Raw genomic sequence first — 72,089 nt, 5'->3', positions numbered from 1 at the left:
CTTTGAAGATAAGCTGCCCACATGTCTTACTGGGGTTAGCCAGATGGTCGTAGCGCACTCCTGCTGCACAACTGGAGTGTTAGTACAGGCTGAGTGGAACTAATGAGTGGAAGCGTGGGTGGGATGCTCAATGGCTTAAACAGTTGTTTCTTTTCTCTTCTTTAGATGATAGCGGTGGTCCATGCAGGCTAGCAACCTTTAACGTCAATTAAGGTTGTAGGTGTAGGATTCACACATGTTTTTCTTAATGCGTGGATGCTAATGAGAGCTTGCCTCATTGTACACCACCATCAGATATGCCATACTCATAACTCATAAACACATCTAAAAGTATATTTTGTACTTCACGAAAAAGTGAAGGCATGCTAAGATTTCTCATATAGTTACTATTAACACGTTTATAAAGTTACTTTAGAGGGTAGGTACTCTCCCAGACAGTATTGCAAGACATCATTTAACAAGAATATACTGAATATTGACTAAAAGTAGCCCTGTATTTAAAACTTAAAAGTTGTATCTTATTGGTTAGTTTGGCAATGCATTTAGACAAGAACGCTGCACTACTTGAAACATTACAGATTCATATCTGATTCTTGCCGCAAGTGGTACTTCATCACTATTTTTTCTGTTTTTTATTGCGCTTAATGATGCTGTCAACAGTCTGAGAGACAGCAATAGGGAAGGGAATGCAAGAACTCCCCCAGGAGGGCAAGAGCGCAGAACCCCAGCAGTGAAATAAGTGAACAAAAGCCCAAACAATCCGGTTGTTTTCCGTCGGAGGCAAGCTAAAACTGACACTTCCAAAGAAAACAAACCCAAACTTTCTGTTCCTCCAGCAATCTGCCTTGTCTATTCAAAATCTGTTCACATCACACAAAGCTTCATGAAGAGAGAGAAAGTCTTCTTTAACCCTAATAGAGGTCCATGAATTCTATGAAAAAAGCTGTCTCCTCCTGGGTGTTTTTTAGACCAATATAAATCACTATCTTAAATGCTTTACAACTTTAATCATATTTTCACCTTAGCACTTCAAACGGCGTCCCACAATCTATCAATTTAAATATAGAAATACTTACTTAGGAGATACATTGCGATCATTCATATTTCATTTATTATACTAAAAATTAAACTCTAACTAAAATCATATGCCCTTCACTTTGCTAGGTATTTTGTACTCTTCAACTGCTTCTCTTTTAAACTTTGTCAAAACTAAGAAAAAATAAGGAGAGTTAGACCGATTTCCTAGGAAAACGAACCATGTAAAGTCACAGCAGATCTACTTTGGCGTATAGCCTGAGTCACAAGGGATATTATATTCTTCATTGCCACTCATAACTTTCAGCTTATGTTTTCCAGAGTTAAATTCCTGAGTTAGACACCATAGTTCCTGCAGAAAATAATGTAACACATTGTTAAATGGAGAGTTAGGAGTACCTGAATGGGATTTGCAACCGCCAGCACACTGACTGGAGAGAAGCTGAAGACAAGACCCTGGGAACACCAGGGAGAGGAGCATGGTTGCAATTCAGCCCTCTCTGAGACATGGGCTCTTCCTTGCAGCTTGAGTTCATCTCCTCTCTCTGATGCAGAGATTCACAGCCTGGAAATCCTCCTCTAGACTCTGGCACCTGGGCAACATTTCTTATTTCAAGTTTGGCAGAAGAAAAGCAGTGGGATGCAGCTTTTCTTTCCTCCCCCAAGGACACAGATGCAGTCTTAAGGGTTAAGCTGATTTCTGAAAAGTACTTTTCCACTTCGATTCCACTCTCGCTGCATGCATGCCCACCTTCTGTGTACAAAACCTGACTTATCAGAGCTGAGACTGTCTCCTAGCACTCCCTTTCTCTTGCCACTACCCAAACACACGGAGCACAGAGTGAACTCATTTGCCTCAGTTACTTCTTATTTCCTATGGCCCCAAAAAGGAACCTCCTAAGCGTGTGTTGTCACCTTCAACTACTGTAGTAATGGCAGCATTCATTATCAGTACTGTTCATTAGTAAACTGCTAGTAATGTTAGTCTTTTGTCTGTTGCCAAACTCTTTTATTCAGCATAAAGAATATGGCAAAAGCCTGTCTTACATTTACATAAACAGCAACCCAATTTTACTGTTGTTTTTTTTTCTCTACAGCCAAAATACCTTCCAAACTGTTCCTATTGCTCACAGGAGGTAGAAAGTAACTCTTTAAACCTTCAAAAAACAATATTTTTCTAAAGTTTTCAGTCTTGAGTGAAAAGCGCTGAAATGCAATCACAAGCACAAAGACTAGCAGCTTTGAAAAAAATCAAAGCTGTCCGTATGAAATGTCTCTGTCTTAGTTTGGATAATGAAAACCAACCACAAGTCATTGCAGTGAAGCACTCATTTTTTAAAGTCACAGTAGGATGTCAATATGGGAGAGCAGAGAAATCAGGGTGTCACCATAAAGCAGGAAGCCATCTGCCTCCACCTCCTACCGGTACAAGGTTTCCTGATGACCGGGGAGGTCGGCAGGTCTGCTCATGCAGGCAATGGCCTCAGAAGATATGAACCCCGTGGTCAGTAAAGCAGCACAGCCCAAAAACCTGAGATACAGCAGTAGCTTTTTATATCATTTCTTATGATTTCTGTTGAAGTTCCCAATTCTTAGAAGAAAGCTTCAGCAAATTCATCCTTCTGGGATCATATTGATGTCAAAGGTGTTAGAGCATGAATTATGGCCATCCTGAGAAGCTACGTAGCGTTGGGCCTTAGTTATTCTAGGTACTAACAGCATCTATAAGTCCTATGACACGCAACTAGGTTAGAGTCTTACTCATAAAATATCTGTAACCAACTATCAGGCTTATCTGTAGTCTGTTAAAACAAGCAAAATTAGACGCCCATAAAAACCCTCAGACATTATATGGTGTTTCCAAGCCACATTACTTATGATAATCAGCAGCTGTGAAAGTGAAGTCCCTCCGCATAAATGCGGAAGGCATCTTTCTTGGCAATTACTCATCAGACAGGACTCTGGAGTCAGCAGAGGCTCGAATGTGAATGACGAACGGCACAGCAGCCCGCTTGTGTGCCTGAACCCTGGGGAAGGACAGGCACAGTCCCGACTTTTAAACAAGGACACATAAACAGAGCCAAGATGCTGAAAGCCATCATTATAAAGCCCGAGACAAAATGAAACAACAACAACAAACAGTCGCATAACCTTTTTGAAGTGGATGTGCTCCTCTTTCACTGTTTTCTGAATCTCCTTAAATTTTGATTGGCTTTAGATTTGAAAGCAATTGGCAGACGGTCAAAATTTAAAATTGATGAAGTACAATCGGTCTGTTCATGGGACGCTTGGAAAAGAAAATAATGATCTTTCAGACAAAAATGTTCTGAGGAAGCTAAGCCACCATGTCAACAGATAAGAAAGCAAACAGTGGTACTGAAATGGCTGGAGCAAATGGTATTTAAAAGAAGGTTTTGTCCTGGAGGAATTGTGACAAATTCAGAGGGCTCTGTGCTTGGTGATCTTTAGGATATTCTTTTATGCTTCCACGACATGCTGTCACTATAGCAAGGTCATACCTAATTTGTATTATTCACATTAGCCCAGAGGGGTGACCTGAAAAAACCTGCAGTTCATATCATAAAGGAATGACATGCCCCATATCGATCCAAGAATTAAAAAACCCACTGTTTAAAAAGATACGCTCAAACAAAAAAAAAAAGCCTGTAAAACACTGTTCAGGTATCTTTGACCTATGGAGAAATTCAAGAAGGTATACAAAACATATGCCAGCTAGCGTCTCCTTGGCAAGATGTGGGGTGGTGCTGTATCACTTTGTGTCTATCACTTTCTCTCCTCTCTGTACAAAGAGCAGTGCACATAACAGGACAGAATGCTGGGTGCTGGCTCAGCAAAGTACCTAGGCTCCTAATGTCCCCCTCGGGTCCCAAGGGCAGCCCATGAGATGTTAGGAGTCTGATGACACTCATGACACATGCAGTTCTGGGACTTGGATGTGAATATCGAGTTTGATCTACTTTTGCATCTGTATTCCCAGGTGACTTGTCATTGTTTGTTGACTCAAGATGAGAGAAAAGTGGGAAAGACAGAAAAAAATAAGGGTTTGTAACAGTGTCACTCAAACCGTGACCTACCTGAGGAATCGGAAAATTACTCCTGCCTTCAACAAAGTCAACAAGATTTGTCAATCAATGAGTGGGACCAGACTGAAAGAGGGTAGATTTAGATTGGATATAAGGAAGAAATTTTTCACCATGAGGGTGGTGAGGCACTGGGACAGGTTGCCCAGGGAAGCTGTGGCTGCCCCATCCCTGGAGGTGTTCAAGGCCAGGCTGGATGGGGCTTTGAGCAGCCTGGTCTAGTGGGAGGTGCCCCTGCCCATGGCAGGGGGGTTGAAACTAGATGATCTTTAAGGTCCCTTCCAACCCAAACCATTCAATGGTTCTGTGACTCTTTTCATAATGGAAAATTTATATTGTGATACCTTACTAAGATAGGTTTGGGACATATGATTATATCTCTTCAGCATACCTAGGCCTCTTTATTGGCATCTGTCAGATAACATACAGGTAATAGAGTAAAACCAGCTATAATAGCTTCCTTTCCCCTGCCTGCCAAGAAGTGCTGTTACAGGTAGAGAACTTACATGTGTAAGCCCATCCCAGAAGAATCAATGTTCCTTTTGGTCAGCCAAGCAACAGCTCACGGGGGCACCAGTCAGTGTGCTGAGGCAAAGATCAGCCTTTTTCTAAGCAGGGAAGTAGGAACAGGGAAGGATTAAGTAAAGGATCTATTCTTATGGGTTTACCAGTTGTCTGCCGGAGTCATTTGAACAGGTTGGGGCAGTAAAGGGAGGGCAGCAGGCAGCGAGTGGAGCTAGGGAGGTGATAGAAAATCTGTAACTAATAGGCACCTTTTCATCTTTCTCACTCTATTTTCTCTCCAATGGTGCCCAGATAGGGGACAAATCTTCCCATAAACAGTAATCCTTTAGAAAGTGCTCAAGTACAGCTATTACTTAACTTCCTGATTAGTAGCAGTCACCACCTGCTACTTCTGCACCTCATTGTCCAGCATAATGCAAGTGTTCATTTCCCTGGCTGTGAAAAGGTAATGGGAGGGGAGTCCCTCTTCTCTGCTTTGGCAAAAAGAGCAACAGTCCCTCCTTTTCTCCTGTAACTAATCCCAGACCATATTTACCCAAGAAAATAAAATTCTATTTCTGCTGACAAATAGCTGGATGAGGCAGATTATGACTACTAAAAAAAAAAAAATAATAAAAAAAACCCAACAAAACCCACAAAAGCAATCATTCCGGTCTCTTTGAACTAAATTAAGGGTTCCTGCTGCAGGGCATTTTTATTGCCTGACCATGGCTTTTAGATCCCAGAAAGCACTAAGCAAAGGCAATATATTCAATATTTTTGACACCTCAAACATGCAAAGACTTTGCAAAGACTTCTGTTTTCTTCAAAACTTACTAGCTGAAGCTGCCAAGAGAGCTGCACAAGTTGCCTTGAAAGACAGCTGTTAAAATAGTCTCCTTTGATCAAAATTCTTCCATGTTTATAGCTAGTGCAAGATAAAGTATTATAGGATTTTCTTAGCATGGACTGAAAATCATAAAGAGAATGAAACTTGCAAAACCTGAAAAGTGCATTTGTCATGAGCGGGCATAACTTTTGAAATGTCAGTTAAAAGGAGACAACCCATGAATAGACTATGAGGATTTTCAGACTTTCTATTTCCCTAAAGTCCTCTTTTGTTTTACACTGGGAGTGGTGGTGTCTCTTCCTAGGGAAGCACAGGCAGGCAGTAGATTAGTCCTTATTTAGATGGTAAGTTCCAGCCTATTTGAATTGTATTAAGCATTCTCCTTACTTCTGTGGGATTTGTCATAAATCTTGAGTAAATATACTTAGCGCAATCTCAAAGACTGAAGTTTTGATTTCTCAGAGGGCTCAAATCTTTAAGCCTTAAAACTTCTCTTGTTTAAGAGAGATAAAGCAAAAGAATCTACTTGTCAAAACAAACACGGGGGAAAAAACCCTCAGTACAACCCTAGACATTATCTCAATGGGAAGTGGCACTCATTTGGGGCTTTTCGGCAGCATTCTTTGCCCAGGAGTGAAATCTATTATAGGAATTAGTACTGCCCCTTAAAATGGTAGCATCACTAAGAAGTAAATGAATCCTACTCTCTTTCCCTCTGTTTTCCTAACCATTCTCCTTCTTCTAAACAGTATTCAAAGGTTTCTTCAAAGGTCTTCATCCTATCTTTGTTGCCATGGTCTCTCACGGAGTTGAAACAACATTTTCAAAACTAATGCCTGCTCTAAATGCATTGTTGTTGGGATGCTGAGTCAGTTCTCTGCTGGCTAGGGTGAAAGAAAAAGAATCTTTGAAAATCAGTTTTAACATTCAACTAACCTGAATGGGGAAAAGCAAGACATCTATACGCTGCTAGACAGAAGCGGAACCTTTCAGGGGCAAGATGCCTTGTATTTGGGGAAGAAAACCAAATTGTCTTGAGGTTTTTGTGTCAGCTATGCTGGTTTTACTCTTTCTTTTTATTCATACCAGACCTGAGAAAGACAATCCCTTCTCAGAAGGGGAAAAAAAAAAAAAAAACAAAAAAACACACCACAACAACAACAAAAAAAAAACAAACCCACAGAAGAATCCTGTTGATTAATACACACCTCCCCCCCCACCCCAACCAAATCCTTGCTGGGGGGGTGACAGAGGATGCTTGGTCTGCATTAGCAGTGACAGGCAGGGCTAGCTTTGGCACGGTTGAAATGAGTAGGGGGAAATGATGAAGCACCACCATTATTCCTAAGGGAACTAACAAGATATTTTGCTTGTATTTGGCTTTTCTGTTTGCCTCTTTTGTTTGACTACTTGCATGTTCTTTGAAACAAGGTCCATCTCTAACACACATATTTGTACAGTACACAGGAAAACAAGCTTACTACCCTAATTTGAACTTTTCAGTGTTACTATACAAATAAGCAGGCCTATTTGCTATGTAAATTAGAGCACCGCACACTTCATACACATATTCCAAGAAAAGACAAGATCTTTGTCACAGACGTGGTTACATCAACTTAAATTTATTTTAGCTGCCTGGCTTCAATTTTTTATAGATCCTTTGAACATCTGTCCTTAGCCCGTGGCCTGGCATGGCATGCTGAATTCTGTATATTTGTTCATTATTCCTAGGGGAGGAATTTGCATGAAAATTCTGTTGGTCTAATTATATGCCTCAGCTAGAGAAACTCTATTCATCTGTCTGCAGCAAATTTCACCTTTATGAAACAGATGATGACTTTGCCAGAGACTTTCTGGACATTGTAGCAACTGAAGGCTTTACAGCCTACATTTGTAATATGGGTCACAAGCTGAACTGAAGGGGAAAAAAACCCCTCAGATCATTACAGTGCTTTTGAAAACAACCCTTCATCTTCAGGAAAATATCCCAGTTTAATGGGGAAAATTGTTTGCAGCAGCTTATTAAGGGTAAAATGCAGCCTCCCCTGCTACTCATACCTCCCTGTGTCAGGGAATCCAGGTTGTGAATGAAGAAAAGCTCAACAAGGATCTGAAAACACAGTGAAAGAGCACGTTGTGGGTCTCCATCTCCGGGATGGATGGGGGACCGAATATTGGAAGTGTTTCGGGGTGACAGGATGCAGAAAGAATAAAATGGGGCAAGAGTTCTTCCTGTAACTTAAAAACTGCACAAGTGTGAAAGTGCATTGACTAAATGGGAACAGTAAGGAGCTTCCCAATTTTTCATCCTACAGGATAAAGATGGATACACTGAAACAGAGCTGGTGATCATGAGGTTTAGCTGTTTCCAAAGCTGTCCATATTTTAGGAGGCTTAAACCTATTCCTAAAGAGACTGTACGCAGAGTGTACATTGTGTGTATACTGCTCCTGTTCCTTTTTTTCCCCCCTCCTTTCCTCTGTGACCACTTCGCTTTTTTCCCCCCATGGTTTTAATTCACATAACTCTCGCCTTTTCACCTCTAAATCCTTTCCCTCCCGGTCTTTGGAATTTCCTCTTTTACTTTTTCTTTCTGTGCTATTTGTCTTCCCTCACTCATAACAGCCAAGAACAGACTAGAAAAGGGGAACAAGAAAGTTTTGGGAGGGTGGAATTTAGGAGAAAATGGAAAAGTAATGTTTAGTGAAAACAAGCTCCACCCTCCCAAAACTTTCTTGTTCCCCTTTTCTAGTCTGTTCTTGGCTTTACAGTCTTCTTTAACACTGTTCATACACTGCTGCTGGGGCTTCCGTAGCCTTTTTAAGGTTTCCTATACTTATCTCCATTCTCTGATCAGCTGTATCAACCCATCAATTCTATAGCCTCATCTACCACTCACCCTGCTTCCTAATCAATCTGCTTCATCATCTGAAATCCATTTCTCCAACTAGTTTCTTTTTTGGATACCAGTGCTACACATCTGCAACAATCTTTTGACTTTCTACTGCTCGGATCCTTCCAGGTTCTTTTATTTTCTGTCCAATAATCATCTCTTCTACCGAGTAAATTCTTGGAGCCCCTCACTATGCATTTCGTTATCCTCATCATCTTCCTAAATGGGTTGCCTTTCCCGCCCCCCCTGCCCCACTTGACCAAAATCTCCCTCTTTTCCATACTCATCACAGTGGCATAGGAGATCCCGATGACAAGAATGAAACAGAGAACGCTCTCCGCGCTCGCCAGCTGGGGCTTCCCCTGCCATCTTCCTTCCTTGTAGCTTATGATTTCCATAGAAAGTCTACGTTTTCCCTAAGGAGTTGTCTGTGGGATTCACACAGAGGAGACCAGCGGCTCTCATCCTGTCTGCCGGATGCATGGCAACCACGGTCTCTCAGTCCCAATGGGACGCACCAGAGATGGGAAGAGCTCTCGCCCTCATCCCTATCCGTACAACACATCTGGCTCCATCCTCTCCTCCTCCTCAGGCAGATTCACTGACTGCCGTGGCACTACTGCCGGCAGAAATCGAGGCAGGATTTGGCCCCAAATCAAAGACCTCACCCATGTGTCCTACGAGTCAGTGCCAGTGTCTGTCTGTGCTGGGGAAGGGCTAGGAGCTAGAATAGCAGGGGTATTTCAGGTCAGGCCTGAGGCGAATTAGCAGACAAGTTGTGAAGCTTACACAACATGTGGCCACATTATGTGTGGCTCCAGTCAGCGCTAATAGCCTGTCATTGAGCTCCATGTTTAAACAATTTGAGCAAACAGCAAACACAGAAGATGGGAGGAGGGAAAGAAAAAAAAAAAAAGAAAAAGCCTTCGAGGAATAAGAAAGATCAGGCTACTTAGTACACTTGGCAAGCAAATATTGGAGTGGTGAGGACAGGAAAGCACCTACTAGGAAGAGACGTGACCCAGTTCCTACCGTGCAAGAGTAACATAACACGAAATCAAAAATATATAAGCCCTATTTTAAAATTCACTCAGCCAGCAATTTTTAGACCTACAACTGATTGTTGGTTTAAGCTGTGTCTGATCATGTGAATTATCTAAGAGAAAAGAATAATGTGGTTTTGGTTTAGCAGCAAGGAAACCAAAAAAGGGGGGAAAAGGAGGAAAAAGAAAAAAGGTTTTAAGTAACAGTAAAGAGTAAAATTCAACCACATCCATATAAATAAGGCTGATACTAGTGTTGGGAATTAAATATAAAAACATTTTAAAATAGAAGAACTTAGAAACCATACTGCATTGTTTAGTATGAAAATAATAGCCTTTCGAGCCAGTACTGTTAGAGAACACATTTAATCCAGTGCAGAATTGGCTATGAAACCGTCCACTCTACCATGGGAATGCTTAGCTCAGTATCTGGTAGGTTGCCAGCCATTTAAAATGTTTTTGTGTTGGTTTAATGATTGTTCCCATGAGCACTGATGGTAAGGGTTGACATTAATTAAAATACTAAGTCATCAGAGCTTGCATTGTGGGGAGAGGGAGAATGGGCTGGATCCAATTGTCTTCAAGGTTTCTTTGGCCTTCCACATTTTTCTCTTAGATGCATCATACATGCCAAGTATCCTCTTAGCTGAGGTATAACAATGTAAACAGACTGTCTCCGCAAATATAAAGTAATCTTTTTAGGTTTTCCACACACTTTCATTTAACTGATTAGAGGACACTCATTAAAATCAGCTAATCATGTAATGTGGCTGTGTTCTGAATGCTAAACAAAATGCCTAAATGAAAGAGGATTTTAAAACACTGTCTGCCTCTCTTAATTTATTTCTACTGTATACTCAATGGCACACAATACAGTAGGAATTCTGGGCCCTATCCTCATTAACCTCAAAACTCATTATCCCATATAAAAACAGGCCCTTTCCGCAGAGTGTGTTGGAAAAGGTATGAAAAAGCATATTAAAGATAATGTGTTTGGGCACACGCTCTCGAAACACGATAAAGGATTTTACTTAGAACTGCAAAGTTAATACGGAATAGCACAAAACCCTGAGTGAGACCCGCTGCTAAAATAAGCTTTGTATAATTTGTATAGAAGAGCTACCCTTACACATTTCTCTCTCGTTCTATTAAGTAACCACTCAAGATTGAGATCTTCAAAGGCACGCAGACAGGAATAAGTCACTTAATACCTGGAGTCCTCAAAAGGTCACGCAGAGAGGGAGTAGAGAGGCTGAGCTTTCCTACTCTTCCCATCTATTGAGCCAGCCTGAGTTCCCATCCTACTGGCAGGGACTTAACACTGCAGAGAGGGAGAGCGCAGGAAGGAAAGTTCAAGCTATCTATAATGTGCTCAACAGCTTAAGAATGAAGACCTCTGGCTTAAACAACATGAAGAAGCAGGCCAAGCCTACACAAATGAGACTTTTTTTGCAGTAAGCAATATACAGCATAAAGCAGACTGCTGGTCTCCATGCAAAAGGTAGAGCAACCCTTTCTATTTTAAAACACATTCGTTCCTTTGGATCACAAGTCAGGCAATACTGCGACTTTGGGTCACCTCCCCATGCTGGAGGGGAAGCCAAAACCTCGATGAGGTGCCTGAAGCCAGTTAATGTCCCAGTTCATTCTTCACCAGCACGTGGCACGGGGCTCACACCGTTCCCCTGTGACACCAGGGGCTGTGCAACAGCAGTCCTCACCTCCGAACACCTGCAGTGCCGCCACCGAGGTGCTCCACAAGCACAGCCATCACTCGGCAAAGGCCCCCTTACCTCGCTCACAGAAGCGGACGCGGGCCTTCTCCCCACCCGCCCGCCATCAAGCAGGTGGCAGCAGTTCGGTTCACCACAGGCAGAAGATTTCTGCGACGGCAAATCCTGGAAGATGGCAATGCTCTTCGTCTTTTCTGCGTGAACTTTCTTTCAGTAATCTTTTCACATAAAAAAAACAAAAACAAACCTACAAGGTCTTCGAGTCCCTCGGGAGCTCACCCATGTAACCTGGAAGAGCGAGGGCAGCCAGGGGAGCTCCTTGCCCACGTACATGAGGGCAGGAGGCCTCATGTCCTCCTGCGGCTTCTCTATGCAGAGAAGGTTAAAAGCCTTGAGGTGTTTACTAATGATTTTTTTTTTTATTTTAAAGTGTTATTTTCTTTTTTGTTTGGTGGGGGTAAGAGGCTGGTTGTCTGCTTGATTTTTTTAGTGCAGGCAGCCTTGAGGGGAGCAGACAGCGCGCCGGCAGCCCCATCGCCCCCTCCTCAAGGGCGCCATGGAGATGGAGCAGCTGAGTGGGGGCTCTCGGCACAGCCTGGCCACGGCATGGTGGTCACACATGGCCACAGGTGGTCACCCTGGAGTGCTGCGGAAGGTGTCCCTGCCCGAAGACATGGTGATGGCCAGTGGTGGGCCCCGGAGGCGACATAGGCGCCTGGGTCACCGCCGTGGAGGCCAAGGCCACGTTTCTGCGGCTCCACGGAGCTTTCCCTCCTCGTCCCCCGGGCTGAAAGGGGTAATCCGGGGAGCCGGGGTGGGTGGTCTGGGCGGATGGAGGCGCGGGCTGTCCCCGCTGTCCCCACGCCGGCCCAGGCCCGCTCCCGCAGCTGGGCCGAAGGCGGCCCGCAGACCGCTCTCGGCACATTTCTTCATTTCTCACTTGAGTGCCCTTCTTTAGTTCCCTTTCAACTGCCCACTTTATATCGGCTTCATTACACCACCGCTCCATTTGTAATGTAAATCGGGAAACTCAGGGAAGTTTTTCTTTTGGCCTTGTCTACGGAAGAATACCGAGAGGTATTCAAAACGTATTAACACAAATCAATGGCACCAATAAAAGCAAAATCTCCTTAGCAACATAATCTTGATTGCAAAAGGAGAACTGAGAGCATTTAGCAGAACAGTGGCCCACATGGAATACGCATTTGTCTAGAAGAATGCAGCACAAAGCCTAAAAGAGAGATGCTGAAAAAATCCAAAATTAACTCACACTGAACAGTTACTCTTTTTTTCAAAAGTACACAATTGGCTACATTAAATCTATCGTGCGCTTTTCTGCTCAGCAACATTGTATCATACCGCTTTTGCAAGCCCAATACCGCTTTTGCAAGCCCAAATTGCAACACCCCCAACGCTTCACCGCCCCGACCAGCGGCACCCTCCCCTTCTCTACACGGGCACATACAAAACACACACACACTTTATATATATACACACATATATATAAGTGTGTGTATATATATATATTATACACATGCACATTATAAAGAGGCCGTTAAGATTTCCACAAAGCTGTAAGACGTTTCAGGCACAGAAAAGCAGCTGGCTGATGACAATCAAGACCGTCCTGGGAGCGCAGGATGGGTTTGTGCTCGCGAGGTTCAGGTTATCCAGCGTTTCATATCTGACTGCCTTCAAAACACATCAGTTACACAGATGGGAATGATTCCTTTCTGAATAAATGGTGTCTGCCTTAACTAGATGGAAAGTATATCTTGATTGAGAGCGCTAGTATATAAAAAAACCAACACAAACAGCTTCAACATTACTATTCAACCCTAACAGTAATAAATACAATAAATCCTCCTACCATTAGAGCTTGAAAAGCTTAAAGAACTCCAAATACGGACTTAATGAAAAGCCAGTTTGAAACACTTAAGGCAGGCAACACCTATAACTTCAGTAACTGTACTCCTAGAGTCATCTAAATTACCCAAAACCATTTTATTTTTTCCCTAATTTAGACAGAACATATCAACTGGAGATCAGAAGAGACCATTGTATCATAAAGCAGAAGTTACTGGGGTTCTTCTTTCTTTTTCTTCCTCTCCCTACTGCCACCCCCCCCCCCCCCAACATACTGGATAGATGAAAAACGGTAAGGCTGAGTAGATAGGTTAACAATTATTTTATTAGTTTATAATACATACAACTTAGGAAATGCTTTAAAAAAATTTATATTGGAGTCCATTCCAATTCTGGGTCAGGTCAGGAAAAAACAATGCTGATGTATTAAATAATATTCTATAATTCAACAATAGATTAACTTCAGTAATTTAGCAGACATGGTTAAATACTCTTAAATATGCATATATACAATTGTGCAGCCTTAAAAAAAAGTCCTTTTCTTCCTATCTTCTCCTCCCAAAGCCGTGCGCCCTGTGAACACAGTACTGGCCTCCAAGCTTTCAGTCTCTCACCCGGACTTCAAATATTTGAAGAGGAATGTTACAATAGTGGAAATCACAGCAACCCTATCTTCTAAACTCTGTATGAGAGGAGTTGCCCAATAGGCAAAATTACCATCAAGTCTCTCTATAAATAGCAGCTTCCTCAATATCCAGTTCCAGATTAAATTATTGCTTATGCATTTTCTGCCTGAAATAGATTTATAATAGTCCAAAATATTGTTTTTTAAGCTTGCCTTCTTGAAAGACAACACCTCTTCAGTGACTTATTTACCATTACTGCTTTGCATGTTTAACAGGTTTTTTTTCCTAAGCACATACAAGCCGATGCAATTCTCTGCAAATTCTCTTAAAGCAACATGAATTACACAGGGCTAATTTAGCACACAACATTTAGGCACTGTTTTGTAGTTTACTGCTCTACTTCAAATTTATGTTGGGAATTAGTTTCATACCCCGATTGCCATATTCAGTCTTCTATGGAAACAAGAAACCGAGTTACACTTTTCAGATTAGGAACTACTCTGCATTCCTCATTATCTCACTGAACCAAACCGCTCATTGACAATATTAACAAGTATGCACACTGCATATCCTCGCAAGTTGGAAAGCCTGTTGCAAGCACAGAAGGATCAGAGATAACCATTTAGAGTGGATGAGTGAGATATTTGTACCGGTACGAGGAAATCAGTTTAAGTATAGAGCCTCTAAAAATATCAGTTATATTGCATCAGGTTATCTGACTTTCTGAAAAGTTTCTAAACATGATTTAAAAAAAGAAAAACCTAAAACACTGTAACAGAAAAAAAAAAATCTTCAGCTAACTACCCAGTCTAGTTTTCAACATGAGGAAAAGTAACTTCCAATGATGAAGTTAAAACAAGCAGGGAAAAAAAGCGCGTATTTCAATAAACATTATAAAATCTACTGATCTGCCCTCCAAAAGTGAGCATTTGTCAATGGTTCCCCTTCTCCATAAAAGCTACAACTAACTACAAACGTCTATCTTACTTACCTGAACTTAAATTATCCTAACTGGATCCTACTCCTGGGCCTTAGATAAACTGTCACATGACAGGAGCTGCCGGGACAAGTCAAGACTTTTCTTTGGAAACAATCAGCCATACATTACAGGCTCCAGCTTAGGAAAAACTGTTCTGTACTCGCTGCGGAGCTCTCATCAGCAATTCCGTTTTGGTCTGGATATTTTAAACTAAGAGATGCTGAGTTTAGAAGGAAGCTTACCTCCAAACCTGCATAATAGCAGAGTTGTCTATGAATCAGGGCACAACCAAAATAAATTAACACCACACTTGTTAAAATAACAGTGTAACAGAAATTAAGACAGTCTACATAACTACTGAAACGGATTGCTAGCTTTTACTTAACTTTCATTATTCAATACCATTTCATACAGTTCAAAACTATTTTCCATCACATTTGGATAATTCCAAATCTAATCCTCAAATTCAGTCTTTGGGGTTTTGCTTCTCCTAATTCCTATGTTTCATCCTTTGCCTCACTAAATCTTTCCTAATGATCTGTTGCATTCTGAGGAGTCAAGTATTTACGAATCTTTTTTTAAGAAAATAAATTTTAATGAAATACTAATGAGTTAAAGCAGAAGAATTTTTTTAAATGCTATCTTCCATGAAAACGATAAAATTTAGTTTATAAAAGATGTATTACCCAGGTGTCATGTGGTGGAGATACACACACCAGCACAACAAGTGTCAGCATATGAAGTTTCATACAAGGACTCTTTTTTTTTAATTTTCAAAAATAGTCTCTAATTCAGCCCACGCTGACTGAAACATCAGTGTGCAAAAAAACGAAGTTCAAAAATTAATGAACTGTGAAATACCGTTACCAACAAAACAACCCAAATGGAGATCTGTAACTAACGAAGAATAAATGCATGATGTTTTCAGCAGTGAAAGTTTTTGTTTCTAGAGTACTCCCCTTGAGACTTTCCCACTCCCTTAAGAAGAATGATACGTTTCCTCATTACACCAGTATCCCCTGATTTACCCAGCCTACGGAGAGAACTTTACAAAGCATAAACACAGGAATTAAGAAGGTTAGCACCATTAGAAATAACGACTCTACCCAAATTAGCAAAAAACTTCATTTATCCTTACCGAACATACTTTGACATTCAGCAGCCTAATAATACAGGGTAAAGGGAGCTCTCATAGCTGTATATTGATAACATTCATAATGGTCATGCATATTACAATCAGAAGTTTTCTAGGGTGCCGTTTGCAAAGTAAGCCTTCATGCAGATAGGCATTCAGCTCGTTAACTCCATTTTCATATTTCCTATTAGTCCCTGAGAAGTTAATATTTCTACCTACAATATGGCTATTAAAGGCATTATAACGATCATACACTTAGCTGTTTGTGATGGAAATGCAACGTGGCTATAGGGAGAAGCAGCACAGAAATTACAGCAAATTAGCGGTGAATACAGATCTTATTTCTAAAATGCTTTCTTTTCATAAGCAAGGTTGCTGACGAGCAACATAAATGATTTTAGTCACGGACACAAAACTAGCCAGCCCCACTTACCCTTAATAAGTCACTACTATGAATCCAAGACATTTGGGGCTCCGAGACCTCTCTAATTGAGCATTTCCTTTACATAAAATCATCTGGATTTTGACCTAATGTAGGGTCATCATGATCCTTCTTTTAATTACTCAACAGCAGTGCTGGGAGAACTTAAAAGAACCAGGGATTTTCTTTGCTTAACAAGTCTTTTGCCTCTTCAATTAAAATGATCTCTTTAAATTGTTCAGAATTCAAATGGGGTTTTTTTCGGTAGACAATTTGCATTATTGCCAGCTGCTCAAAACCCATAAGCTAGGGCTCCCAAAACAAGGGGACCGATTTAAAATTAAGACTTTGGGGTGGGGGGGAGTGGAGGGAAGGGAATAAAGACAAGTTCTTTTTCTTTGCCTTCTGGCTTCTGAGCAGTTACAGATTGCATTTTAAAGCTCCTCTTCTAAAACCTTCAGGGCTAAATCATGACTTTTAGGAAAAAAAACCCTGACTTTTAAGTAAGCATATATCTCAGAGAGAATATTACATTTAAACGCCATGGTCTCAAGATTTACAAAAAAAAGTATCATTTAACAAATCGATTCAGAGATTATAATTTACATCAAAGTACTGTAAAAAGTTTTTACAATCACTCTACTTGGGAGTATCATGGGAAATTTTAGATTTGCCATGGACATTTCTGGATTTGCATGCATAGCTTATGAAAGTTACTTTTACTGAGCTATCACAAAAAATTTACTGACTTTGTGTAACTTCACAAACATTTTAATTTCTGGTGAAGTTTGCCAATCCCAGTAAAAACTTCAAATCCTAGCTATTCAATGACATATGATCTCTACAGAATTCTTCCTGTAAGGTCAGACAGAAAGCTTTCTCCCCTCAAGACTAATTTCTACCTATCACTAAAAAGGTGAAAAATAATTAATTTTGATTATATTACAGTAATAAAGAAATCTTTACTGGCCAGTTAAAGACCGCTATACCTAAAAATACTAATTAGCCTTCACAGGGAGTCATTAATGCCTTTACCATTAGTTTTTCAGGCTAAAGGTGAAGCATTTGTTAAATGATGAATATCAAGCAGGTACCTAACTCTTACTATTCGAGGAAATGGGAAATAGATAAGATAATTTGGAGGGACTGATGAGTTGCAAGGGGCTGAACAGATTAGTACAATGTAATATTTATTTTAGCGAAGTACTGAACTCCGACTACAGCTTCTGGCCGGCTCAAACTGTTGCCACTTCATCCTTTGCCAATTAGACAGAAAGGAGGTAATGGATGTCTTCCCACTAGCACACAAAATAAATAGATTCAGTATTTTAGAAACAACATCAAAGGAAAATCCTGATGACTGCTTCAGGCATTAAATAGTTGATTAAAGTTCCTGACATGTTAAATTTCTATCATTGTAATTAATGAATTGAAAGGGATTGTACGAAAATGTCTTGTAACATTCAAACTAGGTGAGTGTACTGCTTCATCAAGGGAAGAGAACTTTTCAGCAAGACTCATTTATATATAAACGCAGTTTGTCAAGTCTCCTGGTTGCATTTTAAGCCAGAGATACTGCTTTAACAAAGTATCAGAAATGCTTTAAAAGGCAATTAGTCTGGTCTCCTTACTAATGGATTTAACTTTTTATTTGCTCAGAATTCTACTTCAGACCCCTATACTAGAATTTTTAGAGAGAGAGTCGTAATTAAAATACAGAAATGCCTGCTAGCTAAGTAGACGCAGATGCACCTAGAAGTAGAGAGGATCTTAACCAGCACTACTGCTTACGTAGAAGCTTTACTAATGAGATACTCTTTCTAAACCTGTCAACCCCGCTCTGTTCACTGCTCTAGTTTTAGCACACATTGCACTCAAATTAGCTTTACTGTAGGTAGGTTTGGGTGCTGCTGGCAAGGTAGTCGTGGTGTCACAGAGCGTAGCACGGGAAGTTTGGGTAGTAAGCTAAGGCAGGTGGCTCACGCTGAATGCAGTGCTGCTTTGAACCTATTGCAAACCACGTCCAATCTATCCCTCGACACTAACAAACTACCAGTGGAAAAATGCATCCGTGACACAAGCCTATCTATACAGTCAACGGAGAATTTTGGTAGTAAAAATCTAGGCCTCGTACGATTCGATATTAATTTCATTTAAACCTGACACTTGAAGAAATCAACATATATTTCTAGTCATCAGTATTTATCACCAGTTATCATTTCTCTCCAATTCCAGCCTCCCCCCTGTACCCCCAACCTCTACAACCTCAGCTGCCATCAGTGTTGGGCTTCTGGCCTCCCACACAGCCTGAAACTGGTCCGAGATTATAACTAATACTTTTGAGTGAGAGGGGGAGTGCTGCAGAACCAGATTTGTACTAGAGAAGAGGCTGAAATTGTTGTGTTTTGTTTTTTTTTTTTTTAAATTTATAACCAGTTAACTTTGGAGAGAAACCACCGTGGGACCCAGAAGACTGGGGCAGCACAAAACTGGTATTTGTTAATTAAAAATAATCTTCTTTCAAGTCAAAGAAACACACTTGTAGGCTTGTATGAAAAGCATAGCTGAGCTATTTTCAAAATAAACAGCAGGAATCCACGGACAAAAGCTGAGCAAAGGATGAGTTTTGGGAACAGATACAGAAGGCTTAGATTTAAGAAAACTTAAAACTTTCTAGACCACTCCCACTATCAACAATTTAAGAATATAATACTCGCTAGAGAATATTTTACAGAGAATAAATATTTTGAAGACATAGAAAAATAGTTCACAGCATCAAGGTACCTGTATTATATTACCTTGAAATAAAACTTGTATTTAAAAGATTAGAAAGAGAAGATTATTCTTGTAGTGGTATCAACTTTTCATTCATACAAATATTAAGCAGAGTATATCTGGTTTTTCATATATTCACATTATTGCTTGCTACCACAATTGTACAAGGAACATATTCTTAACTTACAATAAATGTTCATGTACAGTAATTTTAGATACCTAAAGCAAATTTAAAAATATGACTGAGTTGCAATTAAAAAAACCCAGACAACTATGTGTGAAGATATGTACAACTAAGATATAAGTAGAAGAAACAAAACACAACTGGCCTGACCCAAGCATATATCATATATCCAGTTAAAAAAAAAGTCTTATACTTGTGCAGAAAACAAGCTTTGTAAACCAAAATGAGCAGAAGCAAGGGTGCAATAAATAATTATCTAACACATTTAAACTTACACTGTTGCCCGGTGTACCCTGCTTTAATTATTTTTAATACATGGCATCTGCATTTGCATCTGGAACTGTACTGTTCAAGATTTCTTCAATAACTTTTTTCCTGCTTATGTGGCTTTAAAACAACAACAAGAAAAAAACCCAAACAAATAAAAAAAACCCTGAAAGGTCCTCTTGGACAGTAAGTTTTAGTAAAACAAATCCTTCTGCACCCCTGTGTACACGATCTGGTAAACAGTAGGAATAAGGCTGATAGATGGCATTAGCTTGAATTAAAACAGCTACATTATAAACTGCAATACTAATATATTTTTGTGATCTTGAGTTCTACTAACCAGATGCATGCAATTCTCTCAGCAATTCTTCTACTCTGAGTAAAATAATACTACTTTGCTGCCTTTATTATTTTTTTAATCCTTAAATAAGAACTTTTTCAGAACCAGCTGACAGGACTTCTTCGAAAAGCACAGAGACTTCTGCTAATGCAATGACATTTGGTTTCCAAAAAGAACTTTATCTCCTTCTTTTGTTGGAAGAGGCTAGCCAATATCCCAAAAAGAAATAAAAATATTTACAATTGACTAGTCACTGACAAAAGTTTAGGAAGATCTCAGAAGGTACTTCAGCATGTAAATGAATGATTAAAAGGACTTGCACAACGTACAGTCAATCAGTTGTGTCATTTTGGGATAAAAAAATACCTGCTCACTTATATACCATTTTCAGCTGTGTATTTATAGTAATATATATATGTACACACACGCGCGCACACATATAAAAGACTTTGAAAATCAAGATACATTAATAAACAGAAGTAGTAAAAGTAATAATAACTTAAGTAGTAGTTAACAGTTGCGTGAAATGACTTTGCAGACTCTGACCAAATGCACTTAGAACATGCTCTTATTTTTAATAAACAAAACAAAAACAAAAAAAAACAAAAAAGAATGAAAACACCACAAGATTCCGTAGAACCAACATTATGTCACCACCAGGAGAGCACCAAGCAAGGCACCATTGGAAAGACAACATACTTGAATAAGTCTCTATAAATAAATCAAATGCTAATCCGGTCGAAAAATCGGTGTCTTTGGTAAAAATTCTATAAGGATGACCTGTATAAAAAGAAAATAAATATATATTAAATGGAAGATGGCAGCAATTCTATTGTCTAACACAATAATTCACATGCTATTCCCCCCGCTTTTTTTTTTTTTCCTTTTTTTAAGTACATCAAGTTGTGATGATGCTCAAAGATCACAGTGCTTTTCTTAAGTAGGAGATCATCAGAAAAGTCATGCTCAATATAATTGTTTTAGGCTAGAAAACCAAAACTCATAAAGAATCAAATTAAATCAGAAAAGTTTGCCTACCAATACCTAACACATCTAAACAAAATGAACTAAGCTACTACATAATTACTCTTGATTATAATTAATTTATTAGGAAAAAAATATGAGATAAACATATTCACTTAAAAAAAACCCAGCAGGCACAACGTATGCAGAGTTAATTTTCAATCCCACATGCGACTCCCTTTACTTCAAAATTGTTTCCACTTAATACAGGATTCTAAATCACGTTTATACTTCAAAACTTGTATAGAAAGGTGTATCAACCTTTGCAAAGCTCCCATATCTAACAAATCTGCAAGTTAAGAAACTTGACTAATGCTTTTGCATGATTATTCTTATGGTCCCAATTCAAATTTAATGGATGTGTTTCTGAGCTACGGACACAGGGTAGGGAACACTCCAGATCACAATCCAAGTATTTGTCCTACTTTAAATTGAAAGTTTAAAGAGAATGTTCACTCGTGCATTTTCTTTCTTCAGAGAGACAGTCATAATACAGAGGCATGGCTGCACTCATAAACAAATAAATGCTAAGGATTTTACTTGTACAGGGAGCTTGCCTTTCTAAGTAGTTAAAAAGTAATTTCTAAAAGTTTTTGATTGTAAAGGAGAACACACCTTGGCTGCTTAGAGAGTAAACACTTCTATCTCTGATAGCATACTGAGCATCAGAAAAGAAGTCAGGCTCTAATTTTATTTCTAAGGCAAACACTTCTGAAATAATGAATACCAAAATCAGGTGCATAATTTTACATTTATAGATATGCAGAAGGGACTGATTTTCAGAAGCGATGCAAACTGCTCAAAATCCATCGATCACCCACATGAGTCAATGACTGGATGCTTCAGAAATACCAGGGCTTCTGATATCCAGGCAAGGTTTCAAAAAGGGAGCAAAACGTAAAGCTGGAACACTATGTTTATGCCAAAAGTGTAAGAATATCTTATCTTTATTTAATTTACTTAATTATTTAATTTAGCATCTACAACTGGATCTAGAACCTCAAGTTGCCAAAGCACCAAGTTTTGGTTAGGTCCAATTTAAATCACTTTTTTGAAAAAAAATTGAGGATAAATATGTTTAAAAATAAATCATTAAAGTTACATTAAGGGTAGTTTTTAAGAGACTAGCAAATCAATTCACTGAAAATGAGAAAACGGTACAGAGAAGTTTTGTAAAAATTTTCTCATGAAATGTATCCAGAGATAATATATTAAATGTTTCACAAATTGAAAACAAGATCTTCCACCTTTATCCTGTAGAACTATATAGCCGTGCTTACAAGTTAGTAAACAGGTCAAATGATTTTAAATTTTATTTAACAGAATGAATGTTCATCTGTAAATGTTGCAGGGCCTTAGTATTTACAAAACTAGCATTGTGTGTGTGTTTATCAATTGAATCTGCAAAACATTGGACCTGACAATGCTTTCCTGTAGAAAAACAAAATTTTCACTGAAATAAAACCCCCTTCATTTAGGCAAAGCTCAAATCTGCTTTCTGAAATTTGTTTTATTCCATTTTCAGTCACATCTCATACACCTAAACCAAAAAATTTTGAAGAATAGATGTTACAAAAAGTCTGCTTATTCAGTGAACTGAATAGAGCCATTCTGTAAAAAATGTATTTCAAAGATCTTATGTTTCAGACTAGAAATAAGATCTAATGTAGAAACAGGAAAAAGGGTAAGACTAAAAGAAAGAGTCTTTTAACATAATTTCCAACTATTTAATCACTTTTAAAATTTTTATATGCATGATAGCTTTGTTGTTTCAAAGAATAGACTAAGTACCACATAATGAAAGATCACAGATAAGGTAGAACTAATACAGTAGGTATTTCTCAAAGGCTAATCTTTATTTTTAAAAAGTTAACCCTTCCTACCACCTAATTCTTAGAGCATTAAAAGGAATTATGCAAATTCTAATGTTTCTTATATTTTTAGCAGTTTGATTTCATCCTATTCTATGTGCCTCCAAGACATTTTGAAAATAAAAACAGCACCAAAAAAGAAGGCTGCAAGCTAAACAACCTGAAATCCCACATTGGACATCATTCATTTTAAACCACGTATAACTTCTCACTGTATATTTCCAAGAAGGGCTTACGGAATCTCAGCCAAAGATTGAACTGAGTTAAAACTCCAGAGACTGACTTGAAAATATTTTAGTGACACCACTTAGAGATAAAGATACTTTCAAGACAGTTGAGGTAAGGGGCAGTTAAAATCTAAAAAGGGTAAAGGTTTCTTAAGCTCCAACAGCTTAGTTGAAAGGTCTTCTTCCATACTTTTAGACTTGATTAGCATTATATAAAACAGCCATATCTGACTTGCTGCGTAACCAAAGTTGTGGTTATTCTTTATACAGCATCTAAAATTTCACACTCCATCAGCACATGTTCAAGCTATTTTATCTTGGCAATTAATTTATTATTTTTCAGAACACAGTGAAGCCTTGTTTTCAAGTCATTCATAACTTTATAAATCAGTCCTGCACATGAAACCATGCATCTGTGAACCGTAGAAAATCCTTGCACTCAGGCGATTAAGCTCCTGACACCTTTACTGATTAATAATCATGAAAAGAATAAGATCAGAAGCAAAATAAATGATCATTTAATAGAGAAACTCACAAAACAGCCCTTTAACTTACATATTCCATCATGTTATTCGTTTCACATTTCCTTTTGCTTAGTCTCCAATGCAAGCACAGCTAGACAAGGAGGAAAGAAAAAGAAGAAAAATGAGCTGTATTTTATTGCAGCACACAGACTAGCCCATTTGTCCACCTTTCATATTTTTCGTTCAACAAAAGCATCTGTTTCCATACTGTGCAATTCAAACTCCAACAGTACGAAGCTGCTCCCTGCGGCACTCACCTTGTGGTATAACCTATTGTTTTCCCATTCTAATAACTTCTCAATCGATCTTCGTGTCTGGAAGACAAATGAGAAAGAATTTTACTCTTGACTGGTTTTAGAAAAACTTTGTTTTGCAGCTGCTTTTGTGTGAAAAGGAGAGAGGTACAGGACAGTGACTGAGTACAGGGTGGTCTGTAGTACTATCAAAACTTCTCTGGTATTAAATAGTAACTAGAACAGAAATAACTTTTTATGACACCCAAATAACTATCTTCAACCATTTCGGAACAAAAACTTGTTCATACATGTGCTTTCCAGTTCTTGTAGTAGTCAGAACTTTAAAACCACAGAAGTTTTGAAACGATTTAAGTACAAAAGCAGGAACACTGCTCCCCCAGTACCAGTGGTCTAAATGCTTCTAAGAAGGTTGGCATCTAAACTGACAAACGTTGCAAACTATTTTGCAATGCTGTAGGTCAAGTGCAAATACGCAATACCCTAAACAAGAGAGGAATTTTTGTTAGTTTCATACCCAGATTTTAGAGACTGAAAACCAAATGCAGGAAGTTACAGTAAACGGCACAAATGAATATTACTAAGTCTGTGACTTGTATAAAGAGCAAACCCAGTATTTAGCATTCTAAAGCAGTTTTACTGCCTGTGTTCTCCACACTCGATCCTTCAGATAAGAGAATCCTGAAAGCTGTTCTGCACAGCTTTTTAAGATTATTCATGCTAGTATTAAAGGACACTCTGTGCTGTAAAGTTTCACAGCATTTTGAATATAATTATTCAGTTATATTTACATTTGAGAAATACATTCTGACATTTATGGTCATTTGACTGCCAGAATATATACTGCTTAGCTCTAAATGGGATTTGCTACTGACTATGAATAAAAAGAGGATAATTCATGGTGCCAGGTGTTAAGATGAGACCAACAGAGCTGCAGGTGCAAAAGGACGGAGCAATGACAAGGATCAAATACAACTTAGTGCAGCTGCAGCTTCCTTACAAGGCAGAGAGGGGTGCGGGGAAGGGATGAGAAAGCATCTTGCTGTTATTACTACAAAATACAAGTACTGTAAATGAACCTTAGCAAATCAAACCAAATGCTGTCACGAGAACAAGAACGTCTGAGTAAAATAAAAATCCGACAACAAGTTATTCCTTACCCACCAGATATTAACATCTCGCTTTTCAAACACCAGTTTCTCCCTACTTTAATACTGAAGCAGTTGTGGGGAAACACATCTAAGCATGTACCGCGGTCACATGATTAAAATTAGATCATTGCTATCTACGAGTAATCATTACACTGAATTTTTATCATGTTTTATTTTAAAACGCACAAGTCAAAGAATTATCCGAAGGTGGATGTACCAGTGACTAATTTATCACATCAATTGGGAACTGAGTATTTTCGGGGTTATTGTTATTATTATGTTTTTAAAGACAGTGCCCTTTAACAATAATCAGTAGACCTCACTTGTTTCTTTGTAAAGATAGCCTTTTAGAGTCTGCTCTCCTTTTAAATGAAAATAGGGCAGCAGTTATGGTCACACTTTTGTTAATTTAGTTGCCAGTCAGCTCCAAATCAAAAGAAAATAAGGCTGCAGAGTGTAATTAACATTCAGTTCAGTCGTTTTGTCCCTTGTCTAGCCCCCAAGCTTTGTTAAAATTGCCATCTGAATGCTGAAGGCTGTAGGGAAATCGATTTGATTCTAATCGCACCATGAAAAGAACATGATCTAACTGCTTTCAGCCCTCCGTAAATCTGTACTAGGTCTTTAGCACAATGCAACTTCCAATTTAAAAAGCACTGAATGTCTCGTCAATGACTTTGTGAAGAAAAAAGAACAAGGAGCAGACATAAAAATTCCAATAGTTGTTTAAGCATTAAAGTTCATTTGCATCACAGCAAACCTGAAAAGGGCTGACCTCTCAAACCGCCTCTCAGGTCTATGAAGTTGTAGCCTTGACAAGCTCACATTGACAGAGCTCATTGACTCTGAAAGGCTACTCTATCAATGGTGAAAAATGGCAATAGGTTCTACTCTGAGCAGGCATCTGCCTGCCCACCCGCTGCTAAACCAATGGCAAAACCGATTCAAAACCTGAATCTACCTTGTAATCTTCCTTTTCCAGGACCTTTTAATAATAGATTAAGATCACTATACAATTTAATTTCCTTGTTTGCCCCGAAGAGTGTGAAAAACATCCAAGCTTTTCAAATTCCAATAAAATTACATATATATTACAATACATACACATAAATAAGAAATTGATAGGTAGTTATGCACTATTAATTGGTTTATTTAAATAAGAAGCCAGTTTAAAGTCATTTGACTAGCATGAGATAAAAACACACGCAGCCTCGAGACCACGATTATTTATGTTCCCAGAGCCTTAAACACAATCCTTCCTGTAGTATAAGTTGGGACAGTCATAGCTCCCAACTCACGCCATGTTATTAATACAGAAACGTTAATGAAAGTAAGACTGTAAAATATTTCTGCAAATCTCAGAGCTTGGAATAAGAAGAAATGAATTAAACGGCATCACACAATTCACTATAGTAAGTTTTCTTCCTACTTGACAGGTGAAAAAAAGCACTTGCACGTGCAGCTTAATTAATCACTGCTCTTGACATCTCAATGATTTACAGTGAGGAGCAGGTGAGGATATACAAAACCAGAAAGGAACACTTGATTTGAGTGTAGCATTTCCAGCACACTAGGATGACAAGCTTATATATTCTATCAATGGTGTACAGAAAAACCCATACAGCAAATTATTTGTTAGCCACAACAAAAGCACAAATTAAGTGGAAGAGAGACTTGCTTATTAGGAAGATTTAATACTATCCAGCTTTTAAAATTTTTTTTTCTTAAAAAACCCAATCCCAGTATCTGAGCAAAGCTAAAACTGCAATTCAAGTACGCTTTTTAGCATACCAATGAGAAGAAAGTATGCTTTGTAACATACACCGTGAAAAAAGCAGCCTTTAATGTTATCCACAGAATTTTGTGAAATAGACTTCTTCAATCAACTATCTAGGTCCAATGTTTAATGAAACATTTCTCTAAAATAACTGTCTTTAAAGATATTCCTGTTTTGACAGCGTCTTTTGAAAAATCAGGCTACCAAAAAAGCCCAGCTCTACGATTTCACCAATGCTTATTGCTCCCAATTAAGTAAAAAAAGTTTTGCCCTTAAACATGGAAGACAAAAAAAAAATAGGAAGACCAAGTATGAACTTTTCATGCAGAAACAAGGCGGTATTGACTACAAACAGTGTGTTACTACCTGAATTACTAACTGCAAGATCTTTCTGTTATGTCTTTGCAGCATCTAGTGAAGTTCGCTTCCAATTCCAGACCTGGGCTGGGAAGCTGTGCAGCCACAGGGCTCCCTCTTGCAGTGCATGACCTGGAACACGCAGGGTACACTAAACCCTACCAGTGAATGGGCCAAAGCCCCCTCAACTCCCGCTGTAATCGGTGAATGACTGCTACAATATTAAACAAAAGGATCTTACATGACTCCCAAAACGGCGCTAATTTGAGTACCTCCCTTTGTCTTTATTTAAGTGGGGAAACAACACGGACAGTAACAACACGATCCTCCACTATCAATTTTATTCATAGTTGTCTGGGAACAACGGAAGAATCTCCCACTATATGCATTTGATCTTTGACTTCTCATCTGAAAACTCCAAAACATATGTAAATTTAGTGCAACATTAGTCCAATAAATAGTACGTGGGGATTTTCAAATTACTTCATATAAAACTTTATCACAATCAAGTATTAATAACTTTGAATATTGCCCTGAAAAAATACACTTTATGCTCAAAATTCAAAATATAAGGAGACCAATTTATGCAGATTTTTGTTGATTCTCATGTGGCCAGAATTTGTATAATATGCCATGGAAGGAAGGCAGAGGATCCCGTCAAAGGTCTGAACTACACCACCGCACTCAGAGAGAAATGATGGAAGCAGAATTTCTGTTCATCCTCCAAACAAAGATATACCTGACTACTAAATGTATACCCAAGTAATTTAGTTATCAGCATGAACTATGAAATATAAAGTTGGAAGGTAACTGAGTCACATGACTGCATGCTCACTTTCAATGTGCCAGAACATCCCCCAAGCCAATTTTGAAGCCCATATTGGTGGTGCAAAAATGCCAAAGCTGTACTCAGAACACGAATAACCATATTACAGGTCTCTCTATCTGTGCTGAGAAGTCCCCACCTTGAACACTGCACCACAAATAAACCTTTAGAAACTGTAGGTTGGTAAGATTCCAGTCTTACTGAGGAATTCTCTATTTGTGAAAGCCAAAGATGATGAAGGTGAAACCTGAGTTGATTTCAGATCCTGACATTCTGGAATACCTGCTTCAGCACGTACAGTAGTTTGAAAGGGGCCTGTTCAACCACGTAGGTGTATCTTGCACCATCTTTCCTGTCAGTACCTAGGATATTTCTCACTAGAGACTACTGTAAGGGTGCTCACCCCAGAAGCCACTGCAGCATCCATGCAAGAAAGTGAGTGAAGCCCATGCTACACGGATTGAAGAATAATCTGAAAATAAATGTAGCATTCTGGTGCTTTTCATACGATCTTGAAACAACTGCCTTGTCCAACAGGATTACTATTGCTGCATCTCGTCTTACCTTACAGGTGATTCTGGGCAGAAAGTGAGCCCAGACCAAAGCACAGACCAAAGCTCCTGATCAGGCAAAGAGAAAGGTAATCAGCAGAATTCTGGAGCAGAACTGAGAGCATCAAGTTGACCTCGGGTAACTTCACATTCCAAAAGATAGCCCTGAGGATGTTGTCCCATATCCTCACATGATCCATAAATTGACCTAGTTTGTATGGGTCTCAACCCTGGGTTGATATATCACACAGAGAGATGAATTTAAAGGTTAATGAATCAAATCAGATTGACTACTTTCTGCAAAGGTCTCTTCCACCTCACTGCCCGCTGATAGAAAGAGGAGCGAAACATTATTTGACATTACTGCATGTAACAGTTTTTAATATCTAAGCCAAAGACCATTCCTCAGAGACTCTGGCTACCTTGATTCTCAAATGCCTAGGCTGTTTAAGAAAGCACTAAAGCCATGAAAGCTGTGGAGAATAGAGAAGGTATACAGAAATATACACCCCATGTACCTTACCCAACAGTACAACGGAGAACATTTTGTAGTGGTATCACCAACATATTAACTGACAGAAACATGTGGCAGAGAAAAATTATCAAGGAAAGTTCCTAAAAGTTGACTCTTTTGTAATCAACTTTTTCTATAAATTCCCTCTCAAATATAGACAATCCAAAAGACTCAAGATGTTAAAGCCACTGGATATTTTACCTGTCCTCTAATAGCTAAGTCACCAAAAAAGTGTAGTTAGCTACTTTCCATAATGAGATGACCGCGACTAGAACCAACCATTGTGGAAACTTCATACTATGGAGAAGCCTCGTAAAAGAAATGGTCTTGACCTTGGTAAAATTAACACACTTCCCTTGAGAAGGCCTAATGGAGATGTGGAAAACCACATTTCACAGGCAGACAGATGTTGAACAGATCCACGAAGCATCAGGAGTATAACTAATGTTGTTACTTGAATTTGTAAGTGAAGATTTTTTAATTCTTTTATTCTACGATTAAATTCCAGCTCCGATTTTCTGTCATTATAAGGAAACAAAAACCATGAAGCTCTGTTTCCTCCAAACAAATTATTCAAATCTGACCATGACAATCTAAAGCATCCACCTCCTGCTGAAAGACATTCTCACAGAAAGGGACACAGAAAACGAACACGTAAAATGGAATTGACCGTAACAAGGATGAAAATAGGATTGAAACTCCACCAAATAACTCATGTGGTGTCATCCGCTGTGGGAAATTACAAACTGAACATGGATGAAAATTCCACCTACATCTTCTCTTTTAAGGTTATAGAGATGCTAATTTGGGTCTCTGTGCTTTATTTCCAAAATATCTAGTAGTATGCTATGGAACATAGTGCAAGGCCAGTGCAGGTGGAGAAAGTAAAGAATCTCAGGTTCCATCTCTATTAGGACATGAAACTGTGCCCAGAAACATTCCCATTCACTTGAAGCCAGCTGGCAGGGAATAGCTTACATCTATATCAGTCAGTTTTCATAACCTCCGAACCGCTTGTAGTGCCTGGAGCATTCTGATAATGCCTAGGAATTGTTACAGGACACAGACCCCGAGCCTGCCAGGGACCTCTCTAAGAGTGCAAATTACAAAGCACCGATTCCTAGGAACACTCCCAGGTTTAATTTATTAGTATGTAAAAGCCTTTGACTCCTGCAGTTAGGAGTGTCTAAGGGCAGGGGCCAAGAATGGAAGAGGAGCTACACGGCCAAGAGACTGAAAGGCAGCACGACTTAACACAGTAACTCTAGAAGGCCCTGTAAAAAAATTCTTCAACAGTGTGCATGCTGAAGAGAACAATCCCTCTGAAAGGGACAGCCTCTACAGTGCCTTTTCACCTAGGACTGAACCAGAAAACAACAGAATCCCAAGCAGGTTGATCCTGTCGCTAGTTAACCAATTTAGAAAAAAATAAATCTGGCCACTCAAAGAATGTATTTTCCATCACCATCTTCATTGCTGTTCTAAATTCAGCAATTTATCCCAAAATTCAGCAAAAATAATTTTTACAGGGAACAAAATAAAAAGTAACCAGTCACTTTCCATTTTACATGTATGTTTGGTACAGTAGAAGATTTACCAACTCCTTCCACTCTTTTGTAGAAGAGCTGCCCCTCTCATCCTCCCAACTGTTTTGTCAGCAGTCATGTTTCTTGAACTACTTTTCTTTTTTTGTTAAATAACAAGTTACTTTACTTACATATAGTACTTGAGTTACTGAGAGTGCTTCACTTACACAGAAAATAATGTTTTACCCTGGTTTGTTTAATGAAGTGAAAAAGTGAATACGTCCCAGAGCAAGACAACTTTGAGAAAAAGCAAGACGAGAGGCACAGAAGTGTCACTACCTCACACTTGCCAGCAGCCCATTCTAGTTTGATGTTTGTTTTACAGTAACACAGACTAGCAAGTTATTGTTCAGTAAAGTCCTTTCTACTTATTTTGTCATATGAATTTCAGATAATTTTGCATTCTAACTCTATCCTCAACTGTGTTTGCATATGCTCCCTATTTGGCATCATCTACAAGTTGCTAAAGACTGAATCCTAAAAATGATGCTTCCTAACCCAATTTCCAAATCTGACACCCAGCTAGACTATTTTTAGCACGGTCTTTCAGAACAGCTCTATGCAAATTTCAACTAGCTCACATTTGTTTCTTCAGAAACATGTCAAATGGGACATGAAAAGCAATACAGAAAGCAACATTAAAACCAAACCACTGCATCATCTATGGCTCCACCTACATACCTTACCCATCACAATGTAAAAGGTGCTGTAATACAGAAATGTTAGTCCTACATGTATTATTTTGATTAATATTATAATGCTCAGAGATACCATTCTCATTACAAATGCAATTAAATTTTAGATAGCATTTTAGAATATTCACTATAGAAACAAACGACATATGCTGCATTTAAGATTAATATAAAACCTATTATTAAGAATACATGAAATTACAAATTTCACTTAAGATTACATATTTTTTAAATACTAAAGGATTTGCATTTGACCTATAAAGAAATGAACAAATATTCTGTGATTTACTTATATACATAAAATATTCTTCATGCCCATCTTATTGCCCCGTCCATCCCAAGTAGGTTTACAAATCGGAAGACGTGGCAGAACTATCTGCTCCCATGCCTCGTTATGCACCAACTCACTACTCTACACAACTCACTACCCTTTAGGAAAGCAAATGAAAACCCGATAAACCTTTACAGGGTGCTCTGAAAGAAATAAACTCTGATTTCAGAGATAGAAAAAAAAATAATAATAACCTCAGAGCTATACACATCATGATTTCACATTTATAGTGCCCTACAAGCTTTGCCACTCTAAGTTCAGTATGGGGAGAACTTAGTGACTCTTCTGATCAAAATTATAGTGAACAATTTTTAAAGAAAAGTATACCAGGTCTGAATCTTCTGATTCTTTTAAAGTTTTCATTTCATAGCCCAAACTAAAAGAAGAGATGATTTGAAACATGTCTGAATATATTTGAAGACAACGGTCAAGAATACATATTTGGTACATACAAGTTCTACTTTAAAAAAGTTTTCCTAAGCTGACTAGAGCTAATATAGAGATCCTGTGTTCTGGTTAGGATAAACATAATAAGTACATCACAATTTTAAAGATTCTTCCAAACTGAATTACAGTGTAAATTGTCACAACAGAGACTTCAAAAAACAAGGCACCTTCAGTCTTCCCCTCGAGGAACCGCTTGGAAAAGCATTATGTTATTCGAGTACCTCCAGTGCCAAGTGGCAGATAGGCAGAGGAGAAAAATACATATTTCCTTCAGTTTTGAAAATAAGTGTAATATATTCATAGCTTCAATAAACTGAGCTAGTGTATTTTAACATCAGTATCATCCACTGACAAGCAAGACTACTGCATTTAAGAAAATTCATTCCAGCTTCTCTACCACATATTTAATTTAATCAATACTTTGGAAGTTGTAATTAGCTTATGTTTATACAGCACTCTGAAGATGTAAACTGCTACGTAAGTGACAACTAATGACAAGGCTCAAGCAGCATTCATCAGCTTTGTGTGAATTCACAAACAAACAAGTAGCTCTTGAAAGTATTAAGTACAGATCACTCTTAAATATCACATTCTATTCATTTTAAGAGATTGCCCATGAACCTTCTGAAACGTGCAATTTACACATACAATACCAGCTTTTAAGAAATCCAGCGGTACTGCAATTCTATCATAGCTTTCACTGTTACCACTTCTGTTGAAATTATTTATCCTATTTACACATCGGGAACTACAGCATTTAGTTAATACTGAAAATGAGTGTCAATTCATTTGAAAAAGTGGCTTCAAATGGGCACCTCAGCCTCTAGTGCTTTTTGAATTATAATTCACTGTGTCATTCTTTTTATTTAAAGAACAATAACTTAAAGACTTAATGTTCATTTGAACAATCTGGAACTTGTCCCAGAAAAGGATGGTACAATCTATGAGTAAAACTGCTGAAGATCACTGATGATCTAGATTTGCAAACGAGGGACTGTATTTCCTGTAATCTTCTTGCAGCTTTTATTCATTAAAATCGAATCAAGACCACATAAAAGGAGAGAGGCAATAAGATACTGAATCAAATTAAACATTTATTCTACTGGTGAAGAGTAGCAGGCTTTTTCTCAAATATCTCAATGCAAAAGAAGAAAGGAAACAATACTGTACAAAGACTTCCAAAACTAGCACTGAACAAAGCACTGAAAAGAAAAATACAGTGAAGGGAAAGCTTTCATCGCATGGAAATGCATTAAAGTGATATAATTAACAATTAAGCTTACAAATGTCTGTGACTTAATAAATTCCCAGTTCGAAGCACCTACAGATTTAAGGAGACAAACCCCCAACTTATATTTCACTGCACAAAAATAAGCATATATTCCCATTGTACACAAACAATAATTGTCTGTTAATTTCAAAAATCATATTTACCTTTGTGATAACATTCCATTAGAATTTAAAAAGTCGATGAAAAGCGGGAAAAATACAGAGTACAGAGAAAGAGAATTATTGTAACTTCACAAACTCTGAAGCCGCAGCTTTCATTTTGTCTACAGGAACCTTAAAAAAGGTTTCTCTGAAAAAGAGCTGCAAAGTCTACCAGCAATTTAAGAGCATGGTAGATTGATTCAGACTCATTAAAAGTGGTATTTCTTAATTGGTCATTCTGAGAAAAGCTACTCTTCTGTATTAAAAGTAAGTGATTGTATAGTTGAAACAGTTGTTTCATTTAATGAAATCCTTAATTTGAAAAACACTCCCACTTGTTAGCTCACTGTATACACAATTCAGCAAAACAAATTTGTTAATCTTCTGTTTTAGTATAAAAGAGCTAAGATGAAGGCTAATATAATTTTATTGTGCGATTCAATCACGTTCTACACAACTTTCAGTTCAGAGCACTCCCATTCTGCTTTTGGAAATCAAGCTCTCTAATGACATGGCCTTGGGAGTCTTTTGCGATCACTGCAGCGAAGGATGTAACACAGGCAAGCTCCCAGTAACTGTCCTTTCCCTAGGAATCACTTAGGACAGGGATAAATTAGCAAAGCTCTCTGGGCAACAATTCTCAGACAAGTGCAGGTACTGTAAAATAAGTAAGCTTTTATTTATTGTCCACTTGTTATAATTGTTTTACATATGAGTGTCAGTGGGAAAGAATCTGTTATATCTAAAAGACGAAGGGAAGAAACAGGCACATGTCATCCTGAATCCCTGTTTCTCAATAAGTGAATCCTGGCTGTTGTGACTCTACCTACAGCTGGAGTCTGGCCAGTGAAAGGAGATCTGAAGAAGTCAAAGCACGGAAGATCATTTGATCAACACAACCCTCTTCCAAGACACAGCAAAGTCAGAGACAAGCAGTAAAAGAGTTCAAATATAAGTTATTACTTCACACTGAATAGATTATTCTGCCTTGTATCAGCAAAACTGTGACACTAGCTGCATCGGCCCCTACCATGTTACATCCTGCTATCATTTCCTGCTACAACAGCACACTACGTGAGAAAAACGGGTCAAACTAAAGAGCACCAGAAGCTTTCTCCTTTAGAAGTTAAACATGGACATTAGCAATGCAAGCTTTCCTTGTGTTTGTAACGAACAGAGCTAGGCCTAGAACGGTAAAGGTAGTCTTCTCTGCAAGCTAGTTAAGTAACCAATTTATCTGCTGAAGCAATCAGCAAATTATAATTTCTTGTAGCAGACTTTCAGGATATGGATCATGCTACAGGACGCTTACTAGTTTGTGACAGCTTAAAGACAGAAAACCTAGGGTTTGATATAGTTCGCACTGACACCAACGTTTTATTTGTTTTTCTCCATGGACCCCAGCGTTACCAGGAGGCTCTTCTACCTTATTTTGTATACAATTAAAACTAGCCTTAAACAATTTCGCAAAGGGACCAAGCATTAAGATCTTAACACAGGAAGTTAGACGATACAAAAACGCATACAGGTTTTGTTATGATCAGTGTTCATCCTATAAGTATTTTTTTTAGAATGCCTTGATTTACTGAACCTGTAAAATGAGGACTCTGATAAAGGAAATCATGATTACGTTCAGTGTACTGAATCGTACACAATTTGTAGCATCAAGAGGTATTACACGAGAGAGAATACACGCAAGCCTAGCCATGAAACAGAAAGATGAACGCTACTAATAGTGAGGAGAGGATGGAGAGGCACAGAGAATTCTTGCAAAGTCGTGAAACAGGACTAGCCAAAGATAATTTTTACACACGTAAACACAGAAGAGATGGGAGGGTAGCCTAATTAAGTGCACTGAGGGAAGGGAAGTGAAAAATAGGCATGTGCAATGCGCTGCTGTTATGAACGACACTAACTGCAAAGTTTACACAGGCAAAATGATACTTTTTAGTTCTTAACGTAAAAAAACCCCAACTTACTCATCTACAGCTTGGAAGGAAAATACAAAAAGAAAAATCAATTATTACCTTTTAAAAAACTGCCTTTTTAAACAAAAACATACAGCTTTTCGGGCTACAGTGTAACCAGAAGTTCCTCAAAATAAACTGCCACTCAATCAGTGCCAAATTCTTATAATCTCAGTGTATCACAAGGAAGATGCAGCCATTAAAAAAGTATGTTGAAAGTCACTCCAATAATGAATAATAATAATAATAATGAGTAATAATAATAATAAAATGCTGTACAGTACATGGTTCTAGCAAAGACATACAGCTACACTACCACTCAGTGAGTTATAAAGTCAAAGTTCTGACTGGTGTCTGTTGTGACTTTAACTAGTACGACAGACAACAGATATCAAAATGCATGAACTCAGACTGATTGAAGTAAGTTCTGGCCACGGTTTTTAAGGTGGGGGAGGGGGGCAGGGAAGAGAACAAACCCAGTACAACTCTAACTATCAAAACTTACATGAAGACTTCAACTTACTCTTTTACTGAGGCAGATAACTGGCCACATACTACAACCTAAAGTGCAGCAGCAGCAAAGGCATCCACATAGTAGCCATCGTACATTAACTGGAAGGTTCTTCTTAAGACAACTGTTAACTCTACTGATGCTGGCTTTAAATTCTTCGGGTGCAACCTACAAGGGGGAAAAAAAAAAACAAAACAAATTAGTACCACAGCAATGTGATTTATTACTCTTACAATGGACTACACCTGGAACTCTTGTTTTTGTAATAACACCTTAACTCTAATTCCAAATTCCTATACACAGATACTCACCTTTCCAGTTAAAGAGGAAGGAAATTCTGCTTCAAATTTGTTGCTTAGTCCAAACCTGCAAAAACAAAATGATACCAAAATTATAAATAATCCAAATCCATGCCACAATTTACAAGCCCCTCATAACACTCTGGTTCATACCAGAAAGGTATTAATTTCAGGAAAAAAACAGTTGCTATTAAAAGTAAAATTATCCAAACTGTACACGGTTTGAAATCTACCCTGCTTATAGGCTCTTCTGAAATTTCTGTTGATACTATTGACTATTCCCCAAAGTCAGCAAAATCTTTATAAGCAATAGTGGCAAGTGCGAAAAGTGAAGGGAATACCTAAGGGGAGAGAGGAAGTAAGTTAATGCCACAGTTTGAATTACCACCACCCCCTTCCTCCACCGTGAAGAAAAACTCATCCAGCGATACTCCACCCAGGCCATGCTAAATAACTGTTCTAAGCATAATCAACACCAGCTTCTTTATTCAGAAAAACGTACACTAGTAAGTTTCAGAACACAAAATACTACCTAAAAAACCCCACAACTTAGGTGCTAACTAATTTGAAAGAAAAATACCAATTGCAAATGTAAAGCTATGACGAAGTTTGAGATGGGCTGCACTTACTGACAATTCTGGGTTTCAAGACATCTAAAGATCAGAAGAGTTTTGCCTTGTCTATAAAAAAAATTTTTTGTGTCTTACAGTTTGCCATTTGGGTTCAGGAATGGATGAACCTCAAAGAAAATTTGAATATCTTCTGGCATCCTGAAAATACCTGGTCTGAGATATAACTGAGCAATAGTTATTGCTCAGTCTGAGCAATAACTTCTAATAGGGACTATACAGCCTAACAAAAGCCATTAATAATGACTGGCTACTAATTTGCTAAACAGCAGTCAGTGTAAAATTTCACCTGTCATTAATAACCTTACGAATATAAACCAAAGCAGTCTGACTATCAGATACTACAAACAACACAAATCAGAAATTCAACTGCTCAAGACTTGAGTATCAGCAGCAAGATCACACACGGCTCAGTTGTGTGCAGACCTTACCTGAGCCTTGATTGTTGAAGAATTTAAAGACATAACTTGCTTTGACAGCATGTTTATTGAGCAGCTAAGCATTTCTCAGGGTTGGTTTAGTTTTTCTGAATAATCTGCATGACAATAGAGAACTTTGTCCAAGTAATCAAATGGGCGGTTCACTGCTGTACCAATGGTGAGCCACTGTAGAGCAACTTCAAAAAACCCAGGGGACAAAAGGTGGCAGATGAGCTTCTGTGTAGATAAATACAAGGTGCTGAATTTCGGGAAAGCTAAACTATCCTTATGTGATACTCAGCTACAGCTTGGCAGCTACAGCTCACAAGAGATATCTTTTATCACCACCCATGATTCTCTTAAACATCAGCTCAATGCAAGCAGCAGCCGCCAGAAATAGCAATAAAATGCTGGGCACCACTAGGAAGGTGATTAAGAACAGAGGGCATCGTTTTCATTCTCCATAGAACCCTCATATATCCTCATACTGAGTACCGGGTGCAGTTCTGCCATCCCCATTTCATGGGGGAATTGCTGGAGTTAACGAGAAAGCACAGAGAAGGAAGACTAATATAATTAAGGGACTACAGCAGCTGCAGCAGCAACTAACCAGGCTGACACTGACTTGGAAAAGGCAGCTGAGGGGGACAGATGAACAAAGTGCAAAGATTCAGGAAGGCAGTGGATAAGGTGAATGATTAACTGCTAATCACCAGAGCCCACAACAGAGAGCACTCACTGAAACTAGTACGAGATTGGTTTAAAACAGATAAAAGAAAGTGCTTCGTTAAGCTGCAAGTAACAAACTTCTGGGTTTGTTTCCACTTGAGGTTAGTGACGCAGACTGCGTCAACAGATTTGAAGAAACATTGCACCCATTTTTAAAAGGCATGGAAAGGAGGGCCCTGGGAACTACCGACCTGTCAGTCTCATCTGTGTGCCTGGGAAGATCACACGACAGATCCTCCTAGAAGTTATGCTAAGGCACATGGAGGACAGGGAGGTGATTAGAGACAGCCAGCATAGCTTCACCGAGGGCAAGTCCTGCCTGACCAACCTCACGGCCTTCTATGATGTTATGATTACATCAGGGGACAAGGGAAGAGCGACTGATGTCATTTATCTGGACCTCTGTAAGGTCTTTGACACGGTCCCCCAAAACATCCTTCTCTCTAAATTAGAGAGAGAAGGATTTGATGGGTAGACTGTCCAGTGGATGAGGAATTGGTACGATGGTCGCATCCAGAGGGTAACAGTCAATGGCTCTATGTCCAGATGGAGATAGGTGACAAGTGATGTCCCTCAGGGGTCCATATTGGGACCAGTTCTGTTCAGTATCTTCATCAATGACACAGACAGTGGAATCAAGTACACTCAGCAAATTTGCAGACAACACCAAGCTAAGTGGTGTAGTTGACACACCTGAGGGACAGGATGCCATCCAGAGGGTCCTGGAAAGCTTGAGAAGTGGGCCCATGTGAAAATCATGAGGTTCAACAAGGCCAGGTGCAGGGTCCTGCAGCTGGGTCGGGGCAACCCCCAGTATCAACACAGGCTGCGGGATTGAGAGCAGCCCTGCCAAGAAGAACTTGAGGGTACTGGTGGATAAAAAGCTGAACATGAGCCAGTAATGTGCACTCGCAGCCCAGAATGCCAACCATATCCTGGGCTGCATCAAAAGCAGGGTGGCCAGCAGGTTGAGGGAGGTGATTCTGTTCCTCTGCTCTGGTGAGGTCCCACCTGCAGTACTGCCTCCAGCTCTGGAGCTCTCAGCACGGGAAGGACATGGACCTGTTGGAGTGGGTCCAGAGGAGGCCACGCAGATTCTCAGAGGGCTGGAACACCTCTGCTGTGAGGACAGGCTGAGAGAGTTGGGGTTGTTCAGCCTGGAGAAGAGAAGGCTTTGGGGAGACCTTATAGTGGCCTTTCAGTACCTAAAGGGGGCTTATAAGAAAGACAGAAACAAACTTTTTTGCAGGGTCTGTAGCGATAGGAAAAGGGGTAACAGTTTTAAACTAAAAGAGGGTAGATTTAGATTAGATATAAGGAAGTAATTTTTTACAATGAGGATGGTGAAATACTACAACAGGTTGCCCAGAGAGGTGGCAGATGTCTCATCCCTGGTAACATTCAAGGTCAGGTTGGACGGGGCTCTGAGCAACCTGATGTAGTCAAAGATGTCCCTGCCCTTTACAGGGTAGGTTGGACTATATGACCTTTAGAGGTCCATTCCAACCCAAACTATTCTATGATTTTAAGAGAGATTACACAAGCCCCCTGACAAACACACACTAAAGGAAAGACAATGCTGAAACACACATCACCTCACACAACTGAAGATGCCAGAGAGTACAAGGAGAACGGACATCAGGAACAGCTAGACTTGCATGCAACCCATAAGTAGCACTGCCTGTTGCCACAGTTTGCAACAGCACACCGGGCTAGATAGCTTATGAATTTGATGCTGTAGGTGACTTCTACATATGGTCTTAAGGAAAAGTAAACAAATCATCTCCCTATCATTGACTGCAGACAGCAGAATCATAAAACATAGAATGATTTGTGTTGGAAGGGACTTCAAAGATCAGCTCGTACAAGGCCCCTGTCATGGGCAGGCACATCTAATAGAACAGGTTGCTCACTGCCCTTTCCAACCAGACCACGCTTCCAATAATGGGGCGCCCACAACTTCTCTTGGGCAACCTGTTCCAGTGTCTCACCACCCTCATCATAAAAAATGTCTTCCTTACATCTACTCTAAATCTACCCTCTTTCTGTTTAAAACCATTGCCTCCTGTCCTGTCACTACAGGCATAGGAAAAAGTCATTCTCCATCTTTCTTATAAGCCTCCTTTATAGGCTGCAATAAGGTCTCCCCATAGACCTTACTCACACATAAGTTACCTGGCATATTTGAGTACTTGTAATTAGAATAGTAGCTCTGCAACTCCTACAAATCCCTCAAAACTAGTGAAGTAACAAATGAAAATTTTTAACCGGAGAAATATATAGCAATTTTACTGTTCAACACAGAACAAAGAAAACCCATACGTATTGGAAACATACTTCTACCATTGAAAAGCCTGTTGAATACTCCATGACAGAAGGACCATCCACCCTTCCTCCAAAATCCTGAGTGAACCAAGTGCTGAAGCAAAAGTTATGTAAAAGTCAGGAAGAAGTGCCATGCCCTGTCAGTTAAGCTACTTAAAATTGACAGTAAGCTGAAGTGGGAATCAAAGCCTGAAAAAATCCCATGGATACGTATATATTTCGTAAGCAGCCAAGCCTGGAGGAGGACTCCAAGCTCAAGATACACAGCTGCTATCAGAAGTCTCAAAAATAAAAAGTAACACCACTTTACTATATAATTAATTAATCAAATCAACATCAGAGACAGATGTCTGAGAGAGACATCTCTTCAAAGAATGATCTTCGTGTACTTGATCCTTCAACATCCAGAAGAGCTTTACTATGAATAATGGAATTAAATATAAATTTGAGAAATAAGTGAGTGGCCAACTACAAGGATAATTCAGTCCAAAGCAGCTTTCATTGAAAGAACTAAAATGAAGCTGAACCCCAAACCAAGAGATGAGACAGAATTTCAGCTGCCGCTCTACCCAGAATACTAAGGAAGTCCTTTACTCTGAGGCATGAGCAGGTAAGGCAAAGGCAGAAGGAAGTCTCCCTGCTCTCAGTCAAGTCACAAAAAGATGTAATGCTCAGTCTCACACTGAAGGTTGGCTAGGAAATCAGCAGGACAGAAACAAGGCTTTTTTTTGTGAATGCACAATCCAAAAGTATTCAAGTGTTGACAGCTTCATCAAACAAAAGCAAATATTCACGGAGATCGCAAAAGCCATGCCTGACAAAGACAACTCCACCAACAAAGCTCTAGAGGTATCTGAATTTGCAAACACGCTGAGGCACAGTAAGGCACAGAAACTTCTGACCAATACAGTTACATGCTGGTGAAGTTATAAGCAAATGAGACAGAGTCCCTACTCAAGGCTTGTGGCAATGTTTAATATGTGGTGGGGTAGTGAAACTGAAACATCAAAGTTAACTCAACCAGCTACCACTATGAGCTTCCCATAATACAGTTTTGTCAGCATACACAGTTAGTAAAAAAGGATGACTTCATACATTAAAAGCTTTGGTAAATTATCTCAGTATTATCACTCTTGAATGCATTCTGCAATTTGGAAATTAAAAATTAGAAACTCCTCAGAACGCTACACGTTCACTCTAAAGACACAACTGCTCTGACAAAAAAGCAGCAAAAAGCGTCTTAAAAATTAAACACTGAAGATCAATATTTTGGAGATGCATTTCCTCAGACAGCTGTCCTCATATCTCATATAGCACTAGATTTCTTTTGTACAATACTCCATCTCCAGTGACACGTACTCTTCTCTGCTTGCTCTATGCCTTTCCAATTCTACATCACATCTTCAACAGATCCATGCTCACCTCACGCACGAGTACTTTCTTTAACCTTCCTGGAACCTGAAAAAGTGTTTCTTGAATGTGACTCTGCTTGAAAGGTTCAGCCGAGTTCCTGCCCTTGCATACAATGAGGAAAGAAACCGTGAGAGGTGGAAACTTCAAAGCATAGAAGTTTACAGTATAGGACACTGCCAACCTGCAACCTTTTCTCAGTTTACAGCTCAGATCTTCCTAAAACATAAAACTGACACACGCGCTATCCTCTTCCTCTTTGTCTCTCTTATAGGGACATTAAACCACTTTTCATTGCTCTCAACTGGACTCTTTAGTTCCACATGTTCCCAACCCTTATAATATAAATATATATTCCACAAATCTTAACACTCTCCATCCATAATTCTTACATAGCCCTGTTTCAACTGATATGTCCTTGAAACAGAGTAAGGTTCAAAAACACGTAAGCAGACTTAAGTTAATATTAAAAAAAACTGAATTGGGTGAAAATATATTTTGTGAGGGTTTCGCCCCCGCTCCAAACAGTTATCTTAAATCAACATACAATGCACTAAGATGACAAACAGCACAGAAAGAAATTCACTAGCACATCACAAGAGCTCTCCATCATTCGGACACTGCAAAAGACTAATAAATCCAGTATTACTAGCTAACACAGTCTGATATATATAAAGCATATAAGTCTCAACTGGTCAAGGAACAGGAAAGCCCAGGAAAACAGTCACTGAAAAATACAATCAGACAATCTATCACAAATATTCTCTTCACAATTTCAGACTCATCATGTACCTCTCTTTCCACCCTAACACGATTTTAGAAACAAATACGAAATACCTTGGACTTTCAATTCACCTGTAAGTAAAGTTCTATATTTCCTCAGCTTTCAAGTTTCTTGCCATTAGAAGAGATCACCTTATGTAATCAGAGACCAGGTCAAATATTATTCCTGACTACCAAACTCTGCAGGTGTGAAAACAGTTTAACTCAAGATTTAAAAAAAAAAAGTTAAGAAAAAAGAAAAACAAATCAAGGAGTTTTAGAATTGTGCGCAGCATGCTCCAAACAGTTAGTTTAAGACGACAACTCTTGGCACTAAACAAAAGCCCAACACCCTGGAAAGGCAAGGCCTTTGAATGTTTTATTTGAATAATATTTACCTGCTTTCATTTAATCACTTTTAACTACACTCCTTAAAAAGGACTCTCAAACACTTAGACTGCCTGTTGGATGAAATCAAGTAATAGTAAATGCCTTTCTGACATTAATCTGTAGTCATGGAAATCACATATTTCAAACTCAACATTATGACTCCTATGTAAGATGAGAGAGGATATGACAATAGACTATGAAAAGAGAGCTTCTGTTTAAATACACACAGGGCAGAAGCAGTCAGCAACTCTTTAAACTGCAGAGCCAGGGACAGATCAATCCAGTATTTGCTTAACCGCTGATAATTCTTGTCAGACCTTCAAAACGCATACATGCTTTTATACCAGGCAAGAGTAATTAATTATATACATAGGATTTGACCTATTCCTTAAATCCACCAAGTGAATGTTCTGACAGTGATCTAACCTTTAATAATAAGCTTCTCAATTGATGACAAAAAAAGTTACAGGCTGTACAAAGGTAAAAGTGGCTGACACTATTCAGTGAACTGTTCACACCTGGTGAGATAAAGAAAGGAGATGAAGATCAGTTGCTTAATTTTGGAGGTACGTGTTCATATTTCATTGTTCATCCAAAACCTAAAGAACAAATATTTTAAGGAAGATCTTAAAGTAATAATGAGCTGGTGACCATTAATGAACAATTAATGAGGTGATCATCCTTTTTCAACCACAACACCCTTACTAGTCACAAACACACTATGCAAGCTTCCTCATGATTCCACTAACGGTCCTTGATCTTGTTCCACACAACCTACCTTCCACTATTGGAGAAGAAACAAGTGTATGCCTCTATTTCAGTTCTTCATATTTTAGCATTTGCCAATATGAAAGCTATCTAATTGTGGTTTTGATTTGCTTACCAGGAACAGGCTAAGGCTACCAGTTCATTTGCAGAGAAGTCATTGGATGGCAACTTTTGTTCACAATAAACAGTCAGCTACATGCTTCTGATCCTTCACGGGGCCTCCTCAGCCTCCTGCCCATCCACGTCCTTCCAAACCTCCAACCCTCCCTCAGTCTATCGTGTCTTACTTCCTGTTTTTAACCAGACAGCAAACTGCACTGCCGGGTTCTTGATATTACTTAACGTCAACCAAATATTAAAGCAGTAGTGTACCTAACTGCCACAAAGCTACTCTAAATTGAGCCCCAGATTTCTGGACAGGCCAGTATCTGAAAATTTAGTAGAGTTCATGGGACTAACAGAATGGTTGGGGTTGGAAGGGACCTTTGGAGATCATCTCGTCCAAACCCCCCTGACAAAGCATAGGGAGCAATAGAGTCAGAGCAATAGATCACAATACCCTCAACCTTTATGCTTCTATTGCAAGCCTAGTCCTGCTGAACAGTGAATACTTAAAAAAAAAGTTTGCACTGCTGTGTTTTGTCTCCAGGTTGATATTTCAGCCTCTGAAACTGTACATCATAACTGACAACCACTACACTTCGGCAGAGTGAGCTTGACAGAACTGACTGAAGGAAAGATATCCTCATCTGTTACATTATTGAGAAATACTACACTAAATCACAGTCGCTCGCTGCTAATTCAGAGACACCAAACATTCACAAAACAAAACTCACAGTCACTCCCATGCTAAATGCAGCGAAACAGCACGTATCAACCACAACTTAACATGATTTTACATGTACTTATCTGACTCACGGATGCCTTTTCTTTCTTAAAAGTCCTCAGCGCTACATTAGCAACCACACATTAAATGGAAGCGGGCACCAGATACATAAACAACCCCCAGCAACAGCCCGGCCGGTCAGGTGCTGGCACGTACTGTTATACACAGGCACCTTACATCCTGACAGCTCATCCCTTTGGACAAATACTTCACATTCCTCTGCCAGTCACAGCCCAACTCAGCCTTGTTTCCTCAGCGCCTCCTTAGAGCTTCGCACCCGCTGGCGGCTCCCAGCTTCCCGGGGCAGGGGGGGGGCCCAGCAGAGCCCTCTCGCCGGGAGAAGGTGGGGGCTCAGCACCGGCCCGCTGCTCCCCTCGCCCACCCCAGGCTGCGACCGCTGCCTGGGCCGTCCCCGGCCGCAGCCGCCCCCGGCCCGCCGCCGCCCGGGCCTCCTCCTCCTCCTCCTCCTCCACCGCCCGCCCCGGCCGCGCAGGCCCCGCCGCGGCCCTTACACGGTGACATGGCCGGAGCCGCGCACCACCACCGGGTCGGGGGAATACTTGAGGAGCTGCTCCTCCAGCGCCCGCTCCTCGTCCTCCTCCTCCTCGTAGATCTCGTCAAAGTCCGCCATGGCCGGGCCCGGGCCGCCGCCGAGAGAAAGAGGAGCCGGGGCGACGCGACGAGGCGGTGGGGGGGCGGGCGGGCCAGCCGGCTGGCCGCGGGAGGCCGGCGGGGACGCCCCGGTGCCGGGTCGGGTGGCGGAGCGGCGGCGGCGGACGGCCGAAGCGGCTGCGGCGGCTCCGGGCGAGGAAGCGCCCGTCACCCTCCGCGGAGGGAGGGAGGGGGCGAGGGGCGGGGCAGGAACAACAACAACAACATCCGGCCGCCGACCACGCCCCGCCCACTCGCCACGCCCACCCGCCGCGCGCGGAGGGGAGGGGCGGGGCAGGGCGCGCGGGGCAGCCTCAGCGTGAGGCGACGGGGGTCAGCAGCGCCCGGCTCGGGGCCCTGGGTCGCCGTCGGCTTTATTGGTGACTTGAGAGGGGTTTTTTTGATGTTTCTTCGAGCCGGGTGTGTGCTTTCTGGTCTTTTTAGCCCCTTTTTGACCATCTGTGAAAAAACCCAGGGGTTGGGAGGCCTGCCTTAGCTGAGGGGTTGCCCGTTGGGCCCTCTGCCTTAGCTGAGGGGATTGTGAGGGAAGCAGCCCGGGCTGGCCGGTTCAGGTGAGGGACAGTGCCAAATGTTTGCTTCTCCCTCAATGCTGGTAGCATCCAGTAGACTTTCAGCCCTCCATGCTGAGACTGTTGTTCGCAAGGGGGCACAGAGCAGACAAACACAGTGAAATTGCGGAGAAACAGCTCCTTTTAGGACTACACATGTGAAAGCTAACCAGAAAAACCTAAAATTCAATGGGTCTCTCAACTATAGATATGAAAACTAACCAGAAAACCCTAAAAATCAATGGACCCTTGACTATAGACGCAAAGGCTGACCAGGAAACCCTAAATATCAACAGGACTCTTGACTATAGATAAAAAAGCTGACCAGAAAACCTTAAAAATCAGCGGGGCGCTCAGCTGTCGATAGGAAAGCTAACAAGAAAACCTTAAAAACCAACGGGACTCTCAACTATAGATAAAAAAGCTAACCAGAATACCCTAAAAATCGACGGGACTCTTGGTTCTCTCTCTGCAGTTTTGGTATCTGTCATCACCAAAACCTAAAGCAAAGGCTGGAAAATGCTGGTTGGAGCGTAACGGCCTCAGCAACAGGTAGGGCCACCAGCTGTTGTGACAACGGGGGAAGGCAGTGCTGACATGGGATTTAGCAGGGTGACATTTTGAAAAGGGAGAGCAGATCTTTTATATTTGACAGAGTGGAATGGTGGATCATGTACTTGTAGCAGTATTTACTGTCTAGATTCTGGCAGTTACAGTGACATGGAAGACTTCTCAAGAAACTGTTTGGGGCTGAATCTGCTTTTCATGAGTGTGAAGGGAATTCTACATTCCCCTTTCTTCAGTACTCTACTCCGTATATCTTAATTACAATAACCCCTTTCTCATATTAAAAGTCTTCACTGATAGATCATTTTAATTCTGAAACCTGCAGTTCTGTTTTCCTGTCTACAGTATATATACCGGTCAGCTTATTTATGAAAGATTACATCTTAATCTCCATTACTCAGAAAGATCCTCGTGGTGTGTTTCTCAGAAATAAAGTCTATACAAAGATGTCAGGGTGCTTACTGCTCTGTGTAAAACCAGGGCAGAAGCAGAATAGTTTTGTGATAGTCCATGGCACTACCTTTGCTGTAAAGGAAAAAAGCAGCATCTTTTACTGTCACATTGGAAAACTAAGTATTTCTGTGTCATGAGCTACTTGTAACAGGTTTCATTTCCCAATGAACAAAATTCTACAGAATAACGCAGAATTCCCCTGAGTAATAGTTCACTTTCATACTAGCATGCTTACGTGTGTTTTTTTTACCTAGTTACTGTTCTTGCATGTGTCTCACACATAGAAATTGCATTTGGCGGGACCGATGACTCATTGCTTTTGTCTGACAGTCCTGAAATTGAGAAAATGGACCAAATTTAACACTGGCAAAAGCGAGAGGAAACCCGCAGGTTTCGCAAAGCTATGCCTCCTTGTGCTGGCTCACTCTACAGACAAATCTGGTAACCTGTTTGTTTGCAGATAACTGTTTCACGGTAGCAGCCGGGTTATCAGAGCCAGTGCTGTGCAGCACCGTGCTGGAAATCTTGGAAATGACGTTGAAGGCGTGGACTCACCTACATCACGCTGGAGTCCTTGCAGCTGTGCTGCAGGGCCAGCTCTCCTGTTTGAGGTGTGAGATCGCTGTGCTGCGTGGCATGACAAGCTTTGTTAGCTCGCTTGGTGGGTATGAGCTATGACAACAAGAAAGAAAATCCCAGGACCCTCAATTAGTTCATTGTGTTAGGTATACATTACTTACCTAACAAATATCTGTTCCATGGTCTGCTGTTTCCAGCTGTTCAGTGTGTAGAACATTTAACAGATGAAGAGCTGTGGCAGATATTAAGATGCGGTGCTACGTTTCTCGGTTGAGATCCCCATGATGCTTCATCTGTGTTCTGTAGCACCTGCTGTGCTTAAAGCACTGTGGCTGACTGCAGTGGTGAGCTCAAGGTACTTCGGTGTATCAGACACATTAAAACCAAAGTATACACACCTAGCAGCCACCCATGAAAAATTCAGTTTAAGTAACATTTTCACCATCTCCCATGGGCACTGCTAGAATCTTGTTTTTTAGGCAGAAATTGACTGCCTTAATCTTGAGATTGCAGTGCGTTGCTGTTTCATTTACTAACACCTGGTCTCATCGGTACTGGACCACCCTTGGAGGCACTAAGTAAACTCCCCGTTGTGTGCCATTGGCATCCTACCACACATTGAAGAAGGTCTTGCCATGGGCCTCTCTTCTCAGTTTCAGGAGTATCATATGAGTAGTCACTCCTTTATAGAACAAGCCTTATGAGGAGCGGCTGAGGGAACTGGGATTGTTTAGCCAGGAGAAAAGGAGGATGAAAGAAAAAAAGGCTATCGCTCTCTACCACTACCTGAAAGGAGGTTGTAGCCAGGTGGGAGTCAGTCTCTTCTCCCAAGTAACAGGCGATAGGACAAAAGGAAATGGCCTCAAGTTGCGCCAGGGAAGGTTTAGATTGGATATTAGGAAAATATCCAATTGTTGAATATTTTGTTGTCAAGCATTGGAACACACTGCCCAGGGAAGTGGTGGTGTCACCATCCTTGGAGGTATTTAAAAGATGAGCAGATGTGGTGCTTAGCAATATGGTTTAGTGATGGTTTTTGTCAGTGTTGCGTTAGTGTTTGGACTCAATGATCTGAAAGGTCCCTTCCAACCCAGGCAATTTTATGATTCTATGATTCCTTCTCCACTGTTGTCACCTCACTGCCATGTGCCAGACTGCCCACCAACTGCGCACTCCCAAGTCCGTGCCTTCACATCATGGCGTTTTCTTGTGACTGTTTTGGTGTGTACTCAGACCCGAAATGGTGGGACGCCTCTCCTGTCCACAGTGCATTGTCCTTTCTCTGGGAACACCCAGAATAATGCCAGGCTTGTACTGATTGTATTTTTAAGCCACTTACTTTACATCTAAATAAAAGAGGGTGGGCCTGAAGTGCAGCTTGGGGAGCACAGTGCTGCCTATCCAGGCAGGAGTGTCCTCCCTAGCGAATTTGTTTGTTCCACCTAACAGTTCAGTGGGGGAGAACTGGTGCTGTGCACAACTCTGACCAAGTGTGGTGGGTTGACCCTGGCTGGACGACAGTTGCCCATCAAAGCCAGTCTATCTCTTCCCTCCTTAGCTTGGGGCAGGGGGGGGAAGAAAATATAACAAAAGGCTCAAGGGTCAAGATAAGAACAGGATGATCACTTGGCAATTACCATCACGGGCAAAACAGACTCGACTTGGGGAAAATTCATTTAATTCATTATCAATCCAATCAGAGTAGGGTAATGAGAAATAAAAAGTAAATCTTAAAACACTTTCCCACCACCCTTCCCTTCACTCCCAATTTCTCTGCCTCCTCCCACCATGGCACAGGGGGACAGGGAATGGGGGTTGTGGTTAGTTCATCACATGTTGTCTCTGCCACTCCTTCCTCCTCAGGGGGAGGACTCCTCACACGCTTCCCCTCCTCCAGCATGGGGTCCCCCCTATGGGAGACAGTCCTCCACAAACTGGTCCAGCATGAGTCCCCTGCAGGGTCATAAGTCTTGCCAGCAAATCTGCTCCAGCATGGGCTCCTCTCTCCACGGGGCCGCAGGTCTTGCCAGGATTGTGCTCCAGAACAGGCTCTCCACAGGGTCACAGCCTCCTTCAGGCATCCACCTGCTCCACCATGGACCTCCATGGGCTGCAGTGGGGACAGCCTGCCTCACCATGGCCTTCACTATGGGCTGCAGGGGAATCTCTTCTCTGGCGCCTGGAGCCCCTCCACCCCTGCCTTCTTCACTGATCTTGGTGTCTGCAGAGATGTTGCTCTCACATATTCTCACTCCTCTCTTCTGGCTGCTGCCGCGCTGGGTTTTTTTTTTCCCCTTCTTAACTATGTTATCCCAGAGGCGCTACCACAGTCGCTGATGGGCTCAGCCTTGGGCAGCGGCAGGTCCATCTTGGAGCTGGCTGGCATTGGCTCTGTTGGACATAGGGGAAGCTTTTCACAGAAGCCACCTTTATAGCCCCCCCCCCGCTACCAAAACCTGGCCACACAAACCCAATACACTGAGGTACTCACTTGTCCTCAGAGTTGCTCTGTAAGGGCTGTGTACTGTAATCTAAAGGGGACTCTAAATCATTGTCACATTTATTTTTCTGTAGCTCTTCATTCCAGTTCACAGAATCACAGAATCAGGATCACAGGATGGTAGGGGTTAGAAGGGACCTCTGGAGATCATCTAGTCCAACCCCCCTGACAGATCAGGGTCATCTAGAGCAGGTTGCACAGGAACACATCCAGGTGGCTTTTGAATATCTCCAGAGAAGGAGACTCCACAACCTCTCTGGGCACTGTTCCAGTGCTCTGGCACCCTCAAAGTAAAGAAGTTTTTCTTTCCATTTCCTCATGTTGAGATGGAATTTCCTGTGTTACAGGTTGTGCCCGTTGCCCCTTTTCCTGTTGCTGGGCACCCCTGAAAAGAGCCTGGCCTCATCCTCTTGACACTCACCCTTTACATATTTATAAGCATTGATGAGATCCCTCTCAGTCTTCTCTTCTCCAGGCTAAACAGACCCAGGTCTCAGCTTTTCTTCATAAGAGAGGTGCTCCATTCCCGTGATCATCTTTGTAGCCCTCCGCTGGACTCTCTCCGGTAGTTCCTTGTCTTTCTTGAACTGTGAGCCCAGAACTGGACACAGTACTCCAGGCTCACCAGGGCAGAGTAGAGGGGGAGGATGACCTCCCTCCACCTGCTGGTCACAGTCTTTTTAATTGGCCTTCTTGGCCACAAGGGCACATTGCTGGCTTATGGTCAACTTGTTGTCCACCAGGACTCCCAGGTCCCTCTTTGCAGAGCTGCTTTCCAACAGGTCAACCCCTAACCTGTATTGGTGGGTTATTCCTCCTTAGGTGCAGGACCCTACACTTGCCCTTGTTGAACTTCATTAGGTTCCTCTCTGCCCAACTCTCCACCCTGTCCAGGTCTCGCTGAATGGCGGCACAGCCTTCTGGTGTGACAGCCATTCCTCCCAGTTTTGTGTCATCAGCAAACTGGCTGAAGCTCCCTCTCTTTCTCTTTTGCAGCCTGCTTTATTTATTTTCCTATTCTTTGTCGTTTGTCCCACTCCATGTGCTGCACATTTCTTTCCCGTTTCCCCATTTGCCATTGCTTCTTTCCTCTGCTTCCCTCTAATATCGTCTCCGTTGTCACGCGCCTCGTTCCTCCCACACTCTCTGGCTTGTTTCTCCCTGTCTTTTCCTTTGTTAATTAGTACATTGTTGGACTTCTGAAGGAAACCGTTTCATGCAACAGGGAATCAAAGAACAAGCAGCAGGTGCAGGAGTAACCTTGTTCTTTGAACTCCTACCACCACTCAACAGCAAAGCAAAGCTGGCAGGAACAGCTTCTTTATTTTTTTTCCCTGATTAATTAAGAGAAGAGAGGTAGTAAGAAGGAAAGCAAGAATGGGTAGTGATAGCAAGGGAAGAGGGCAAGCAGGGGAGCATAGGAGGGTAGGGAAGCCAGAGCTAGGAAGACAGAAGTAGTGGACTATAACTTACATTCACTGACACCACAGAGGGAGTTTAGCAAAGCTACAGGACTGTAGCAAACCTCCACAGATGCTCACCCCAGGTGTGCTTTGCTTTTTCTGCCCCAAGACCTTCTCTCACATCAGTCACTTCCCATGCCATGGAGCCTCTCATCTCTGGGTTGGCTCCTATCTTGCATAAATGTCCTGTTGCTCTCTACAAGAGTGGCCAAAGTGCTACTGATAATGCAAACATTCCTGCTAATGGTATCAGTCACCGCCACCCCTTGAGTTTCAACAAAATGAAATGAAACAAAACCCGAAAATGAGATTTTATTTACAGTATTGCAGGAGTGTGGAAAGGCAAAGTCAGGGTAGGTAGCTGCAAATAACACGGCAGAACTTACCGTTAGAGCCATAGGATTGTGTTCGTTTCTCTGACCAGTTTCGTTGGGTTGATTATTTTGCAAAATTTCTGTAAAACCACAGGAAAACTAACTGAAGTTTTCTGTGCGAAAAGCAAAGGGAAGTCTTGACACCCAGCCACTACAATAAGTCAGAGTTTTGTTGCTGACTTTGTGACGCAGAATTGAGTTAGCTCTTAGAGTAAAAAGATATGGTGGATAGCTCCGATTGACTTTATGTTTTTATTAGCCTTTTTTCCTCCTGTCAGGCAATTTATTTTGTTTTCCTTTTGGTCCAGCTTCCTATATTGCGTTTATATGAGTTTAATGAGGAGAGTTCAAAAGATGCTTCTATGTAGAAAATAGTATTTCTGAAAGAGACTCTGTAAGCCACAAATAAGGTACAGAAAACATAGATCTCATGTAAGGAGAAAAGCAGATACTTCCTTTTCAAAATTTCCTTAACATATAACAAAATGAAGAATAGAGTCCTTGTAGGTTCAAGTCTGTTAAAACTGTGGAGGCGTGCAGTTGGATACTGCTGCTCTTTCAAGGACCACATGACAACTCATTATTGAAGGCAGAATCTCCTAATCCAAAAAAGAATTTGTGATATGCCTGACTTAAAGATCTACTTGTGTTCCACATAACCTACAGCCAGGATAAACTCCTGGGTGTTTTTAGGCTTGACATCGGGGTTTTTTTCTTGTCTTCAGTAGGACTTGCTGACATAGCAAATATATATGGTCACTTTTTTTTTCCCTTCCCGTCAATGCGAGAGTCTAATATAGCAGAATCCTTGCTCCTTTTTATTTCTCTATAGTCACCTAAATTACACAGAAACACACAAAAAGTCTCCAGTTTTCCTTTTATGTGAGATAGCTGTGGCCTTGAAATCGATGGGGGTTTCTATGCTGCAAGTACAAAAGTATAAAGTCCACTAAACCCAAACATATAACAAAATCATATACAAACAGAACAGCAAGTTCTAGGCTTTTAAGATGTTCTTAAAATGGCAAATGTAGAATATCAAACATTTCTTCAGAAGATCACCTTTAAGAACAGTATCTCTTGGAAATGCTGAAAACAAGTATCAGGGAATACTGTGGGCTGAATTCTCTGCTGTGTCTGTTCAAGATACAGCTGTTGGTAGCTGGGTGAAGCTGTAACGGACTCCTACCCTAAAAAAAACCCACAAAACAAACAAGAAAGCCAATGACAAATGTGGGGCTCTTCTAGCTGCTATTGGAATGAACAACCGTGCCCTCCTGAACATCAGTAGGGATTTTAATTTAATGTCTTTATTTTTCCTTGTTTCTTTGTTTTTATGCCCCTTGATGCCTCACCTCATAGTTTATATTTGTTTCAAGGACAGTTATTTTTCTCTTGGTAAATATTACTGAATTCCTAAGATGTTTACTCACCGTCTTAAATAAACAGTGAGTGACTCCTTAACCGCTGCAACTGAACTGCAAATCTCTAAGTCACCATAATAAGAAGCAGCCTTTATCTGAAGAAAATGTTAAAAATCAGGTTTACTGATCTGTTGTTAAGATAAAATGCCTTCGTGTAGCATATTTTAGAGAATTAGACAATGCCTCTGTCCATTTTAGCTTGAGAATAGAAAGTGCCAAAGTTTTTATCCTACTTAAAGGCAAATACCCTCTGCTATGCCACCCACATATACCCAATCTGTTGGAAAACCAGAACTATGTATTCCTTTAGGATTGAGAACATAATTCTTTGCTTGTCAGATTATTCTGACAGATTACATTATAATTACTTCCTCATTAATTACTGTGACAAATGTTGATCTAAAGAGAACAGGGAAGGATGTCTTTCATTTAAAATCATCAAAACATGAAAAACTGAGATTTCCTCTGAAGACTTTAACGTTCATTAATATTTGGGTATACTAACATGTTCATTCCTGTTGCAGAGAAGCAAAGTCAGATTTCTAGCACCCGTCTCTTTCTAATATGACAGTTTCATTTCCTTCTGAATATTTTAAAATAACAGATTTTGCAAGGAAATATTTTTCTCTCTGATGGTATGAGACATGATCCATAATTGGTCTAACAGCATGAAAAAAAGAGATGCTCTTGTTCTAAGAAGTTGTTTAAAGTGTGCCAAAGTACTTATAGTGGAATACACTACATTCCTAGAGTAGGATGTCCTCACAGAAGGTATAAAGAACAAATAACAGCTCCAACCTCTGTGATAAAGCATGAGAGATGGGAATAATTTTCAACCTGAACAGAAACTTACTTTCCTTTCAAAGCAAGAGAGAGATTGTGAAGGAATTGCCTCTCTTCCGCACCCAGTTCTCTCTTTAAGCTCATTTTTGGCTGCTGTCAGTCTGGCCCTAACCTAAGCATCGGGCCTGACACAGCGGAGTGAAAATCTGTGCGTTATCCCATCACCATATGAATGCTACAGTTTCTTATGCATCTGTGAAAAAGCAGAAGAGGAGAGAATCACACACATAATACAAAGGCACTTTGTGATCAGATTCGTAAATCTTGTTGCAGCTTGGTTAAGATATTGGAGTACAGTTGTTTTCTCTCTTCGAAGAGACTGGAGTAACAATTCCAGCCTGCAGCAGTGAATGAAATCAGTTAAGTTTGGGTAACTGATCTGTTAGCACACAATGGACAACTTGTACCAGAGTGTCCTTGTGAGCGAGAGAATAACCTGTATAAACTCTTGCCCCCAAAGGAATGGGAAAGCTGCATTAGGCTTGTTTTGCTTGAGGAGTTATTAAAGTGCATTCAGATTCTCTGCAATTCTGCAAGATTCCGAAAGATAGGAGATGTTGGGTCAAATCCCAGTTGTGCAGTTATCTTGCTCTGGGACTGTGGACAAAATTGTTTGAATCTATACACCTTTCCCATAGTGGGTGAATTACTGGCAGGATTCTCATTGATTGGGAAGCTCCCAGGGTTTTTCCCACTGGGCGATACCTTAACATACAAGCGTTGTTTCTATGTGTGCATCTAGGAAGTGCGATCATGGCTTTTATTTTTATTTCTTTGGTACCCTTGAAAGACCTTTTGTAGCTCTGGAGAATGAGCTGACCTCTTTTGTTCCCCTAGCCTGAAAAAGGTCATATTTTGTTTAACTAACCTTTGAAAACACCAGGCCAAATTCTACTCCCACTGCACCATTCAGAATAGCTGCAGAGTAACTCTGTCTTACAGCTCTGTAACTGAGAGTAATATTTTTACCCAAACCCTTCCATCTTCTGACCTGTAACAAGTCAATGTCTCAGTATGTGTAGGGGTGCAAACAGTCACACCTCTTATATGCTGTAGTGTTAATTGTATTCTAGATGTATAGGTGCTTTAATAGGAATATTAGCTCTTTGATTCAGCTGTGTGTAACAGAACCTAGACTGCTGAAGTGGAGCTATTTGAGTCTGGGCTGCTCTTCAAGCATTGAACTCCTTTTTGGCTGATGTTTTTTTGTCTGGTCAATGTATAATAGCAATTATATTTCATTTGCACTTTAAAACTGTGCCTTATACCTTCCTACTTACATCTTCTGGCAGTTTAGGTGCCAATACTTCTTCCTTCTTTAGAAACTTCACACTGTGATTTTTTCCCCCTTTTTAATGTCTTTCTTTTTCACTAGAATAGTGCTTTGAACCTTGTAAACTAATTTTCAGGACTTCTGTCATTCTTTTTCCATTAGATTTTGACACAGCCTCAGCACTATAGCAGACTAAATAAGCTTTGAACTAATATACTTACTCAAGATCCTAAAATATGTGAAATTACTTTGTTTCTATGATTTTTCAAAGAGAAAGCTTTGAATGCAGGCTTGGACAATGTATTCATTATAAATAAGAAGAGGCAGACTATGCAAAATTTTGGATATTGTTTTAGTAAAAATCTTCATTTTGGTTCCATTTTGACACGCTCATATTGTGTGCTTCTTTAATGTGTTGTTTTCTTCCTAGCAAAGCAAAAGGTAAGGTACCTCTAGCCTGTACTTCACTGAGACTCTGCTTCCTGAAACTTTGGGGCTTTTTCCTTTATTTTACGTTGGGGATACAAATACATATAAGAGGATGAAACTGAAAAAGGGCTGCTTCCAGCCACAGGCATTAGAGATTTGTTTTCACGTAACAGCTGCTTGGGCAAAGCTAAGATTTTGTTGTGAAGAGACAAAGAAACAAGATGGTAGGTTTCTTTCTCATAGAGGCTTCCAGATCATATCAAAATCAGACTGATGTTTGTCCTGACTTCTGAAAAAAACACCATTTTGGCACACATGGGTTTTGTCTTCTGTTATCTTAACAGCAAATGTAAAAAGGAAAAAAAAATGCACCATCTGCCCTGTGGACCCTAGTTTCTAGGAATACCAATGCAGCATCTTTCTTAGAAAATACATTCCCTCAAATAATCAACAACTTAATATTTAGCCAGTACTGTGTCAAAAAGGATATTAAGCAGCCCTTGTGTGTGTCTTCACTCCAGAAAAAAAAATCCCATATCTTCAGGCACTGTTACATAGCAGTCAGAAGTGTCTCACGTGTTCTCTTAAAACTACTTTCATTTCATATTCCCATTGGTAAATCCCACAATGAGTTTCAGAGCTTCATTTCGCACATACTTAAGAAGCTCTTTTATTTCCAGGCTAAATTTCCACATGGCCAGAGTGTATACATCTGTTCTTGTGGTGGTATTCTTCTTTAGATGGAATACTTCTTCTCTCTCATGGATATTTACCTCAATGGTATAAGCAACAGCCGTGTCACCTCTCTTTGAGTCTCCTCTTCACGTGAAGGTCCATGTTCCTCTAATGCTAATGCCTCTAATGCTGTCTTCTGGACCTGCTCTGATTTAGACTTTTATGAGATGGAAGTGGAGAGCTGTCAGCTATCCCAGACAAGGTTTCCCCAAGCATGATGGCTTTAGTGTTTCCATCTTCTTAGTGGAATGACTTTGCCTCTTACGGTCTGTGATTGCTTTCACCTGTCACCTGGCCAGCCACAGTGATGCTTCATAAACATGGATTCATGTGCCCAGGTGCCTCAGAGACAATGTCATGTTCAGCCATGGAGCTCCTAGCTTATATTGGCTTTGTCATTGCACTTCTGTATTCCTCAGAGAATCCACTTCTTCCAGTATGGCACTCCAGTCTCTGCAAATACTGACTTCAACTCGTTCCTATGAATAGGATAGTCCTATTGCCTGTGCCAAGAAAACAAATTAAACTAAGTAATTCAACTGCTTCTGGGAGTTATCCTTGAGGAACTCCATGATTAACTGTATCCCCCCTGCTTCCTGAGTCTGCAGGAGTAGTATCATCTCTCCTTTAGCAAGTTCCTTCATCACTTTGCAATTTTCGGGTTATCCCACATACATACTTTCATTCCAGGGGAAAGAAAAAAAATTATAATCCATTTTAGGATGGACGAGGTGAACTCAAAATTCATACAACATTCAGGCTGTGAAACAGGCAACTCCCAAATTCAAAAGCCTGCTTTTTGGTCACTGTCAAGCAGAACGCTTCAACTTAAGCATAACCCCTAAGGATCAAAATGCATGAGGGCTGAATTTCAAGGATAGAAATTAAAAATTATGTGAAACATTACACAGAATCTCATGTTTTTTGCTGGGTTGGTGCCTGTATTACTACAAAGTGTCACTCTGGTATTGATTTGCAATACATCAATGTAAAAACAGGTCATGGCTGGTGTGCTCCAGAGCCCACAACAGCATTCTCAATCCTTGTTCTGACTCATGTGAGCTTGGGGTTTCATCTCCATCTCCATCTCCCACCATAAACCTTCAGTGAGGCTGTTGCAGAGGTTTAGCTTTATCCCCAGTAAAGATACACCATCACAGCTTTCCCTCGTACACATCATCTGCAGCAACTAACAATTCTAGCTGCTAGAGCTCTAAACCAAGGTTGTTAATGAAACTAGGGCCCAGACTGTCTGAAGTGTCTGGCCTGATGTTGCACTATGTCTTAAGAGTATAAGGGACATGGCAAAGCCAGGCTCAGAGAAATACCTGTCAAGGCTGTGGATAACAATAATCTCACTGGGCATTTCCTCCCCTGGCTCCTCCACGCAATCTCTTGTAGGAGGACAGACAGTGCAGAAACACTGGTGTAGACTTCACTATGGTGAGAAGGCGCAAACAAGAAGCTTCCTTTGCATCCAAACAGTGACGGAAACCCATCAACGAGACAACACTCTTTTTAAGAGGGTTGAAGAGGGAGAGAATTAAGGTGTACACTCATGTATTTAAGTACAGACCTTATTCATTTAGGAATTCAGTCTGTAGAAGACCCTTCTTTTTAGGAAGAACCTTGCAAAGTACTCTAAATTAAAAAAACGATAGCAGCATAAGGCCTGCTGGTTGGTCATCACTTTAAGGACAGCTATCATGGTAGACGTGCAGGTGAAGGTAGAAGACACACGGTCAGGCCGTGAAGGGAGAGAGCAGACTGAAGGCTGCTGCTTGGACTTTCTTTGGGGCGCTCACGCAAATCCGAGTGATCGCAGCTGCCCTGAAGGACTCGCATAGAAATTTAGATCTAATTGGGTGCAAAAAAACTGAGCGAAAAGCACCAACAAGGTGAAGCGGGAGCAGGGTCATCTCCCCAAGGGCTGCAAGAGGCTGAAGGAGGGGGCAGGTTTCTCCCCAGCAGGAAGTGGCAGGAGCCGGGGTTCCCACACCAGAGATCTGCACCCCACGTCCCGGGGAAGGGGGTTCCTCTGTGCAAGGGGGGGCTCCACAGGTCTCTCAGACAAAACCCCCATTTCCTCGAAAATGGCCCGTTTTCCCGGGGTGGGGGGGCTGCCGTGCCAAGTCGAGGTGGTGGGATTAATTTATGACCAGGGATGGGGGCAAAGAAAATCGCGCACGGAAGGGAAGGGCACGGGGGAGCTGCATCTGCGGGGGGGTGGAAGCCAAGTCGCCCCTCTTCGGCCCACGGTCAACCCGCAAACCCTAGGGAGAGCCCACTAGTCCCTGCCGGGCTGCGACCGGGCCTCCGGGGAGAAGCTCCTCGCCTCTGCCTGCCGGGGCCGAGGAGGTGGGCAGAGTTTAAGAGGGGTGGTGGTGTCTCTGCCCTGTCCCCCCCCCGGGCAACGAGGAGCCGGGCAGGCGACACTGCGCACTCCCGTCCCCAGGGCACTGCTCCCATCCCCAGCGTGGCGGTCGCCGGCCCCGGCCCTTAATGAGATTCTTTGAAATCCTCCCCCGCCACCCCAAAAAAACACCAAAAATAAATAAAGCGAGTTTTAATGTTACACCCCTATCTTTGGAGGAGCGCGGTTTTCTTGCGGCGGCGACGTCGCTTGTTAAACAATCAGCGGCTGAGCCCCTGAAAAGGGAGGCATTGCACCCTTCTTGCTGAATGCGCTTCTTAGTGCATATAACGCCAAGGGCCTTTTGATGTCTCACAATGCGCGTTACGCCCCAAGATTGTCTCTTTGGACAGATCTACAACGCTTGGCTTCATGTTTGGAAGTTAAATGGACAGCGAGGTTGTTGAAACTCCCACGCTTTAAGCCAGCGGAGACACTCGGTACATTCGCCTGTTCCTTTCCAGGAGTGAAAGAGGCAGGGGTGGAGGGAAGGGGCTGCTGGTTTAATCCGTCCTCCGAGGCAAAAGAGGCGGGGGGGGAAGCTGCCCAGCCCAAACTTTTCCTCTCTTTTCTTTTCTTTGCTTTTCTTTGGCAGCCTTAAAATAAGAGCTATGTGCAAAGCGTGCGCCCTGCGTAGGTAGCTTGTGTCTCGAAGGCGCTGGCAATGTTGCTGCTCCATGAAATCAAAATTTATGATTATTCAAATGTTGGGGACTGTGAAAAGAGAGGAAGAAAGAGAGAAAATTAATATTGCAGCTGTTCTTCTGATTAATGAGAGATAATTGCTCATGAAAAGTCACCCCTGTGGCATTTTGTTGTCTCCTGGATCTTTGTTCTTTTCCACTATTATTGAGGACTTTCTTGAAGACTAAGCGGTTCTTTTCAATTTTTGGTATTCAGAAAGTGTTGCTTGGTTACAGATAATGGAGAAATCTCGGGCTATATTGGGTAAGATGTGCCACAGACAGCAATATCACAATGCCACTTTCAGAAAAGGATGGATACAAGTTAACGATGCGCTTTCAATAAAACATTAATAGACTTGTTCACGCTTTTATAATGACCCCCTTAATGGGAGCTGGGGGCAAGTCCTGTCTTTTGCTTGCCTTCACTTCACAAAACCCTGCTTCGAGATCGCCGATCGCTTTGGAAACTAATAGGAAATCAATGTTAGATTAGCGAATAAATGCGATTACAGGGCAGGAGCCCGCGGCCCCTTGCTTTACCCACACAGGGCTTTATTTTGAGGGGGGCTTTCCCTCCTGGGGACTGAGCCAGCCCGGGGCTCGTCCTGCCCAGACCCACCGCATTTCACCCCGCCGGGATGTTTGCCGCTCTGCAGAGGGTGGTTTTGGGGTTTTTTGGTTGTTACTTTTTGGTTTTTTTGGTTTTTTGGGGTTTTTTTTGTTTGGTTTTTTTTTTGCTGGTCGTGTCCCCTCGTGCCCTGCGGCACTTTCCACGGAGGCAGCTCCTTCCGTGAACTCGGCCGAGATGCTTTCTTCGGGCGGGCACGGCTTTTTCTTCTGCCGGGAGCTGCGGGGGTTGGGGGAGGGAAGGGAAAGGGTTGCTTTTGTCATTTAAGCCGTGAATCTCTTCTACATAAAGGTGTTAGAGACATCTGGAAGAAAAGAGGGACCAGCACCCAGTCCTGCGCTCGGCGGACCAGGGGAGCGGCTCTGATGTTCTTTTTGAACTGCTCCACTTTCAAAAGGGGGCAATTTCGTTACATTCTCATTTGTTACACTGTCTTGAACTAAAGGCAGACAAAGCTATACTCTGTCACCCCGAGCAGAATGAAGGGAATCAAAGGATTTTCCCTTAAAAGGACTAATTTTCTCCTTGAATTATGAAAGTAATGGCTAGGTAACAGCCTGTGCTCTGTACCCAACTGCTTAATACCTTCTAAATCCTTCCACGTGGCTCTCCCAGTCGTAGCAATTAGAGCTCATTATAGGCTCATAAGAGCTCTCATTTCGGGGATTACTTAATGGACAATGAAATTTTATCGGACAGAATTATTGAAAAATAAAATTGTAACGAGGCCGATGTGATGTGGGCGCACGCCTTACATCATTCCGCCTGGTTTGGGATATCTTTGCTTTCAAATGACTTCTTTTCTTGCTCTGGCTTTCAGGGGTGGGTTTTGCTTTGTGAATTTTTTTTTCCTCCTCTCTTTTATCACTGCGCTTGGTTTATTATTACAATTACAAATTGCAATTTTGATCCGACTCTTGCTCTGTCTGCCTTCCCTTACGACAGCCCCCTCCCCAGATCCACCCTATCACTGCAGACAGTTGTTTCCCCTGAGACCGATGATGGGGTTGTTTCCTTTTTCAATATAGCCCCTCGTAAAGGAAAATAAAATAAAAAGAAAGAAAAGGCAGAGATTAACTCAAATTTCCGCCAGATTAACTGTGTTTTAAACGGGGAGAGCAAGGCAAAATCCCGTGCCTGGGCACTATGACCGTGACTGAAATCTCACCGGAGCTCAGGAGGCAGAGGTCCCCCGGCGGATGGGGGGACACACCGTCGCATCCCGGGGCCCACGGTCCCCAGCGCCCCGGCAGCGGGGCGGGCAACGCTCCTGGGCCCCGCCGCTGCCCGGGGCTCCGGGGCCTCGGCTGAGCCCTCGGCAACAGTTTGGGGGGGAAAAAAAGTAGGTGAGGTGGGAGCCGACCCGCCTAAACCTCGCGAGTCCCTAATTGTTGTCACAAGACGCGGGATTAGCGCATTGCTGGAATAGCTGTCTGTTTACACTTCGGAGCCCCGCCGGCCGGTAAACACTTTCTAATTGAATTCTAATCACATTCAAATAGCTCCATAACCAGCCTCAGCTGCAATTCATAAAACTTTAATTGCCATCCATAAATCCTCAGATCGCCGAGTGCGGAGTGTCCCTAAAAACACTGGTGCATCGTGCCCGCTCAGGCCCGTCGGGGACAGGCGAGCAGGGCTGGGGTCGAGCCGGCCCCCGCTGGTGGGTGGGGAACAGGTTGGGGCTGAGGACGGGACAGCAGGACGAGACCTGGCCCCTCTCTTAACAAGGCTGGAGTTGCACCGTTGATCCTCGTTGGTCCCAGGGGCGAGAGGAAATGCCCCTTCCATCAGAAGGCGGGCGGCGATTTTACTTTCCTGGTTTTAAACAGCAGGAGAGTGGGTGTGCGGGAGGGCTGGTAGGATGTCCGCGTCCCGGTCTGGCCCTTGTGAGCGATAACCGTCTCTAAACACGTTAAGGCTATTGACTGACTCCCCAGCCTCTGCTCAGCCCCCGGTAATCAGGCGTAGTCTGTGTTTTCTGCTTTAGAGCACAATTGTCGCTTCCCTTTCCCCAGTCAAGTGGGATGGGATCCGTAGTCGGTTTTAGACGCCGCTTCGCATCTGCAAAACGAGAACGCGATCGCCCTTCTCTTAACGATAAGTCTCTTCTTAAACTCCCGTAAAACAGGTCATTGGAAAATCGCGTAATATGCTGCGAAAACCTTGGCTTTTTAATGCAGTCTGAAATGCTCCGGAGCCACCGACCGTATTTAGCTGTTTATCCAATTTTACTTTGAATGATTGCTTCAGCAAACTTGGTGGAGATCAAAGAATCCCCCCCCTGACATGTTCGCCTTTCATTAGCGCTGGGCGCTGCGGTCCTGAAGCGGTCGGGGAAGTTCACTTGGAAGTTTTCCGTTTCGATACCGTTGGGCTGAGAAGTGTCCAGCTATTTGAAGGCTTTGTCCGTTGGAGTAATTCCCAATTTGGCAAAATTCACTGGGGTTGAAAAGGGAGGGGAGGGGGGAGCAAAAAAAAAAAAGATAGAAAAACCAAGTCACCCGACATGCGTATGTGCGCACAAACACACGCACACGCGCGATCCCTAATTTTATATCTATGTCTCTATCTGTGACCCTGGCTCCTCTGGTGAGGAAAGGAGCCTCCTGAAGGAGTCCTGGACCATCCCGTGGAAAGGTGCCTCTGTGGGAGTCACGGCCCCTTGGATGATGTTTTACCCCGGGGAACGGGGTTCGCCATTGACCCACTTGTTTCAGCGCATCACCTGCTCCCCTCTCTTTTTCCCTCCCTGCGGGGAAAGGAGCGAATTCCTCGGGGAAAACCCCCAACCAGAAACCCCCTCCGACTGATTTTAAGACACCCTCCCCGGGTACGTTGACAGGGGGATGTGCCTGCTCAGCCCGGGACAGCCGCCCCCTCCCCGGCTTCCCTGCTCCTATAATTTATCTGGGGCGGAGGCGAAGGACTGAAGTCATCGGGCAGCGAGCGAGCACGCACATTTTGGGGGCCCCCCCGCTTTGCTTCCCCCCCCCCGGCAGCCTCTCCTGCCGTCCTGGGAAGCCGGGGAGATTTAGATCTGCGAGGCTTTCAGCCATCACGTGTTTAAATAGTTGATATAAAACCCCGGCGCAGGGGATCCAGGCGGGGGGACTTTAAGACCAGCCCTCTCCAGGGACCCTTTTGTTCAGCTCTCAAACATAAGCACCTTCTCGCCTCGCCAGGACTTCAGTGGCAACTTGGCCAAGCAGGAAAAACCCGACTTTGGGACAGCCGCCCCCGGCTTCGGCAGCCCTCCGAAATGTCCCGCTCTTTCTATGTCGACTCCTTAATCATCAAAGACTCCTCGAGGCCGGCTCCCTCCCTGCCTGAGCATCACCACGGCCAGGACTTCTTCATCCCTCTCAGCATGCCTTCCCCCCTCGTCATGTCGGTGTCGGGCCCGGGCTGCCCGTCCCGTAAGAGCGGTTCTTTCTGCGTCTGCCCGCTCTGTGTCACCTCGCACCTCCACTCCTCCCGCGGCGGCGGCGGTGGCGGCGGCGGCGGCGGTGGCGGCGGGGCCATCCCCTTACTCAAGAGCCAGTTCCCCGCCGCCGCCGGCGAGGCCCAGTGTTGCCCGCGGGCCGGACACCCTCACCCCCCTCCGCAGCACCCGCCGCCCGCCGCCTCCGTCCCCGCCGCTGCTGCCGCTGCCGCCGCCGCCGCCGCCCTGGGGCACCCGGCGCATCACCCCCCTGCCTGCGCCGCCACCGCCTACAGCGTCAGCGACCACCGGAGGTTTCACTGCCTCGGCATGGGTAGGAGCCGGGGAAAGGGGGGGGAGGCAGAGGGAGATGGGGTCCCCCCGAGGGTGCCCCGGGGCGGAAAGCTGCGGGAGAATGTCTTTTTTTCTCCCTCTCTCTTTTTTTCCTTCCCTTTCCTTCGTCCCACTGAAGTTCTTGCTTCTCTCCCGTCCAGGAGGGTCCGATTCCAGCCAAATTCAAAACGGGAAAAGGATGAGGACAGCTTTCACCAGCACCCAGCTTTTGGAGCTGGAGAGGGAATTCTCCTCCAACATGTACCTGTCCCGGCTGCGGAGGATCGAGATAGCCACCTACCTCAACCTCTCCGAGAAGCAAGTGAAAATCTGGTTCCAAAACAGGAGGGTGAAGCACAAGAAAGAAGGCAAAGGCGCCCAGCGAAACTCTCACGGGGGCTGCAAGTGCAGCACCAGCCAGGGGCATTACCCCAGGTCGGAGGACGAAGAGTCTCTATCCCCCTCATCGGCTACCGAGGATAAAGAGATCTCCCCGTTATGAGCCCCGTCCCGGAGCACCGGGGCCCGGTCGGGAGCGGGGCGGCGGGAGGGCGGCTCACCTGGCCCCGCTGCCCCGGGGACAGCAGCCCGCTGACCGGGAACGGGCTGTCCCTCGCCAGCCGGGAGCTTCATTTTCATCCCTTCGCAGTGATAGAAAGAGATATATGAATATATTTTTTTTGGAATGTAAATGTTCTAGTCGTGAGAGTTCCAACTAAAACGTTATTTATGTAACCCCGGGAGCGGGCACCTGCTCTTCCTAACACGTAACACGGGACTGGACTCGCACGGTGCCTCCCCCCGCCTCGTCCCCAGGCAGTTTAAAGGAAAAGAAAAAACCAACCACCGTATTTGGAACCGAAAGACGAGACATTAAAAAAAATGAAAAACAAAAACCTGTAGGAGCTGCGAACCTCCTGGACGGACTCTAAAAAAATAAGGAAAGAAAGATCGGTCGCTTGGGTTTTGGGGACAGCGGTTTGTTTGTGAATAGTTTTATATAAATTTTATATTTATATTTATTTAAATAAATGAGATCAGACGAGAATTTAATTTTTTTCTTCTCTCCCCCTTCCCAAACCTCCCCCCCGCGCCCAGTGCCAGCCTAGTCCAAGCAGCGAAGGTGGGCTGGCTGGGGCAGGGTGCGTTTCTTCGCAATCCTTTGTACGGTGAAAGCAGTGGTGTATATGTGTCAGACCTCCGTAAAGACTAGAAATAAATGCCATCGGCTACTAACCCGACGGTGTTTTCTGCTCCCCTGCGACTCGGGCCGGCTGGGGCGCGGGGGGGCGGAGGAGGGTGGGGGGATCCCGCTCCGGCCGAGCGGAATGCAAATGAAGCCGCTTTTCTGAGCCCCAGAAGCTTTGTGTTATTTTCCAGCCCCGGCCGCGGCTGACAGCTTTCTCCCGTCTGCTCGCCCGGTGGCAACCGCGACGGGGACACCCGGCTGCCGCTGGCCCGGGGCCGCCGTTCCGGGGCCAAATCCGCCTTGGGCGGTGCGTCCTGAGCTCCTTGCAGGGGGAGTGGGATGGAGCTGGAGCCGGTCAGTCCCAAATGAGCCTTTTTATAACTTTTTTTCCTAGTTCCTGTGGTCCTAGCAGACAGCATCTGAGCGGATCAGAAGTGCCTCTTGCACAGTGTGTTATTCCCCACTCACACCTTTTCCTTGGGTGGGTTTCCCACTAACCCTACCTGCACTTTTGACTTCAGCCTCCAAAACTATTGCAAAACCTTTTAGGTAAATAATTCCCCGAGCAATCCCTACATTTCTCGTGTGTGATCCCTAACCTCAGAGCTCAGGCTTGGAGGTACGTCTCCAATTTCACTTGCCTGCTCTGCTTCTAATCAGAAAACAAGTAATAAGCCTGCTTGGGGTTCCTGTTGCGAAGTGAATGACCCGAGCGCCCTGGGTGCTGGAGAGAGCTGCGGCCGCAGCACAGCGAACACTCTCACTGCTTCTCATCTTAGAGAAGAGATCAGGGGCATGGGCAGGTCTGGGGTAGGATGGAGGGGGCCTGGTGTGGGCACAGCCCCCCAGCCTGGATGAGCTGCAAGGGCTTTGGGGTGGAGGCAGTGCCCAGCACACCTGCGGTGTGACAGGAGGGGGGAGGAATGGCAGGACCCAAGTTTCTAGCCTGGAGTTGGAAAACAAATAGAAAATCTCACGCTTCTGTTTCACAACCATCTCACTGCCTCAGCTGAGGGCCTGCACAGAGGCCAGCAGCCCCACATCCCAGCTGGGCAAGTTGGGGATGTTGGCAGTGCCCTCATTTGCCAGGCTGGGGAGACTAGAGGGCCAAAGTCTTGTGAGCCTTATGACTTCCTTCCAGGACACCTCATGGAGTGCCTGGCTGAGGGGACTGTCTCCTCTTGCCCTCAAATCTGCTGAGGTGGGCTCTGGAAACTGTTGTTTCTCTGCTCCAATTCCTGTGTCTCGCTTGCTCCTGTGTCCCACCGGGTCTTTTCCAACCCAGAAGCTCTGCGAGGAGACTTTAGCACCACAGAAGGTCCTGCCCACCCTCTCAGCAGTGTCATCCCCTTACAGGAGGGAAGCAACAGGCCTGCAGCAGCCTGGGAAGGCAAAGCTGTGCTGGGGGAGAAAAAGCATCGCGCTCTTTCAAATCTAATCTGGGTGACATTGCAGAACTCAAAGATATTTTGACTCTGCAAAGATATTTCTTGGTGCAACTCTGTGGAAATATGCAGCTCGGTGAATAAATGGGTATTTCCCTCTGCTTCTAGAATTCACCTCATCCAGAGATACATGAGAAAGGATTTCTTCACTGCAGTATTTAACAATTTCTTGAAAATGAGAGGAAAATGAAATTAGTTGCTGTTTCTTGTAGTAATCAATGTTTGCATGTATCTTTCAAGGGCTGAAAGGAAGTAGTGACATCGCATGCAAGCTATGCTGTCAAGACAGTTGTTGTCATCATCAGATTTCTCTTTATTACAAACTAAATGTTTCATGTTAGAAATTTTGGAAAAGAGAAACGATGTGATGGCTTGCCCCAGCATAGCTGAGAAGGTTGGCACAACACTCAACCTGAACCTAGCACTGGTGAGTCCAACCCAGTGTGACAGGAGCACTGCTGGGAGTTGTAGGTACCCTTACTTGCAGTGAACGTTTTGTAGGGTTGCGAAGTCCAGCATTCAACAGTTAGGAAAAAAAAAATTATATTTTCCTAGGTAAATTTAATTCATTCACCTTGTGCCCTGACATTATAATGTGTTGGTTGGGGTTTTTTTCCTTCTTCTTTGTATTCTTTTTTTTTTTCTCTCCCACAAAGTGCACAAAGTGCAGTTTTTCCCCCACACTCATTCAGTGCGCAAGACAGGCAGCGTTCAGCTCTCTATTTAATATTCCTCGTATCATTGGTTTTCTAAGGAAATAAGGATTATGCAGTTGCTCTACTTATCTGCCTGCCACTTACTCCCATCCCCTCATAACTCCTAAACCTTGTGATCGATGCCAACCAGCTGGCTGACATGATAGCTCTGCGAGGGTCTCCAAGATGTCGAGTTCCTAAGAGTTCTGCAGAGCTCAGGAGCGGGCTGGGGTGGAGGGGGGGCAAACCCGGGAGAGACCTCAGCTGCCACCATCCAGACTGTCAGGAATCGGGTAACCCGTAACTGGGGGGAGCGGGATGTCTTTTGCCCAACAGCCCGCTGGAAGAGGATGTCTACGGGGGGAACGAGATGGTCTCACAGAGGCAGAGGGTTTGGTCAGCCACAGGGCTGTGAGCAGAAGCTATAGAGGAGGCTGAAGGGCCTGGGGGACACGGGACAGCACCCAAGAGAACAGCTTTTTCCTTTCACCATTCAGCGTGAGCCCAAGCAGTATTTGTTGCAAATGCACTGAGTAAGCAACAAATGGTACCCTCTTATTTTACTTTGGTACTTGTCACGACGATGTTTGAGAGCACTGGAAACACGACCGCGTTTATCTTTATCGCTCCCGTGGGAGCAATAAATTCGCTTCTCTTTAGAGGTCGAGAACGGAGCCTTGGAGTGGTACAGACTGCCGCTGCGGCACTGCTCTCACGTCGGAATCCTCCATGCGCCTTCCCAGCCTTATTCCCGTTTTTAGCACCGGATATGTCGCAGGCACAGTCCCGACATACTCCAGCTGCAATTACTGCACTTAACCGCGCGTTATCCACCAGATGTGCCCCGCTGCGGGCACTCAGGAAAAGAGGAGCATGTGGCGGCGACCTGCGACGGCTGCTGCTGGAGCCACTCGCCTTTGGCATCACTCGAGGGCAGAGGAGCTGCCGGTCCCCCCGGGGTGGCGGTTTCAGGCGGCGGTGTGTGTGCGGGGTGGTTTTCAGGTATGGGACCGCTATGCAAACACAGCATTCCCCCAAGGAGGCTTCCCGCCACCCTCCCCCCCGACACACACACCCCTCCCCCCGCCTTAGATATTTATTTGTTTCCTTCAATTCGATTTAACTCTTTCCAATTGAAAAACTCGGAGGAGGAAAACATCCCTCTGGAAGGGTCTCCCCCACCTCGGTCTGCATGGCCGAGATCAGACCCACGGCACTGACCTCTCCCGGCTGCTTTCTCCAGCCCTGCCCTGGAATCCACCCCCCCCGCCCCCTCCCCGGGCGCTGCTGAAACCTTTCCCCGCTGTCGGAGCTCTTACCGCGACGCCCATCACCGGCGTCTCGCACCTCGGACTTGGGGCAGCGCAGTCCTTGGTGGCAGCTCCCTCCTCCCACCCGCCGGTGTGACCGGGGCCAGAAGGATCAGGCCCATTCGGGAGTTTCTGTCGTGCCCACAGGGATAAAAGGATCTGGAAGGGGCGACTCCGGTTGCCACCGCCCGGGCGAGTAACCCGGCGAGCATCCTTGCCCCCGCCCCGGGGGACGCAGGCAGAGCGGGGCGCGCTCCCTCCCGGATCCGAGGCCTGAAACACGCGGTCCTTCGGGGGAAAAAGCAGCAAAAAAAACCCCAAGAGTATTGTTATTATTACAATGTTTAAGTCTTCGCGGCTGCTCGAAAAGGATCTGGGGTAATCCGCGAAGGGTTTGAGTACGAGCAGCCCGCAGCCTCCGCGCACCTCCGGCGGCCGAACCGCCTGTCGGTCCCGGGGAGAAGCCCCCCGGGGTGGTTTTGCAGCACGGTCCCGGGGGTCCCCGGCGGGTCCCCGGCCCTGAGAAAGGGGGAAAGCCGTGGGCTGGGGCAGCTGCCCCGCGGGGAGGGGGAATCCCTTACGACAGCGGAATAACACCCCCGCCGAATCGCATGTGCCACTCGGGAAAAACCCCGGGGCGTGTGTCCGCGCTGCGGCGCGCTCCGCCCTGCCCGTGAAAGCGCCGATTTCACGCAGGATCTGCTCCGCGCCCCTCTCCGCCCCCCTCCGCGCCTTCCAGCCGGCCCCTCCGCGCCTCCCTCCGCCCCCCCCCGACCCCAGCCAGCCTCTCCGGGGGGGGATTTAAGCTGTTGGAAGCGAACCCAAAGAGATCGGAAGCGTGTGCTGTGTGCTCTGGAAAAATAACTAGTTTCAGATTAATGAAGGAGTGACAATTTCAAGGCTAACGTTGGCACTGCCCAAGCCAGAGCGTGGGGAGCTCGCCAGGCTTTGCTTTATATTGTCTACTTTTCTGAAGAGCAGACAAAGATGGATAGAGAGACATTGAAAAGCAGGAGGCGTATTTCAAACAGTTCCATAAAGAGGGTTGTCACTTAAAGACAAGAACCATAGTGCTTTGATGACTTTGTATTAGCCTCACCGTTTCAAATAAGTGACTCGACTCTCTTTGCGGAATTCACCGAGTTTTAGTAGATGACACTTCAGCGAAGCCGCCTTAGGCAGGAACAAGAGCTTGTAACTGCGGGGCAAAACTCCTCTTCGGGCAGGTTTTGCAAAGATTGCCGACGCGGGGCTGGTTTTTTTTTCTTTCCGTCCTCAAGCTGAGGAACCTCGGTAAAAGCAAGGTTTACAAGTTACGTGGAACCACTGTGAGAAAAGGAGCAAACGCTTGGGCTCCGCCTGAATGTAAAGAAAGCGGCGGGGAGACCTCGAAACGCCGGGGAGAACCGCTGCCTCCCGGGCAGACCCCGGCAATACCAGGGCGCTTCTTTTTAAATCGCTTTTTTACGCCCTCGGAGAAAGCACCAACGCGGGGTGTTGAAAATAAAGTTGTATGTAGTGCCCCCCCGGGCAGCTCTCACGCGTGTCCTCACTCGCGCGGGGGCCAAGTCAAATATATATATATATATATATATTATTTTTTAATTTTTTTTTAAGATGGGGACCCCCGGCCGCTGCAGCCCCCCAGGCTTTGAAGGCACAGCGAAAGGGCTTCACTGTGGGTTTGAGCGAACCATTTAGTCACTGTTTCATTAGGCACTATTTGAACCTTGCAACATGTGGTAATTTCTGGGGCAAGCTGAAAAGGGGGGATTATGTAGGAGGGACACAAGGAAATTAGCTAACGGTTAATTTAACTCGTTTTCTGGTAGAATTTTCGATACATTCCTAATTGACTGAGGAGGCAGGTGAAGTCTTCAGTTCCAGGCAGACTCATTCACGGTGAGAATAAATGGCTCTTTTTCAACTCACACTGCTCACAATATATCATCAGGGAAAAGACATGCAATGAATATGTTGATTTTTTTTTTTTAATTATTATTAATGGAATTACACCCTGCTACGCAGGTGTGAGGGTAAAAACCTATACTGCGATGAAATCAGATTAACAATGAAATGAGAATTTTATTAGCTTTCTATGTCACATAGACCTGGATTTAAACTGTCAAAACAAGAAACAAGAGGGGGAAAAAAGATACTCTGAAGGCAACAGTGCCAATCAATGTGCAGAAGTAGTAGCTTGGTATCCAAATAATAATTAGCTGTAATTCATGTGAATATCCACACCCCACACTCTACGCTATTTATATCATATAGAGAATGTATGATTAGCCTATAATGGCAAATCTCTTTTGAGTCCAGCGTTTGCCAATTAACCCTAATCACCTTGATTTGCTATGAAATCGGAACATTTGTTCATAAGGTCCAAGTTTTAAAAAAACGTTAGATTGTGTTGGAAAAAAAATCTGTCTGAGAGACACTTGCCCTGTTCGCAAAGGAAAGGGTCCCAGACAGGTCGGAGTTTCCCTGGGGCATTTGGAAGCAGCTCAGGGAGCTGCAGGACAGGAGCTCTGACCCTACACTGGGCACCAGTGGGTTGGAGGTCACCCTGCATCAGGGGACAGTGGTTTGAAGGTGACCCTGCACTGGGCACTAGCAGGTTGGAGGTGACCCTGCACCAGGCACCAGTGGGTTGGAGGTCACCCTGCATCAGGGGGCAGTGGTTTGAAGGTGACCCTGCACTAGGCACTAGCAGGTTGGAGGTGGCCCTGCGCTGGGGACCTGTCGATTGGAGATGACCCTGCATTAGAGGATGGTGAGTTGGAGGTGACCCTGCACTGGGGGAGGGCAGGTTGGAGGTGACCCTGTACCAGGGACTGGTGATTTGGAGGTGACCCTGCACCAGACTGCACTACCTGGGCGGCGTGCGGAGAGGTGATGGGCACAGCCGGGCAGGGCCCTTGGCCAGGGGAGCCCACCACGTCTGCCAAGGGCCCCTTTGTAACCTGCTATAGAAAACGGAGGTATTCTGCATGACAAAGCCCAATTAAGCTGGCTATTCAGGACCTCTGCAGCTGGTAGCCCATTGGGAGAGTGGGAGGAAACGCGAATATATTAATTATGCGAAGGGGCGGTGAAAAATACCAACAACCCCGGTTCTGGGTTGGGTGTTGGGTATGTTTGTTTGGTTTTTTCTGTGTCAGCCCCGTTATTTATGTATGTATTTGGTGGCAGGGGTGGTGGGAGGAGAAGGGGGGCACAAGCCCGAGCTCCCCCAGGAGCATCCCCTCCAGCCTCGGGGTGTTTGCAAAGAGCAGCAAGGGAGGCTGCCTGCCAGGCTGCAGGAGTGGGCTACAGGCTCTGGTAAAGCTGTTGTTTCATATACTAGCTAAGCTGTCGGTTTTCTCTAAGAATTCTCGCTCTCTTTATTTTTTGTCACTCAACAGGGGTCAACTGTCAGCCTGCCAAAGGGCTTTCACAGGCTGAGGGGCATGAAACACCAGGGCAGACTGAAGGCCAGCCAAAGAGGAGAAAATGCTGGAGATCTAACATTAAGATTGACCCAAACAATCCATTTGCTTTTCAGTTTTACCTTCCCAAGTCATAATATATGCTGGCTACAGTTGGTATGTAAAAGACAATTTCAGACTCCAAAATCCAAAGTGTCTGAGAAATATTTTGCATGACACAGTCATCTTACTCTAAATAAACCAACTATCGTAACAACAGATGAGTT

The 72,089-nt window shown here is 43.0% G+C and overlaps 2 protein-coding genes across 2 annotated transcripts; one reads left to right on the top strand and one right to left on the bottom strand.

The window, feature by feature from the left end:
* Nucleotides 1–15,741: 15,741 nt before the first annotated feature.
* CHIC2 (cysteine rich hydrophobic domain 2) lies at nt 15,742–45,193 on the bottom strand. The gene is made up of 6 exons (XM_054203207.1): nt 44,922–45,193; nt 36,104–36,158; nt 35,805–35,960; nt 23,655–23,711; nt 23,429–23,488; nt 15,742–20,532 (listed from the first exon to the last, which is right to left on the bottom strand). The coding sequence occupies exons 1-6, from the start codon at nt 45,038–45,040 to the stop codon at nt 20,482–20,484; spliced, it is 498 nt and encodes a 165-aa protein (XP_054059182.1). The 5' UTR covers nt 45,041–45,193; the 3' UTR covers nt 15,742–20,481.
* Nucleotides 45,194–63,258: 18,065 nt separating this feature from the next.
* Nucleotides 63,259–64,255, top strand: GSX2 (GS homeobox 2). Its single transcript, XM_054203206.1, has 2 exons — nt 63,259–63,754; nt 63,915–64,255. The coding sequence occupies exons 1-2, from the start codon at nt 63,259–63,261 to the stop codon at nt 64,253–64,255; spliced, it is 837 nt and encodes a 278-aa protein (XP_054059181.1).
* Nucleotides 64,256–72,089: the final 7,834 nt, after the last annotated feature.

Source organism: Rissa tridactyla, chromosome 5 (assembly GCF_028500815.1).
Source record: "Rissa tridactyla isolate bRisTri1 chromosome 5, bRisTri1.patW.cur.20221130, whole genome shotgun sequence".
Taxonomy (NCBI): Eukaryota; Metazoa; Chordata; class Aves; order Charadriiformes; family Laridae; genus Rissa; species Rissa tridactyla.
The sequence above is the reverse complement of the archived record's forward strand: the minus strand, read 5'-3'. Positions and strand labels throughout refer to the sequence as shown.

Coding starts and splice junctions, on each gene's coding strand:
- CHIC2 (XM_054203207.1), bottom strand. CDS start 45,040: ATGGCGGACTTTGACGAGATCTACGAGGAGGAGGAGGACGAGGAGCGG. Junction 36,159..44,921: donor GGCTCCGGCCATGTCACCGT/GTAAGGGCCGCG, acceptor TTGTTTTTGCAG/GTTTGGACTAAGCAACAAAT. Junction 20,533..23,428: donor CGAATAACATGATGGAATAT/GTAAGTTAAAGG, acceptor CTTTTTATACAG/GTCATCCTTATAGAATTTTT.
- GSX2 (XM_054203206.1), top strand. CDS start 63,259: ATGTCCCGCTCTTTCTATGTCGACTCCTTAATCATCAAAGACTCCTCG. Junction 63,755..63,914: donor GTTTCACTGCCTCGGCATGG/GTAGGAGCCGGG, acceptor TCTCCCGTCCAG/GAGGGTCCGATTCCAGCCAA.